This window comes from Lactuca saligna, chromosome 3 (assembly GCF_052625555.1).
Source record: "Lactuca saligna cultivar CGN05327 chromosome 3, ASM5262555v1, whole genome shotgun sequence".
Classification (NCBI taxonomy): Eukaryota; Viridiplantae; Streptophyta; class Magnoliopsida; order Asterales; family Asteraceae; genus Lactuca; species Lactuca saligna.
The window spans coordinates 43,152,248-43,219,726 of NC_136419.1; the positions used below are offsets into that span (position 1 = coordinate 43,152,248).

At 34.8% G+C, this 67,479-nt stretch overlaps 4 protein-coding genes and 1 long non-coding RNA gene across 5 annotated transcripts; 1 reads left to right on the forward strand and 4 right to left on the reverse strand.

The window, feature by feature from the left end:
- Positions 1-12,075: 12,075 nt before the first annotated feature.
- On the reverse strand, positions 12,076-15,110 carry LOC145036096 (ubiquitin domain-containing protein DSK2a-like). The gene is made up of 8 exons (XM_078984573.1): positions 14,762-15,110; positions 13,552-14,301; positions 13,298-13,464; positions 13,106-13,219; positions 12,954-13,009; positions 12,755-12,783; positions 12,585-12,674; positions 12,076-12,493 (listed from the first exon to the last, which is right to left on the reverse strand). The coding sequence occupies exons 1-8, from the start codon at positions 15,000-15,002 to the stop codon at positions 12,345-12,347; spliced, it is 1,596 nt and encodes a 531-aa protein (XP_078840699.1). The 5' UTR covers positions 15,003-15,110; the 3' UTR covers positions 12,076-12,344.
- A 4,575-nt stretch (positions 15,111-19,685) lies between these two features.
- Positions 19,686-23,839, reverse strand: GAUT3 (galacturonosyltransferase 3). The gene is made up of 8 exons (XM_078984575.1): positions 23,542-23,839; positions 22,676-22,728; positions 22,471-22,531; positions 22,336-22,386; positions 22,005-22,262; positions 21,598-21,932; positions 20,558-21,503; positions 19,686-20,072 (listed from the first exon to the last, which is right to left on the reverse strand). The coding sequence occupies exons 1-8, from the start codon at positions 23,602-23,604 to the stop codon at positions 19,785-19,787; spliced, it is 2,055 nt and encodes a 684-aa protein (XP_078840701.1). The 5' UTR covers positions 23,605-23,839; the 3' UTR covers positions 19,686-19,784.
- Positions 23,840-25,281: 1,442 nt separating this feature from the next.
- Positions 25,282-25,683, reverse strand: LOC145035434 (uncharacterized). Its single transcript, XM_078983979.1, has one exon. The coding sequence runs from the start codon at positions 25,681-25,683 to the stop codon at positions 25,282-25,284; it is 402 nt and encodes a 133-aa protein (XP_078840105.1).
- Positions 25,684-34,799: 9,116 nt separating this feature from the next.
- KIN3 (Protein kinase superfamily protein) lies at positions 34,800-37,471 on the reverse strand. Its single transcript, XM_078984577.1, has 6 exons — positions 37,234-37,471; positions 36,412-36,761; positions 35,999-36,134; positions 35,699-35,841; positions 35,477-35,597; positions 34,800-35,396 (listed from the first exon to the last, which is right to left on the reverse strand). Exons 1-6 carry the CDS (start codon positions 37,292-37,294, stop codon positions 34,957-34,959), a joined length of 1,251 nt encoding a protein of 416 aa, XP_078840703.1. The 5' UTR covers positions 37,295-37,471; the 3' UTR covers positions 34,800-34,956.
- Positions 37,472-63,725: 26,254 nt separating this feature from the next.
- Positions 63,726-66,436, forward strand: LOC145036102 (uncharacterized). The gene is made up of 2 exons (XR_013678421.1): positions 63,726-64,693; positions 65,902-66,436. It is a non-coding gene; the product is annotated as an uncharacterized LOC145036102 (long non-coding RNA).
- The last annotated feature ends 1,043 nt before the right edge of the window (positions 66,437-67,479 follow it).

Below are 67,479 nucleotides of genomic sequence, written 5' to 3' on the forward strand. Positions count from 1 at the left end.
GTGAATGACAATCGAATACTTATAGAAAAGTATCGAAGGGCTTCTTTTTAAAAGTCATTTTGGATTGGTTTGAAATTTCATTACATATCAACCTTAACATAAGGTGAGAAAATGTAAATGAAATTACTTGTTTGACCAGTGTAGTCAGTGACAAGTTGGTTTTGGAAAAATATTTATCATGACAAGAATTTGCGAATGAAACTTACACTGAAATCATATTCAAATGAAAATTTTGTTCTGGATCTTGTTGAGTAACCAAACATTCTGGGTTCGAAATATTTGATCAAGACCACACATGCGAATTGAATATGATTTGAAGTTTCGAAATTTTGATACAGAAACAAAAGTTTCGTAAAAATCTGGAACAAAGTTCCCCGTCAATTCCTTAAGGTGTATGATTTTTGGGTTTCACTTTCATCACAGAATCATGATGATAGGTCATTAACACAGATTTGTGATTCGTCTAAGTTTTGATTGGTTTGATCAAAAACCTCAAGGACAAATCTTTTCAAAAAAAATATTGGATTGAAAGAATTGTTTGGTTTAAAAAGATTGGATGAGAATCGAAGTGTACCTCTGTTATAATGGACAAAACAGAAAACTCTTAACTCATTTGAGAAGAGTAAGGCAGCTCATTTGTGACTTATACGAATATAAGCCTTTATGGGTAGAAATTATCATATGATAATGTCATCAAGGCTTTCTTTGCACACATAGAGTCATGTCGAGGCTTTTGGTCTACATACATCAGCATGCTTCTAGGGACATCCTAACTAGTCTAAAAAAAATTTATACCTTCCCATAGAAACAAAATGTATGACCACTTCGCATTCTAGCCCTGCAGTAACGTCTTAGCACACAATTGAAAAAATAAAGAAAAAATAAAATCTTTTTGGATTTTTGATTTTTCAAAAGAAAATTACAAAAAATGAAAATCTTTTTGTATTTTTAATTTTTCAAAAAAAATGAAAATCTTTTTGTATTTTTGATTTTTCAAAAGATAAGAAAGCAACATGTAAAACTTTCCTAAGTTAATATACCCACAGATGCGAATTGATATGGATGCGAAGCCTCTGAATGAACAGTAACTTCTGAACAATGTGAACGCATCTTCTAAACAAAACATTTATTCTTGTGTGGATGAAATTGAATTCGCATTTAGCATCCCCAAACCTGCTAAAATTCGAACAAATGATTTTTCATCAAGAGGTTTTGTAAAAATATCAGCAAGTTGTTCAGTTGTTTTGACAAAATGAATTTCAAGATTCCCATCTTCCACATGATCTTTGATAAAATGATATCGAAGAGCAATGTGTTTTGTCTTTGAATGTTGTACTAGATTATGACAAATGCGAATTGCACTTTGTGAATCACAATACAAAGGAATCTTTTTCATGTTGATTGCATAATCACGAAGTTGACTCTGAATCCATATGATTTGCGAAGTGCAAGCAGCCGCAGAGATGTATTCTGCTTCAGCAGTTGAGATAGCCACACAAGTTTGTTTTTTTGATTGCCAGCTCACCAACTTCCCATCCAATAATTGACATCCACCAGTCGTACTTTTTCGCAAATTTGACAACTCCAGCATTCTCCAAGCTTCGGTAATCTCGTAAGTTTTCCTTTCTTCCAGTCATATGGCGAGAGCAACCACTATCAATATACTATTTTGTATCATATTGCTCATCACATAACACCTGCATTTAATGAAAGAATTTAGGAACCCAAGACTTATTGGGTCCATCATTAGTAGAATGAAACAACTTTTTGGAACTGGAAAACCATGTTTTCACTTTGTTTGTTACTGAATCCATTATATCAGCATCATCAGTTCTAGATATTGAAATATAGTCATTCATTAGTTTTGGATTCGCATTGATTGTAATCTTATCCTTCAACAACATTCGCATGTTTGATAACTGGTTTCCATTTTTGAACCGGAACTTGCGAATTATGGGATGATGTACTAGCAGTTGAAGAATTATTTGCAAACTTATCAAAGGCACTTTTGATTTCTTGTTCTGAAAACTTTGCACTTTGATATTTCTTTCCTTTCCCTTCAAACCAATTATTGATCATATTTACATCAGTCTTTCCTTTGATGTATGAAACTTTGGTTTTTGATGATATTGAAGGATTTGGAAAATTTGGTTGTTGTGGTGAAAATTTCTCTTTGACTTGATTTGATTTCTTCAAATTTGATGAATTATTCGTGAATTTATCAACATTTGGAAACTTTTGATTATTTGCAAATTTTTGCGAATTCTCAAATTTTCTATTGTTGTCATATTTGCGAATATATGAAACTTTATCAACAAAATTTGTTTGTTTTTGAAAACTCGAAGTTGTGTTAGTGTTTTTATCTTGAAATTTGGATGATGTTTTTGAAATTTGTTGTTTTTCATTATTCACAACTTGCCAAAATATTGCTTTTCTTGCTTGTCTTTTGGAAACATTATTTTCTTTTGAATAAGATCCAACCATCAATTTGAATTCTTGAGAATTTAATTTCACTTCTACCTTTGATTTTTCAACTTTTTCAAAAGGTTTGTTTGATTTTTCACCTTTAACCACCCATTTTTGTAATGATTTTTGTTTTTGAAACACATAAGAATTTTGAGTTAAATTGTTTTCTACTGTGTTTTGATTTGCGAAGAAACCTTCAGGTGTTGACTTTTGATTATCTTTTTCAACCATTTTATTGAACTCAGGATGAATTTTCTCAGTATTTCCAGTAGTGATAAAAACTTGATTTGGAAAAATAGTTTTATCAGTACATACAAAATTTGGATATACCACTATATTGGTTTTCAAATAATGTGCGCCTTTGTCATTTAAAACTTTGTCAAATTCTTTTGTGTTTTCAAACACTTGATCAACCACAACCCTTTGATGTGTTTCAGTTGAATTTTGCTTTTCTTCTTTATTTTCATTAGTATCATCAGATTTCCAGCTTTCAACTTCCACATTATCAAACTTACAATGTTGCGAAGTTGAAGATTTATCAACTTTATCCTCTACTATTGAATCAACTACTATTTCTTTACCTTTGATCTTAGATGTGATATTAACGATTGACAATTGAGAACAATCAATCTCTTCTTCTTCTTCAATTTCACTGATTTCACTCACATTATCACAATTTTCATCAATATCAGCATAATTGAATTGCGAAGTAAGAGTTGAATTTTCGGTTTTCTTTAAGATTTTCACTTGTTCACTTTTTGTCAGACTTTCATTTTCAATATTAACCAACTCATCAGCATTCAAAAATTCATCAATTTTGACAATACCATATGAATATCTATCATCCGGTATTTTTTCAAATTGAGCAATTGTACTTTCGCAATCATAAGAAACAACATCAACTTTTTCACGCTCATACTCAAGAAAAGATAAAAGTTTCCTATGTTGTTCTTTGCTAATATCAGAAGAATGATGTAAAGCAGTTAATTTTGCATACAACCTTTTTGCTGAATTACAATAGATGTTTCTTTGTGCTAGTAACAATCTAACATCATTCGAAAGATTATTCCTATCACAATATATGTTTTTGGTTTGCAATTCTAATTTTTCTACCCTGATCTTCTTTATTTCTAATTCCCTTTGTGTCTCACTAAGTTGCACATTCAATTTCTTAGCTTCATTACTAGCAGACACAATAACAGAATCAAAATAAGCCACAGTATCATCAAACGAAACAATTTCAGCATCATAAGCAGATAAAGGAATATTAAAAGATTCAAGAATTGCACGTACCTTGGTTGTCATAGGAGATTTGTCTGTGGATTTAGACATAAAACATTTCCCATAAATGTTCTCTTCGCAGTCCTCAAAACTTGCGAACATAGCTCCATGTGTTGGATGTCTCATTTCTTCATCATCAGATCCAGAAGACCAGATCTGATACGTTCCACTTTCTTCTTCATCCGACTCTCCCTTAGCAACCAAAGACACTCCTTTGTTCTTTGCACGTAACTCTTCAATCTTTTCAGAATAGTAAGCTTCATCTTTGACTTTTTCTTTCTTTTCTTCTTTCTTTCGCAACATGCAATCAGCTGCGAAATGATTCGCACCATTGCAGTAGTGGCAATAAATTCCTGAATCACCTTTTAACTTTTTCTCTTCATTCGCATTCTTCTGTTTTCCATCTGTTTTCATTATTTTCTTCTTTTCTTCTCCTCCAGTTCTTGTTTCATCATTTTTCACATCACTATTCTTTTTTGAAAAACTTTTTAACTTTGTTGTTTGAATAGTATGCTACTGCTTCATCATCAGAGTTCATCAAAAATCCTTCTATATCAGAACCATATTTTTCATCATTTTCTGTTACTTTTGAAACAAGAGCTAAAGGACCACCAATAGCTTGTTTTGATTCTTCATACATTTCTGTGACCTCACATTCATGTGTTTTCAGTTGATTGTACAGATCATTCAATGTTGTTGTATCAAAACATTGTTGATTCTTTATCATCATGCTCACACCGCGCCATTCTTTGCGAAGACTCATAATGAAAGTGAGATTGAACTCCATGGTATATCTAGTAATTCCATACCTGTTGCAGCGAAACATAAGCTCATTCAGACGATCATAACAACTTTCTAAAGTTTCTGAATCCTTTTGTCTGAATTCCTTCAATTAAACGAGACACTGTTTCACAGAGTTGATCTTCGTCTTTTCACTTCCTTGATATTTTTCTTTTAGAGTATTCCAGATCTCTTTAGCTGTTTTACAACTACGAATGTAATTGTAAACCACAGGAGGTAGAGCACCTCTTAGTTCTCTCATGCATCTCTTTTCATTTTTCTTCAATCGATTGCGTTGTTCTTCAACATCAGTAGACGCAGCAGACGATCCAATTGGTTGAACATTAGCAGGAGCTAGTACTGTTCCATCAATACACTTCCAAAGTTCTTCATCAATTCCATTTAAGTAATCTTCCATTCTATCAGCCCACTGATCATAGTATTGTGGAATTAACATCAGAATTTTGGTTAATGAACCAAGCAAGTAAGAAAAAGAAGTCATTGAATTCATGTTGAAGTTCGCCATTGATAAACACAGAAAATATCTGAAAACTTGAAAACTTGATGAATTTCTGAATTTATCAAACGAATTGATCACAAATCACTAATCGATTACTCGAATTAACAATTCAAATGCAGAATCAATTCATATCTGAAGATCAAAAGTGATTTTCAAAATCAAAAATGCGCGGAAAATTTTGAGTAAATTTGTAACTCAAAAAGCAAATGATTCTTATCCAAAAATCAGATCTAAGCAGTTTGAATCCTGCTCTGATACCAATTGATGAGAATTGTTATCGAGAATTTAGAACAGAAAAGATAGATTTGAATGATTTAAGATGATGAACACAGGGAGTAAATACTAATCAGATCTTATATTGATAAAGTCTGATTACAGAGTTAAGCAGAAGTGAGTTCAAGCATCGTTCTACAACTTCTAGCCTAAGTCCTTATTTATAGGGAACTATCAAAAAGTATACTATGTCTATACATTTTATCTTCGCATAAAAATGACTTAGTAAAATAACATAAAATGCGAAACTATACAAAACACTCTATTCGACTTTTACAATATACATCAACACATGTCGTTGAGTCAGTCTCGTTTTATCGCAACCTATCGGTCGTCAAGGCAGGGAGATCTCTTCGATGTCGTTGAAGTCGTCTGGTATCTCATACGTGTACACATTGAGGTCGATGTCGTACGTGCATCCGAAACGTCGACCGAACCCAAGCCGCAAGATCTCTTTGATTGTTGTTCCGTAAATGTGTTCGTTTTATTCCATTTTGGGTCTTTCTTAACAATCTACGAAATCTTTTCGTGCTCGAAAACGTGACCCATCTCGACATGATATTGGTCCATCGTTGCTCTATAAACGTCAAAATCGATTGCATCATTTTGCTTGTGCGCTGAAAGTTTGTTGTAGATGGAATTAAATTTGGTGCACTTCGTGCTTATTTGAGTCAATTTTCTATTCAACATGTTGTGATTGCGATAATTGGCATCCTTCTTCAAAATGGTCCGAAATTTCTCGATCACAGCTTCCCAAAAAGCAACGTTCTCATATCGTTTCATTATGTTGGATTTTTTATATGTCCCACACCATGACACCACTAACACGTATTCTTCCTCCGCAGTTCACCATGTTGGAGATTCATCTTCCAATTGCTCCACCGTAACCGCTTTCCCTTTCCTTCATGTTCTCCCTTTGTTGGCCGTTGTGACATCCTCATTTTCACGACAGAAAAAGACCGATTTTGTTTATGCTTGTTTGAAAATCAGAGTAATATTTTCCATAAAAGTTTTGCGAAATTTGTTCCCAAAATAAAATATGATAAAGATTTATCAAATCATATCCGTAGAAATGTATTTCATTAAAAAGACTCGAGATGTCATGTTCGATACAGATCAAAAGCATAAAAAGTACAATATAAGTCTTACTACATTATTTCATATCTACAGGCCTATATTCGTAATCCCTCATCCAAAACATCACATCTATGCTCGAGCGCCACTACCTGTGATACATGAAACTGAGTGAATCAGGCTTGGGAGCCTGGTGAGCACATAGTGTTTTCAACCCACAATAAATAAGTTTATTAATTTCATCAACCAGCAATAACCCGATTACACATTCTCGTTATCCTCACATTACGTCCCTAAAACACCTATCATAAGGGACCTAGACTAAGGATCAATGTCGGGATGGACACTAATGCTAAGGGGATTCCTCAGTAATAAATGTTCTTAAGGCAACCATGTGGGGGATGGATTACACCGGTGAACACATCGTTCACAAACACCTACAGGTTGCGAGCCTGATAGCGTTCCACTGGATTGTCTAGTATAGTCTGTGGTCATCATCTATACTCCACTAGATGACTAGATGACTATCAACATTAATGTTTTTTCACCGTGTTATCACACAACAACTATTTCATCTACCCATGTTTTATCCAACACATTTTGTAGATATAAAATACATATGCAGTTTACATCATTTAAAACATGTATAAAAATCTTTCACCCAGCATAGACAACAAGTATTCAGACAATATGCACACATAACACGTAATTTATATTAAAATACTTCATATATATGTGTAAGATGAAAGGGACTATGCACTCACCTGTTCAGGTGGTGATTCCAAACTTAGACAGCGCTTCGTTACTCTTGAAACAATTACCTTCGTCAAAACCTAGTATCATTACCACTAGGGTTTAGTCTATCATTCACCGAGACTAATTAACAGTGTAGCTACTATTACTATTATATAAGCGTTAAATAATACTTATATAACCCATAATAATAGTCCAAGTACTTATTATAAGTTTCTAATAATGTTACTATAGTTAATTAAAAGCTATATTAAAAATAGCGTAGGCGTAGCTCACTTACAGCAGGTTTTATAAAAAACCGGACTTTGCTTGGAGCACCGTTTCCAAATCGAAAGACCCTTTTTCTCGGGACTCCGGGAGCCTCGGGGATTCCTTAGGGTGCTAGGGGGTTCCCTAGGGTTTAGGGGAGTTGGAATGGGTTAGAGAAAGAAAGTATTTAGAGAGAGGGTGAAGAAAGGTGTGAAAATCCGAGAAATCTCGCACCTTATTTATAGGACGGAGGTCCTCGGAATGTTGGGCGTTCGGAAGAGCTATGCGGGGCGTAGCTTCGGATAAGGTCGACAGGTGTCTCGCTTCGGATGGGGCGATGTGGAGCTTCCGAGACCAAGCGAGTCCGAACGCAGGGCGTTCCATCTACACGGTGCGTATGCGAAGCGACGTGTCCTTATCGGATGCGAGACCATGGGGAGCAAGGGAAGGCTAGGATCGTCCCACGTCATCATTTCATGCATCAGCTTTGCAAATTGCACCCTTAACTTCTAAAAATCATAACTTTCACATACGAGCTCCGTTTTCAACGTTCTTTATATCCACGCGTAGGTGGGAACGTACTCTACGACTTTCGTTTAGTCTCTGTTGGTTAATTTTGAATTTTATTTTAAATTTTATATTTTTGACAGGTCGGGACTGGATTGGTCTATTAAAATTCCATAACTTCTTCATCCGACGTCCGTTTTCGTCTATCTTTTTACCGTTACGCTACTATTAACGAGATCTTTGATTCTCTTTTAGGTTGTGTCGGCTAGAAACCGCTCGATCTAATATTCGAACTCTGGGTTGTATACTGCTAAGCCAAAACTTTGAAAAATCATAACTTCCTCATACGAAGTCATATTTGGGCGTTTTTTTTATGGACACACTTGGTTTAACATATTCTACAACTTTCGTTTAGATCGCTAAGGCTAAAAATCTCTCTACCATAAATTCACTATTTACGCTTCCTAGTGTCGTGTCGGTTCCGACGGGTCATAACTTCTTCGTTATAACTCGGATTTCGGCGTTCTTTATATCTTCGGAATCCTTGTTTCGACCACTACAACTTTATGTAAAGATATCGGGCTTATCTCACACTTTAATTTTGATGCTTAATTTTATTCTTTATTAATTATACATTTATAATTAAGTTATAAGCACATAAATACACATAATTCTCATAATATTCAAATATTTCATCTTTATTACTTCAAAAAGAGTTACATTAGTTGACCTAGACTATTACATCATCTAAAATGCTTAGCCCTGAAACCCGGGCGTTACAGCATTTTTTTCGGCTCCCCCTGGCTTGTGTCTTGGGTACCGTTTCTTGCGTAGGTGGTGGTTGTGTGGTATTTTGTTGCATTGTAGAGAATGTGTTGAAAAGGTTTTGTAGAAGGGTTGTAGGGAATTGTGGTAGGGGTGAGGCGGGATTGAAAAGGTTATCTTTAGTGTTGAGGATGTTCGTGTACAACTCGTATTGTGCAAAACCGAGAGGCAGTGATGTATTTGTATTTGGAGGAGGAGTGTTGGGGTTTTGATTCATAGTGATGGAATGAGAAATTGTTTGATGATTTAAAATAAGATGAGAGAAATAATTTGGATTGCAAGTAAAAAAATAAAGTTAGATATGTACATATAGCTGTAAAAATTAGAGTTAAAGTTGAAAAAATAAATTTGGTTTTTTTTTTTTTACATTTTTGATTGTTTTTAAACGGTTCAATATATTACCGTTGCGAATTTCGATCGAAATTAACCTGTTTCCAACCATTACCATACAAACGCGAAGTAACGTAACGTCGGATAACGCATGCCGAGGGCGGTGTAGCCGACGTTATACTGGCGTTTTTTGAGTGCCATGTCGTATTAACAGGAAATCTTGTTGCCCGCTCTCACCTGTCTGAACATTTATGGTATATATGTGGAGCTACTTGAGAGGTACTGTTAATCTTAGTATATAATCGTATCCAAATTCGGTCTTTATCCCTTCCGGTACCCAAGTTAAATAAATAATCATTAGGTTTGTGGGTCTTGTGGGTATAAGACAAACAGGGAACAAGCTACGTCACTAATACTTTTTGTATGGTAAAGTCAATTCTTTTGAAGACTACATTCATAGATCTAGAGATATAACATTGTTATGTATGATCCATTGTACACTATTAAGAAGCTTTACTGGACATATCTCGTGATAAAATCAATTCTTTTGAAGACTACAACCATACCGTGCATGTATTTGAACCCCAAGAGTTCATTAATGAACTCCATGCTCTCCAAAATAGATAACATGCCTTGTGGCACACAAGACATATGTCGTCATCTAGAAATATTAGTATCATAAGCCAATATTTAAGGATAGTATGATACTCTACAAGAGACATATGTTGGCTAAACTCATCTATATGGATAGCTAGAATAAAATTTTAAGCATGTGGTGCAAGTAAACACTGGAAAACTGTTTTCTGCCGAACCATCATGTCAAAATGCACTTTCATGTCTTTGACAATTTTACTAAAAATGGCATTCGCCAGTGTATTCTAAGATTTATGGGGGTATTAATTTCTAAGACCTACTTCAACCTTACCATTAAATATTACACTATTTTTGTGTAAAACAAAAATTCATTTTAACCCTAACCACACACTAGAAAAATTACACTAAAACATATTTTAATACTATAAAATATAAAACAATAATTATAAAAACTAAAAAACAATTAAAATAACCATTTTAAAGGAAACAATAGTTTTGTGATAGTTTTGTGTTATAAATAGTTGCCTCTATAGAGCCATATGTCTTCCCAAAAAATAAAGTCTCTTTTGGTGATTGATTGGAACATTTTTGATCTCTGTAACAAATGTTACATAAATATAATCATCACCATACAAAAATTATAGTATCTGAATTTCATAATAAACTAATCAAAGTCGTAGCGCAGTAACTAAAAACAATATCACCTATTTTCATTTTCATTTTGAAAAGTAAGGAGTAGTTACATAACAAACTTTCTATTTCTAATTTCACATACTAAAATAATAATAAGATCATATATATTAATAAAAATAACTTTTAAAAAGGTAATGAAGTTTCAAAAATATTCAAAAAATATCATTGTTTTATTTTTAGTACTCAAAATACCATTAAAGTATATTTTTTATACACAAACTAGCAATGAAGTACACATGTGTTCGAATAAAACATTGTGGGTAACCTGTTACTGCAGGTAACTGAAAAATATCATAAAAAGGTAACAAAGTTTCAAAAATGTTCAAAAAATACATTATTTTTTTAGTATAAAAAATACCATTGAAATTTCCAAAATGTTCAAAAAAAAAAAAAACCATTGTTATTTTTTCAGAGCACAATTTGTTAACTTCGTTGTTTCCGGATTATATAGAACACAGTCATCGGAGATTAGTCACCGCCGTACTAGTTCACACCAGTTGTTTATTATCTTTCATTCCATCACTCAATCAGTTTGTATCTAAATCCATATTTAGGAATTCTCATGGCATAACATCACACTCATTTCTCCTCTGTGTCTCTCTTGTATCGCAACACTAATGAACGGCTAACATTGATGTACAATATGTGCATCTATATAACGTATATATGTTTTAGGCTTGAGACATATAATGTGATCAGGAAGAAAGAATGTTTAACTAATGTTATTACCCACTTACTTCTCTTGTTACCATAAGAACAATCCAGTGAAAGAATGAAAGAGATTTGCACAATTGTTGTGAACTGATATAACGGTTCATGATCTCTGGTGATTGTAATTTACATAATCCGACAACACAATTAACAAATAGTGTGGTATTTTTTTAACATTTTGAAAACTTCGTTACACTTTGAGTTATTTTTCCATTTACCTGAAGTACCTAGTTACCATAATGTTTTAGTTGAACACATGTGTATTTCGTTGGTATTCTGTGTACAAATAATAACATTAATGGTATTTTTTTTACTAAAAAAACAACAATGGTACTTTTTGAACATTTGGAAACCGGGTAACTTACAATAGCCGGTAAAATGGTATTTTGTGTACAAAAAAAAAACAATGATCTTTTTTGTACATTTTTAAAACTTCGTTACTTTTAAAGTCATTTTCCCTAAATATAAATATTATACAATATAAATGGCTTGAGGACGGAAACTAAGACGGATAAATGAGATCGGGTAATCAGACGAATATAACTCTAATAGCATAACAAATGCTAAACCCACAAAAAAAAAAAAATTTAAGATCTCATACTACATCTCATAACCAATTACCCGTCCAAGAAATGTATTTTTGTCATCCCAAATGGTATATTTCAATATTTGTAGTACTTATAGGTGAATGCACAAATATTGGATATTTTAGTTCAAGAACATCAATGTTTACCGATTAACTAAAAATGTGGGTTTCGTTTACTTTTAATTGCACATTATAACTCATTTGCCTTTGGATTATTAAACCACGAATTTTGATTTATAATACTTTATTTTTTTTATATGGGTTGGTTACCAACAATTGGCTGTAAAACTATAAGACCAACCATAATAATTAAAAAAGTTCAACCAACAACTTGTAAATTTACAAAGGATTCGAGTAAAAAGCTCCCACAAAATGGGAATGAACCTTTTTCAAATCATTTCAAAGATGAGTAAATCCATAAAGGAAAGGAAGATGATAAAAACAGCAATAAACTATGAAATATGTTTGTACATAAACATCAAAAGATTTGTTCAAGGGAGACCAATAATTTAAACTCCACCAACCATAATAATTCTTTCTAGTCTGTTCATTATTCACACTCCCACCCCTCAAAACACAAAATCCAACATCCTTCCCTCCCTTTCTTTGTCCACAAAGAATACCTTAAAGAAAAAACCAACTAACATTACATGCCAACAGGTCATCCTTAAATAAAACAAAAAGAATGCCACATCATCACCATCATGGACCAAAGTTTCCCAAAAGTCTCTCAACAGCAGCATGAACATTACCCGAAGTAGCACGTAACGCCCTAATATTCTCTTGCACATCAAAGAACCCCATCTCCTGAAGTTGAGACAGCTGAGTTGCATAAAGTTGCTCTGGTGCCACTACAAATTAAAAACAATAATCATCATCATTAAATAATAATAAAAAGTTTGAGGGGTAAAAACGTAAATTTACAAAAGAACTCAGACTTACCATCAGGGACATTTGGGACTCCCATGCCACCAGCTCCAAGCCCACCAAACATACTCATCAACATGTCTAATCCCATATTGTTTTGTGATCCTGCAGATTATAAACTTAAAATAATACTAAAACAGCATATGATATAAAAATTATTAACAAAGGAGGTGTCTAGTTTGTACCTGGAGAAGCACCAGTCTGAGTAGGATTCCTGAAATGGAAGGATAAAATGGTCATTTAGAAAAAGAAACAGGCCTCATACATATAAATACCAACTTAACTGGATCATTTTGGCACTTAGATCAAATCAGCTACAGTAAATTAAAAAAAAAAAAAAAAAAAAAAAAAAAAAAAAAAAAAAAAAAACTCATTTCCACTTACAAAGTTGATTGTGGTTGATTAAGCTGAGGTAGAAGCTGCTGTAAAGACATCATTTGCTGTATAAAATAAATCAAGTTATCATCAAACTCAAATTTCCATCACTCAAAGACAACAAAAAACAAACCAAAAGAATTACTCCACAACATGTATACCTGCATCATTTGAGGTGAAGTTAACTGACGAAGCACCTCTGGATTCTGCATCATCTCCCTCAACTGAGGGTTAGAATCGAACATACTGCGAAGTTGAGGGTTTTGACTCACAATCTACAAATTCATATCACCAACACCATTAAAAAATAAAACTATAAAAAAACTTCAATACCTCAATCATATATAACATACCTGCTCCATATACTGGGGATTTGAAAGCAAGCTTTGCATCATCTGAGAAACAGCTGGATTCTGCAACAGCTGGCTCATGTCCGGCATGCCACCTGTCCTGTCTGCCCCTGGTAATCCAAGACCACCTAACCCAGATACATTGGGTGCCCTTGTTGGCTGAACACCACCTAATCATTATCAACATACAAAGATATAAGATAATAGTTTCAGAAAAAAAGTCTTGAATGTGAAGTTTATTATTATGTCTTTTATACCAGAAGGGGCACCCCAAGGGTTAGGAAGTGGGTTAGAATTAGGAGCTGCAGAGCCTGGAGTTGTTTCAGGGTTGTTGTTGTTGTTGTTGTTAACATTAACAGCAGGACCCTGGTTCCCAAGTAAGGCTGCAAACGGATTAGAACCAGGGTCATTTGTGGTTCCACCAGTTGTTGTGGCATTCAAGAAAGGTTCTTGAACATTTTCATACATACGTCTAAGCATGTTGAAGCCTTCAGGAGATGATTCAATGTTACTCATGGCCCTATCAGTGTTACGCATCATCTCACGCATAAGTTCAGGGTTCCTTGCAGCTTCGAGTGTCTGTCTTAAAATTGCAGGGTCGTTGAGGATATGAGCAAGCTCAGGGTTTCTGTCAATGATTTCACGCATCTGAGGGTTGCTCATGATCATTCCACGCATGATTTCAGGGTTGTTTAAGATGTTTTGAACAGCTGGCATGTTCATCATGTCTCTCATCATGTTTGGGTTTTGGGTTAATTGTTGCTGGACTTGTTCAAATTCAGGTAGTCCAGACCCAAAGGGTGCACCAGAGCCACCAAGTCCACCAAAACCAAGGCCTGGAAATAGGGGTGCACCTGAGCCAGGACCGCCTAAGCCCAGCCCTTCGTTGGGAACACCACCTTGAGAACCAAGTGATGGAGTATTAGGGTTTCCAATGGCAGGAGGAGCATCAGCTGGAGCAGGAGCAGAACCACGCACCATGTGAATTGTATGATCTGCCTGAAGGCCTACAACACAAGATAGAAATATAAATGAAAAGTTCGGTAGTAAAACAAAATCATCAACAGTTTGTAGTAGCAAAAAGAGGACAGCGGTAACACAGAAGAGTAAACGATTATAACATGTTAGATCAAGGTTACTGTTTTTGTTTGGAGATGAAAAAAGTACTCTCTTTGTCTTCAAGTGAAATTATAGGTTTTGTTTGGGCGTAAGGGACTAAGGGAGTAGTATAAACAGAAAAGTAAACGATTATCAACAGTTAGATCAAGGTTACTGCTTTTGTTAGATTTGCAATGTACGGGTCTATAAAGCAGTATAGAACACTTTCAGGCAGATTGCAGATAACCTTTTTTTGGCAACATCGACACTTAATCGCAGCAATATAAGAATCGTCAACAAATTATACCAGATAAATTCGATAAGTTCTTCGCAAATCGAATAACGGAATTGATTAAGAAAAGTGTTTACCGTAACTATCTAGGGTTTGATCATCCTTGAGGATTCTTCCTTTATAAATCAACCTCTGTTGATTGGCAGGAACATCGCAGTTTTGAGCCAAGAGATCTTTGAAATCGACGACGGTTGATCCGAGGCTCGCTCGCACCGAGAACTTATTGCCGTTAGAGCATCGGATGTTGAGGGCGATTTCTGCATCGCCACCGTCAACGGTGGAGACACCCGTTTGAGTTGACTCTCCCTCGACACCCATTAAACAAAAACCCTAATACTAGAAACGGAATCCGCAATTCCACATAAACAAACCGCGATTGAAACGAAGTACTATAAAAGATTTGTGAATTGAGATGGAGAAGATATAGATGAGTTGCCAAATCGGTTGATTTATTATTAAATTAAAAAGGAAAAAGGGTCAAAATCGGTGAGCCCACATTCAAAAATTGGGACAACCCAAGAAAATTAATTTGCTACTTTTCCAAACAAAACATAATAATAATAATAATTTGATGGATTTGAGTAATGATTCGAGCTTATTGTTGCTTATGTTTAAATCAAATAAAGCTTTTGTTTGTAAAATGATTATATGTGATTAATGTTTATAATAGACATCATATGTATTTAATAAATTCAGAATGTGTGATTTCTCTTTCTTAATAGAATATGTATAACTTAATAATTATCGTTACGATTGCTCACTTTAGGGATGTCAAAAAGTTTCGTAGGATCCCGAACCCGTGGGGTCCCGATCTCGAATGGGAAATATTTGTTTAAAAAATCGGGAAAGGAGGCGGGGGCGGGGGCAATGTTAACCCCCGTTTTAGTTTCGGGGGCGGGGGCGGGGGTGGGTAGTCTCGTCCCGAACCCCCAATGGGGACCCCGTTAATATATTATTTATATTAATATATATTAATTATAAAAATATAATAAATAATAGCAATGATTTTGAACTTTCAAAATTCAATTAAATATCATGTTTTTAAGCTTATAGTATAACATTTTTAAGATGTTATAATATTTTTATTTTAAATATATAAACTTATGCTATAAATAACTATTTTTATCCAAAATGGTTTCTTTTAGCTCAAAAAATAACTTTTTTTAGCATAAACAATACCTTCGTTCGCCAAAAAAAAGTCAACCCAAACGGGGGCAGGGGCGGGGGCGGGGATGCAGAGATTAGAAATTTCGGGGACGGGGGTGGGGGAACAGAAAAATTTCGGGGGTGGGGGCGGGGGATGCAATCCCCACCCCGTTTACTCCCGTTGACATCCCTAGCTCACTTAGTATGATTTGGTCCTCCTCCGCGTCTCATCTTACCATCTCAATATCCCAAGCTCAGTCTCTCGAGCAATGTATTGAGTCGTGGACTATACTATTTGCTCTTTTATGCAATTTTGTTGATTTTATCATATAAAAGATTTGTTTTAGATATGTAACGATTATTGTTTGAATAAAATATTATATATTAGGTCATTAATACTAACCATTTTATTTCTATAATTAGAAAAAAAAAATGAGTTTTATATTAAACTAACTATTTTAGTTATTGAGAAAGTGTTAGTTCATGTAAAATAGTAAAATCAACAAATCATATCAAATATTAAATTACACATCACCTTGAGACGTACAATGTCATTGGAATTTCAGTAGATCCTTGTGCCATGAAGATTTGTGTTGAATAGCTTCAAATATTTATTGGATATTTTGTATTTAAATGGTGGTTGATATTCGTCGTTGGATCATTGTATCATGAAGTCTGGCCTAGAATAATTCTAAAAATTGCAAATCTGAGATAATTTAATTGGTAATAAGATTACAGTTGATTGTTTTTTTAGTAATGCCTTAATTATATTTTGCAAAGATACTTGTGTAATTGACTTTCATGTTGCAAGTACTTTTGATTACACTTGGTGGTGTGCCATTAATGTCTTGGGAAACATGTCAAGTGATTCGCAGGCAAGTCGTATGAAGTGGGTCACGTATATTAGGAAACATGTTCCATCTTGGGAAGTGAATCATAAAGACTTGATCGAGAAGATAATTTCAAATCATCTTGAAAATTTCACGTCAAAGTAATATAATTTATGGTGTGCTATCGTATTCTTAACTAGGTTTAATACTTATGTATTGCATGAGTAAAATAAAATAAAATTTTAAATATGAAAGAGTAAATATCAAGGATTTCTGGAAAAAAAATGTTTCAACTTCTCTAAATTGGAGACAGTTTGGATGAACGAGAAAATTAGATAGTTATGAACATAGGGTGTGACAAATGTACCTAAAGTTACATATTTATTATAATCATATAGTAAAGTGTATTGTCATAGGAGCATGTAATTCAAAGTCTTGGCCTCATATTCACATTCTCTATCTTTTGTATTACCATGTTGTTGAGTTGGCTAAAACTAGGTTTTTTGTCTTAGCTCCTTCAACTTCAACTTTTTTTGTTATTGAGCTTTTTATTCTTTTGGATGTGTTCCTCTTTTCTCCCCTTTTAATTCATCATCAGCTTTAGGATCCAATAAATGTAGCATGCCATTAATTGATTCCATGTTGTATTTAAGGATTGTCATGTGTTCTCTAGTATATGTTGCTTTCTCTACTAAGAACCCAATACTTTAGTTATATGTACTAACTATTAACTCAGTCTTAGACTGTGTTTTGCGTGCCACAGCTAGCTGATAAGCTAGTTTATTTTTCGAGCTTTTTTATGTTGTCGTGTTTGGTAAGCCAAAAAGTAGCTTATAAGCTAGCTTTTTGAAAAGCTAGTTACACTAGCTTTTTAGAAGTTTTTTTAAAATTTTCCAAATACACCCCTTAATTAATTATAGAAACACATATTCTTACATGTCCTTTTATGTAATTTTATATATTTCAGCTAGCTTTTCAGCTAGTTTTACCAAACGTTATTTTTTATCATCTAGCTTTTCAGCTATCAGCTAGCTTTTTATTTAACAGTTAGCTTTTCAGCTAACACTTAGTTTTTCAGCTAGTCCGCCAAACATAGCCTTAGACATCACTTTAAGCATTAAGAACTACAACTAACTTTGGAGTTCTCATTATAGATAACACTTAGACATCAAAGAAAAACTTTTTCTTGATTATCCATCTTTAACTCGTCACTCTATTCGAATTTTGAACTTGGATTTGAAATTAAAGCTTTTGATGAACTAACACCAGTTGAACAGATGTTATTGAAGATTTCTTTAATCAAGTTGTTTTCCAATAACATTTTCTCCCTAATGGTAGTTAATTTCTCCCTTCCATGCAACAAAATAAATTTGTCTATTATAGGTGGCTTCTCTTTAAGCAAATGCACAGATTCTAAACATTTGAAATGGTTGTTTTGTGCAACATCATGCATGGATGTCTCTCGAGATTGTCAAATACCAAGCGAGTTCTTCCTCAATGCTCTTGGCATACTTTTCAAAATCTTCTTCGAAAATGAAATTGGAAACATAATTATTACTAAGAAGACTCGTGAAGTTGATATTGAGCTACCGAAAGAGGGCTATATTGCAACACGGACCTTACCAACTTCTCAATGTTTTTATAGTCTTCTGTTTTAACTTTTTCCTTTTCATATGGACTTATAAATAGAAAGTCATAAGTAAGTTGCATTAGGGCATCTACAAGATTTTATAAAATTCAATGGATTCTCACATCATATTTTTATATTCTATACAAATCTATTAATTTATAAATAAAAAGTTATGAGTATGTTGCATTTTAGTGTTTGACTAGGACTTTACTTGATCATGGAAACAAACTTACCACATTTGTCAATTAAATACGTAGAAGTTCCACAAGGACATGATTTCTTAATTACCTTAGTCTATCTAAATTTGCACACTTGGAATCAACGCTTTGATATTTTCTTAAAAATTGTTTGTAGATTTTTATCATGAAATTGGGAACCACACTTGTTATATATTCGTTGAACGTTTTAGTGCTTTTATAATATGCATAAAATGCATTTAAACTAAGAGCCTAAAGTCAATATTTAGCTGCTTAATGATTATTATACAACAACAAAGATCTTATCAACCTCTCAATGAGTGATTTTCTTGTCTTTCATTTTATCTTTTTCTTTCTAGATAGACCTAAAAATATGAAGTTGAAAGTGACTTGCATTAGACTTCAAACCAACTGAGCTAGAGCCTGGGGACTACTAACTTATATTATAACTTTATTTAACTAAATATATTTACAAACGAACCATGGCTTAGGTCCAAGAACTTTTAACTAAAGTTGAGTTACTAAAGATCTAATATTGGTTCGATATGGTTATTATATCCAAAAAAAAAAAAAAGAGTTCGATGTAACCTAATAGACCCAACTAATCACAACTCAATTCTAGCTTATGTTTTATGGTACACATTAGGGTTTACTTTCTTAAATTGAAAAGTTTATTGAATGATCGAAGATTGAATTGAAAAGAATACAAACTATTCTTGACACCAAAGGTCAAGATCTCTCCCAAGTCCCAAAATGATTTCTCACAAAATACGTTTCAAGATACCAATTTCCTGATATCGACCTCCAATTAATACTTGCACAAACAGACCTAATCTAATAGAATGACGAAAATGCCCCTGCCTTTTTACTTTATTACATCAACAAGGCTTTTGAGATGCCTTCAACATCACGCACACTTGACTAATGAGTAAAGTATTCTACACGTAAAAATCAATGACAACCTTTTATAATTTTCTTAATTTTAAAATATATTTTTGGTTATTGGTATGTAGATTAATGAAAATAACTTTTATTTAACAAAATGACAATAAAAGCAAATTTCAATTTCAATACTCATTAAACCAACATTTTTTTTTTTCCAATTTTACCTTAAATTTTACTCGTTATATGATCGTTAAAAAACATAAGATTATCAAAACAAAAGTCAAACATCAGAAGTATAAAACATGCGACTCCATCCCAAATATGTAAATCATATTATATGATGCTCATGCTGTGCACAAATTGTGTTACATTTAATTCATATACTAAGAAGCAAAAATGTGAGACAAGAATATCATGATAACATGAAGCTGTTAATGTTACAAAGTTGAAGATACGGATTATCAAACTTCACATACCTTGACCAATAAGACCTGTACTTAGCAATCGCAAGATCTAACCATGGTTTATAGTTCCCATTATAATGTACCACAGCCGCATTCTTAATCTCACTTTGGTTAAGAGCCGGGTCATATCCAAGCCCCAATACATGCCAACTCCTTTCCAATGGATGCGTCAGGTTATAAAATGTTATCAGTCCAGGTGGCAACGTCCCAAGCTTCCACAGAGTCCTTTCCTCATTCTACCAAAAAAAAATAAAACCAAATATTTCTTAGTTATCAACATCAAAAATCCACCATTAGGCAGTGTTTTGTTACATGGGAAGCTTTCTAGGGTTGTTTTCGATGATCAGGATGTCTTTTTACATAGACGAGAAACCGAGAGCGAATCTTTGTTCCACCTTTTTTGGTGGGACAAAAAGTTAAAAGTTTCGTCTCACTGACATTAGTCTTGGTCCCAATCCAATGCAACTTGTTGTCTGTCCTATCTTAAGTAACAAATGGGATCGAGACTAATATCAACGAGACAAAATTTGTAAATTTTTTGTTTCACCCGAAAAAGTAGAACAGAGATTCGCTCTTGGTCTCTCGTCTATATAAAAAGACATAAATGCCCTTCTCATCCTGATCATCGAAAATAGCCCTAGAAAGCTTGACTAGTAAAGTCATGTCCTGTGTAACAAAACACAATCTCAAAGCGCGCATATATAATAATTTATTGGTTTACCATATTTTGCCAGCCATGATAAATTCCAGTGATATCGCGTTTCTTCCACTCAATCAAATCAAACATATTCATCCCAAAAGCCCAACCACAAGCATACGGATCAAAATTATCCGAAATTTTAGGGTTAGAAAAATTCAAATACTTATCAAAGCGATGAAAACTCTCCTTACACGTCTCCACAGCACCATTCACCATCCCTCCCAAATCAACACCCCACAAAGGTGTCAAATCCTTCTGAACCACAATATCATCATCCAAAAACAATATCTTTTCCAACTTCGGGTACACTTGAGGAAGATAAAATCTCAAATGATTCAACATCGATAAGTACTTCGGGTTCCTATATTTCAAATTATCCGATCCAGCTGTCAATGTCGATGTCTGGTGCGCCTTAAAATAATACTCCTTCATCCTAGAGGATTCAAGCTGACGAAGAACAGGGCAATAAGAAGCATTTAACCAAGTAAAGTCATCCACATTTTGAACCTGGATCGTTGACTTTCCAGGAGGGTTGACCAAAAACCACATCTTCATGGCTGCAAAGTTTAACTTATCTGTCACAATATGAAAAACATGTTTTTCAGGCTCTTTCGCGTGTAAAACAGTCGAATTCACAACTACAGATGTTGCAAGGACGTTATCGGAAAATATCGCGTAGTGGTATAGATTTGGATCTTCAAGATTCTTGCTTTCTGGAAAGTTCTTTTCTTTTTCACTTAGCAAGAAATAATCTGTTGTGAGAACTAAAGGAAGGCAATGTAAGGGTTTAGGTACAGTTTTTGCAGCTAATTGTGTTAAAGATGCACTCTTTTTCTTCACTTCTTCAACGTTTGACTCTGTTGACTGAAGCATAACCCTTAATTTTCTTGCCATTAAAATACAATCATAGAATTGGTCTTTTGCTAAAGATAGAATGTGTCCCATTTCTTTAGCCCGGTCAACCGCACTGGTCAACACAACAAAACCCAAATAAGAAAAAGGAGAAATACATTTGAAAGTTTTAGTAAGGGTAAAATAGTAAATTGAGAAAATAGAAATACCTTGGGTTAAGTTCGCTATCGTAAGTGGCTTCTCCAATCGCTTGTTGGCTTCTTTTGGAATGTTTAATTAGGGAATCATAGATTCCGGTTGCATTTTTGGCTTTTGCAATACTTGCGTAAGCTTTTGCCATTATGATTTGGTCACGCATGAGTTTAACAGTGGAATCGGAATTAGGGCTTTCATATTCTCGTCTCCAAATACTGTATTTAGCCTTGACATGTATGTCAAAGTTTTTAGCACGTTCAATGGCAGCTTCCTGCATTTGAATGTCCCTCTTTTCGCCTATTTGGATCAACTCTGCAGTTCGACGATCCCTTCTTTCCTGGCGTAAAGCCTACAACGGAATTGGTGATTACCATCGGAAAGGGAATCGGTGATTACTATCGGAAACGGAATTGGTGATTACCTGACGCCTGAGCTTTGTTGGATGCACAGGAACCGATGGTTTATGCGGTTGTTTGTTTATATCTGCAAAAAGCTCATTGTTGGCTTCAATTCTTGTGTCAAGCTGATCTTTTAGTGTATGTACCTTTGACTCCTCTTTGACCTGATTGTCATCAATGGGATTTTTCCAAACCCATGAAGGAGATAAATCTTTGGACTTGATGGTTTTAATACGTATGGCACCAGAAGTGTCTGTGTATGTCACTATTATGTCAATATCCTGCATTGGATTACAAAGAGAGTGACATCATCATTGATGAGCACCATTAACATAACTAAATGTGGTTGATTACCTTCTCCACTTGATGGCTTCCAGCTGTCACAGAGCTTGTGTTAGCTTGTTCCTGTATATCCAAGAAGAAACTCATAAGTTGCATGAAATAAAACTGATCTGTTTTCTGTTCTTCAAGGTAAGGTGAGAATGGTACCTTCTTATCTATACACTGAGGACAGTCAAATAAGGGTCGATGACCATTAATCTCTTTTTGACTGAAAGAGCAGAGAATACAACATGATGAAGGTATAACTTATACGTATTCAGTAGAAAAAGTTTAAACAAATATAGCAACATTTATATGTATAACAGTTGGAAATTATAATGTAAAAAACAAAGCAAGAAGATTAGCATCTTACATAGTTAAAGTGTCAAATGCATCTGCTCCAACTAAAGAAATGTGAATTGGGACCTGTTTGTAAACATAAATATAAAGGGATTGTTTAAACTTAAGATACAATATACCAAAAAAGGGAATGTTATACATGATTAAACAAGACAAAAGATCATAGGCAAATTGGTCGTTAATATTTGCTCCCTATCATAAATGGTAAAGTGAAATAAGATAGGTTGAAAAGTGAAAGTGAACAGGCTCAACAATGGCAAGAATCAAACTTTTTAAGGGGAACAGATAGATAGCTTGAAAAGGCCTTCATCTATGACCCAAACTAGTTCAATTTATTATCATCTCTCTGTCCACAGAAATATCATTCCAAGTAGTAAGGCATGATGCATAAAGTCAAATCTCCATCCCTTTTTCCATTTCATCATTCATTAATTTATACTCAGTCCATCAAAATGAAATAGAAGTTTTACAGTTTCCAGTAAGGCTTTAGAACAAACAATAACTAAGATCCTTAATCAGTCTAGGCTTGGGTTTGGGTTACAAATGAGAAGTTCAAATTTGATGATGGATTACAAACCTATAATAAAGCAAGTAAATGACCACCATTACCATTTACACAAGTCCTGTAGACAGAAAATGTTGGTGCTCGGTTTGTCACATAACTAGTAGTACTTTTGCTAGTTTCACAACAAAAATCAGGGTGTAAGTTACTTAAAGTAAGGTTAGCAGCACTCAAGGATCCCGAACCAATTTCAATTATTACTTGAGATTCGTAAGTGTTAGAGATCCGATTTTCAATCAAAAACCCTAATGGACAAAATGTGATACTTTAACTATATGTATACAAGAATAAGTTGATTCAAACTGAAAATTAATTACCAGGAAGAAGAATATAATAACACGACATGGAGAATTTGTTAATATTCTACATAGAGCTTTCATGGCCGGTTGCCTGTAGAGATCAAAATGTTTCCGTTTTCGATCAGATCGAATGTTGCGTCCGCATCAGGGAGCTATCAGTATCTCCGATTCTGTAAATCATATGTTACCCGAAAAGGATACTCAGAAACGCGTTAACGTGTATACCCGTGTAGCTTATTCCGATTACATGAACGATGAATTTTGGTAATTATTTTAAGAGAGAGAGAAAGATTTAGCTATCATGAATTTTGTACTTAGACCCAACGATGGTTTAGGGTAAATTTTCAATGAGTCTTAGGGAAAAAAAATATTAATAATCTTTGATAACAAATATATTTTGAATTTAATTACGATAATATCTTTTATACTTAATATTTTTTATATATACCCTCAAAACACATATTAGAAATTCCAAAAAAAAAAAAAAAACATTTTGGAATATCTCTTGATACTAACAAATAAATCTTATTTTAGAGTCGATGATTTATAAATTTACTTTGTATACATATTAGGTTGTAAGATTTCTGTATTATATGGTTGATAAAAAAATATTAAATAGTAAAATATAAATAATAAGTATTTTTAAAATAAGAAATAAAAAAAGTTATTAATTGTAATTTACTATCACATTTATTAAACTACACTCATTAGCAACCTAACTCAACCAAATTTTTCTAATAAAAAACTAATTTCTTTCTCTTCCATCTATACAAACAAATCCAATCTAATTTTTTATACCCATTAGCAACTTATTCCAAATCTATCTTTATTTGAGAATATATAAGTTATTTTTATTTTTCTTTTACTAAAAACTACTATAAATATTAAAAATAAATATTTTATTTTGAAACAAATAAATTATTTATTTTAAACATAAAATTAAATAAAAATAGATAAAAAAAATATTTTACATTCATGAAACATATTTAATAAAATAGATAAAATAAGTTACAAATACAAAAAATGCAAACTACTAAATTATTCTTGAGTGCTAAATTTGTTTCCATATATGCTCAACCAAATCGTTTTTTAGAGCATTATAAGTTTCTCTATTGCGAACTTGTGTCACGTTGGTCATATAACTGGATAGATCTCTAATTCGTTGAGTAGAGTATTCAAAAGATTCTTTGTATTCTGTAGTTATAAATTATGATGGATCATAATAATGAAGGTATGTGTGTTGTTCATCCTTAACTATCATATTATGAATAATGATACATGTAATCATAATTTTTCCCATAATATCTTTATCCCACACAAGACAAGGGCATATTGACTTGATTATCATATTATGAATAATGATACATGCAATCGTATCTTTTCTAGCAGCCTTTTGATGTTCAACGAACAACTTGTGTTTTCGAAGTTGTGGAGAACTTATTGACTTGACAAAGGCACCCCATGAACGATATATGCCATCAGTGAGATAATAAGCCATATTATTTTCTCAATCATTTACAATGTAACTCACCTTTGATGCTCGACTTGCCAAGACATCATCAAAAAGAGGAGATTTTTGGAGGACGTTAATGTCATTGCACGAATCTGGTGTCCCGAAGAATACATGTCATATCCATAAGTCATACGATGCAACAACTTCCAAATTTATTATTGTCATACTGCTTCTGCCTGCATATTGTCCAGCCCAAGCGGTGGGGCAGTTTTTCCATTTTTAGTGCATGCAATTAATACTTCCTATCATACATGGAAATCCACAAACTTTACAAGAGCATCCCTTGTCACAATCTCATTCATTCTCAGATATCCAGCAAGTGCATCTGTTGGTGTCCTATATGCCAATACCCTCATAGTTTTAGTACATTTATGTATTGGTGATAAACCTTGTCTGTCTGTGACATCATGTCTTTGTTGAAAATATCGTTCATTGGCTGTAACAGCTTCTACTATGCAGAGAAATAGTGGTTTTCGCATTTGAAATCTACCACGAAATTTTGTTTCACCATACGTTGGGTTGTCAACAAAGTAGTCTTTCATCAAACGTGCCTCACCCTGCTCACATTCTCGATCACAATACCTCCTTCTTGCTCTAGGATGATCTCTTACGTTCATGTTTGGCATGCCTATGAGTAACTCACTCATGATAACATCAAGTTGTCGATTTTGTTGAGCAACTCGTGCTTCCCATCATCATATTCATTCACATTCGATGAACCGGAACCATCTGATGAGTTTACATTATGAGACATTTTTCAAAGAAATTAGAAATGCAGAATTGGAGGTGGACATGAAAATATGTAAGTGTTGTACTCTATTAATATAGGAAGAATATTGATTTTTGTTTTTTTTTCAAATCTTAAATAAAGATAATGCTAAAATAGTTTATCTAGATAAAATCCAAGGATCCAATAAAAAGACGACACATCACAAAATCTTAAACACATAAGATAATGGTTGTGACAACCCGAAACTTCTACCTAGTACAATTATTTAAATCAATCAAGTTTGGACTCGTTTTGCAATCTTCTAGCATTGTTTAGAGTCAAAATAGAGTGTTATCTTCAAGTTAGGGTGTGGAAAAGGGTCCCACAAGTTCAAATACTTCACAAAATGGCCATACACTCCATCATGAGGAGTGTACGGCCATACACCCCCCCTCTGGTCGTACACTTTGAGCTATAAATGGGGTACGTAGCCTCCATTCAATACTTTTCACCTCCCCTAGACATCAACACGTTTTCTCTCAAGTATCAGCCATCTTCCACTTCTAGAACTTCAAATTATAAGTATTTCTTTCTCCCATTTGATGATTCATTACACTACCTGGTAAGAATCTATCATTTCATGATTCAAGTGTTCTTCAAGAACACCAATAACACCAAACACATCTTCTAAGTTTTGGACCCCAAAACACCCCCAAAGGCTTCTACATCGCAAGTACTCATTCCCATGCTTGATACTTACTAGTTATGACTTTAAAAATCGTCCAAAATCATGATCATCAAGGAGTGTACGGCCGTACACCCTCATGTGGCCGTACACCCCTTTGTTTGATGCATATTAGCCTCTAAATCGGGTATAGACTTGCAATAGCTTGATATAAGCTAAGAACCCTTGAATTTTTGCATGAAAAATGCCATTTCATATGATTTTCAAGTGTGTACGTCCGCACACACCAAGTGTAGCCGCACACACACTTTTAGGGGCCCAAAATAGCATCAAACTTCCTTTCCGGCTGAGCAATGGTCAAAACACTTCGCTAGAACATTCCTAAGGCTTGGAAACACATTTTGGCACACTTCATAGTGAGTGTGCGACCGCACACACACCCTGGCTGCACACTCTGGTTGTACACACACAAAACCCTTGAGTTTGTAGCCTTACACTCCAATATAGGGCCATACACCCCTTATGTGCAACCATATGTGTTGGTAACACTTAATTCTAAGTGTTTTATGTCCCTAAGGCGTGTCCCTATCACCATTAGTGGTTATATACATTAAATGTATTCATATATGTGTAATTATATGTTCATAGGATTCGTTTGAGCTCAAGACTCCAATTGACACCCAACAATCCTATATCGATCTTTCATTCGAGTTACACACTACAAGTGAGTTCATACCCCTGAATCTACCTTTTAAATGATTTTAAATGCTTTTATGGAGGGAATACAAGTTGAAACATTATAGTTATTCTATCAATCACATGTGATTAATAACTAGAACAAATAGATAGACCTTCTTACACTTTCAAACTGTGTTATCAAACAATTATTTCAAAACATCTTTATCAAATCCTTTTCAAACAAAAACTATTTATTCAAAATCTTTTACTTATATTGTCCAAAAACATGTCTATATAGATATAGTTATATAAGTAAGATTGAAAGGACTTAGGACTGATAACTCGCCCTATTTCCTGTTCCTTGTTTGGTTATGGACTTAGAGTATTCGGTTGTTTGTCCGAGTGTCGTTTGAACCTTAGTTATATATTACGTATATGTATATAGATAAAAAAAAGCTTTTATTTCAGTTCAATACGCAAGCAGTTATTCAAACAACATTACTAGTAAACTATAATAGGTATAGTTTAAGAGATTACTACTCATTATTACTAGTACAATGAAACATACAAGAGTCGGTTCACTTATGAGACGGTACAAACTTACTATTATGAGAAACAGAAAGAACATACTATGATGAGAAACTAAGAGAACATACACTATACTATACAAGAGAACATACTATATACTAGTACAGAGAGAACATTAATACACTATAACTTACTATACAAACACTAGAATACGATAACCAGAATGTGAAATACTATTTCATGATACAACAATACATTGTTGTATCACATTGTAACCAGAGTCTCCTGGAGGGAGATCAGGCATTGTGTGTATAGATCTATATGGGACAGACACACCCACACCCCGACTGCTAGTTACAGTCCCAGCCGGTAAGGCCAAGGGGTGACAAAATTTCACCTCACTATTTTATGACGCCAGAAGGTCGTCAAGTAATCAGTCTTCGATCAGCATGGTTACAAAGTAATTCACATCTAAACCTTTAATTAGCCAACTCGAAATTAAAGGCAATAAGACTCGCCAAGGAGTATGGTACATTTAATACGACCTTGAGTCTTCATTTTTACCATTTTATAGTCAGCAGTGTCACTGTTGAGGTAGAGAACAATATTATCCTAGTAAATGATAGGAATAAATGGGAAGAAACATACTTTTGTACAGTAATGAAGTATTACTATATTTTCCCTACTATTGCAAGTACATATGTAAACATTACATTTTCATACAAAAACAAACATGTAGAATATTCGAGGTTTCAAGGTTTCAATACAAACATTTTGAAGTCTTTAATTAGTAAATGAAACTAAATACTTATGAACTCACCAACATTTTATGCTGATACTCTCTTTCAAAATAACTTGTATTCTCAGGGAACCAGTAAGACGGGTACACCCATGCAGATTTTGAAGGACGAAGTGGATCCAAGACTCGTATTTATTTTGATTATACATTTTTGGTGTCATTTAAACTTACAAAAGAACACACATGTATTTAACTATTCTAATAATGCAATGGATGTTGTTGCTTGTTTTTACTATTATGCATTGTTATGATACTGTACATGACGTCCTCCACCCTCGAATGTTTTCGCCAATTTGGTATGGGGGTGTGACAATGGCTGATTTTCTAAATGATAAGATTATACTCACAACTCTGCATTCAATAAAGATGATAATGACAACTTTGTATTCAATAAAAACATACTAGAAATGAGTAGTGTCTTTGAAAGATGATAATGACAATTATGTATTCAATAAACATGATAATGACAACTCTTCATTCAATAAAATATATTACAGGTACAATAAAAATATGAGATACAAATACATAATAAAATATCTTACAAATACATTAAAACATGAGATACAAATACAAAATAAACTATCTTAGAAATACACTAAAATCATACTGAAAATAAAAACATACACTAAATTTGAATTAGTTTCCATAAAACTTAGACATTAGAAAACGTTTCATGTTTTCTTCTTCAGATGACAAGTACTCCTTTTGTAAGAGTGTGCTCAAATGCAAACTCTGCATCTTCACTAGCTCTCTTTCATCTATTTTTTCTCTCTTTGTTGATCCAAGTCGAGTCTTTTTTTCATCACTTCTACTTCACTATCTCTACTAATCCTCATTGCACGAAGTTCTACAACTTCATTAGAAGATTTACCCTTTTCTTTTCTTTTAGCCGCATCTCTACCCGTTGGACGTTTAATTGTTGAACCGGTAATATTTCCCCCTTCTGTGTTGGATAGGACACAATACTCCCCTTCTTCAGTAGACCTTAATCTTTTTGTGCTACCACCACTTTCTTCATCACCCACTTCATATTTAAGGCATGATCGTGTTGCATCAAGATCTAGTTGTAAATCCCATTTTCGATGTTTACACATAAACTCACTAAAAACAATTGTGTCATTGAACTTGCTTCCATCTGTCTAATTTATGAGCTTCATTCTCAACATCTTTCATACCCATTCCATTTCTTATTTTTCTATATGCTTCTCGGTAAACACCAACCCATTTATTGACACTTTCATTAAGTCATTTATAACGACCTTTCATTTGAGCTATGTTCCTGTTACCAAACTTTTCTGGGTTTTCCGCCTGATTTGCATCATATAGCTCCTTCACTCGTGCCCATATTGATGTTTTCTTTTGGGTTTTTCCACGTCTCTCATCTTCACTAACAATAAAATATGTTGAAATTAAAGCGATATCTTCATCAGTATCCCATTTATCACCTCTTGGATTTTTTCTAGTATTTTGTGAGGTTTGAAAATTTTCAGTGATAGGAAATTGATTGGGATTTACGAAAAACTGTGAGGTTTCATAACTTTGAGATGTTTGTTGTAGTTATTTGTGAGTGATTATAACCCTGATATCGATTATGTCGTGTGCCTGCCCAACGTTCTTCAAGCATCATGATATGTCAAGACATTTGTCACCACAGACTCATCGGTCTTAGTTGTTGGTGATTTGTTATCATCAATGTTATTTAAGTGTAATGGGATTACTTTGTTGACCAAAAGTGATGTTGATAAATATTAAACAAGTAAGGAAAGTGTGGAGTACACACTTATTTAAATTTGATCAAGTATCAAAGTACACTGTCATTTAGGGGCGAAGCCCCTAAACGAACGGGGATCCGGGGGCAGCGCCCTTAGGAGCGGGGTCCAAGGGGTGACAGTTTTAAACTGTCATATGACAGTTTTCAGACAAAGATCTAAATTCAGTTTTTGGTCTCATTTCTGGTACCCACAAAATCATATCCTCTCATTCTCTTTCTTTCTCTTTGATATAATCTGACTCTTATCCAATTGAGAATTTGGGAGTACCACCCATATACTTCGATTAGAAAGTGATTATCACGATTCTCATATTTCCAAGTGCCACTAAACCATATATTTCCAACATTAGCTGTAGCAAACAACTATATGTGTGAATTGTCAATACCATACATATCTATACACAACTATCCCGCGCATTTAAGATTTAGGTTACAATCCAGGACTTATCCCGGTACTTAATTAGTACTATGAAGAAAATGTCTCACATAACCGTTCAATGTGATCTTTCACCTTGATGATTTTTCTTAGAAGATGGTGAGTATGCGACGAAAGATCAAGTGTGGAAACTAGAGATGAGTTTGAAGTTTCAATTTTTCTTAGGATTCAAGTGCAACAAGTGTAAATAAAAGATCAATAAAGGATGATGGTAAAAAATCTTGAATATTTGAAAGATTTCAAGGAAAAACTTACTTAAACTCTTGTAAAAGTATTGGAAGAACTTGAAGCAAATGGAGAGAATATAAGGGTGAAGGATCAAAGTTGAATTTGTGTTTGTGTGTGATCTTAGTCGAGATTTATAGAAGGAGAGGGAGAGAGTTGAGTTAAATGTTGGTGTTAAAAGTAAGATGCATGAAAGGGTATGAATTTTTGATTAAAATACTCAAGCATAAAAATTTTATTAAACAAGGCCAAAAGGTGTGTTGATGGTGTTGGGAATTGGAGGCTAGGAGAGGACAAGGGAGAGATTTTGTATCGTTTTTACAAAAACAACATGCCACTTTTATATATTTAAAGTATTTTATAAAAGTGTGACAATTATGTTCTATAATTATATGAATTTAATAGATTTAATCACTAACAAAAATGTTAATCAATATAATTTATAATAATATTAAAAATCATATAATTTAATTATTTCCCAACTCGTTATATAAAAATATAAGCGTCTAAGCGTGGTAATTTTCGAATTCACTGTATGACATTTTACCGGAAAAATAATCAGAGTATAGAATTTAATACTAGATCATATTACTCTCTATAAAATGTGTTCCGATATTTTATAATAACCGCACAAGGCACGCTAAACACATTTAAAGCCTTTATTCCGGTGTATTATTTGCCGTTTCAACGACTGAATTTTGTAACTTTTGAATGCGAACTTCGTTTTCAACGTTCTATACGTCTACAGATTCGTAAACACAAGTACATCGTGTTACATATATTATTTCTACCAAAATAATATTTGTGTGATTTATCGAATTTTGTTGTTAAAATATTATACATAATTAGAACATTTATTTGATAATTGAACCAAGATGGCGTATGTAGTATTATAGTTGCCAATAATACACTAGGAGGTTATGAAAGTTTACACATCAACTCATTAACCTAAATTTACGCTTTGGTTGACTTTTGGTTACCAATTTTGATGGTTGTCACACAGAAGTAATAACTAAATATCGAACAAAAGTATATGGTACGGTACTGATTAGGTTCGAAAAGTAGATTTTAGTTTGAACTTAGATGTGAGAAAAATATTAGAACTGTTACCGAACTAAAAGTATTGAAACTGAAATGACATAAAAGTAAGAATCTAATACCAAACTAATATATAAGATAGGGTATATATTCGGTACCATTGGTATTGTTGGTCACCCCTAGTTATAAAACCTAATAGATTATTTGTTTGAGTTAAACTTGAAAACAAACTCTTTAAAAATATTGAGTTTTGTGTTTGTAAAATAAGAAGAAAGCACTCATATTCGGTATCAAAACTGAAATGATATAAAATAAGAACTGAATACCAAACAGAAATATAAGATAGAACACATATTCGGTACCATCGGTATTATTGGTCACCCCTAGTTATAAAACCTAATAAATAGATCTGTTGTTTAAGTTAAACTTGAAAACAAAATCTTTAAAAATATTGATTCTCAACTTTGTAAAATAAGAAGAAAATACCCGTGCTATGCTCGAGGAAGCTTTCATTTTTTTTATATATAAAATTTTTCTCTATCATTGTTGATTATTTTCTTTTAATTTAAAATTAAAAAAAAAAAAAAAAAACTAGTAATGTTTTTCTCAATTAGTCGAAAACAAAAGATACTGCTAACTGAACTACAATAGCTTTGTTTATTAATTATTATGAAAACCTTATTTCTCTGTAATATAATATGTAAAATCAATGCCTTAAATGTTTTGAAATTCGTAGAGCAAACATCATTGTCACTACATCAACTTTATAAGTTTTTTATGAAAACCTTTCTATATTTTGTTTTCCCATAGATATTTAAAAAAAACGAGCAAAAATGATTCCTACAAGATCCCGTTAATTGAAAGTAAAACTTTCTTTTCAACTCCTCAATAACTATTTTGTACAATGTTTCAAATAAAAGATTTTATATATCACGATTGTGGTTATACAGATATGGTTATTAATATTTTCTTTATACATTTAACTACCAATCTTATTTTTTGTATATTGCAGTCATTATTCTTTTTTATTTTGTACACATTTTACAATTAATGGCTAGGTCAATAGAATTAGCCTTATCACATATATCATGTTAAAATTTCTAAATCTTAGATGTATCCATGTAGTTTCTCTAAAAATCCACATATATCCTTTAGTGATGGTTAAAATTTCTAAGTGGTAGATGTATCGATGTAGTTTCTCTAAAAATCATTTCCATAAATTCTCATTCTTTGGCTTGCAGATTCCTACAAAATTTAGATGTTGTTTGCTTTTTATATACAAATCTTCATTGACATTTTCTGTTTGTGTCGTGCACCGTACAGATTACGCATAGACATTAGATTTTGCAGACTATTTGTTTTTTGAAGAATACAGACCTAAAAAGGTTTATGCGTTCTCTTATTGGCATAGATGTGGACCATAGTCTTCAAACCTCTTCAGATATCTTCTAACCTAAAACATATATATATATATATATATATATATATATATATATATATATATATATATATATATATATATATATATATATCTTTTGTTTTTTGTTTTTTTTTTTAAATTAGATTTATTCCAACTTTATTTATGATAAACAATTCGAAAAAAAAATTACAATACTTAAATAAAAAAGGTTCGACGACACAATCATGACATTTGTGACAAATTTATAAATAAATATTTAATTACAATAATGGCCATTGAAATTATTTATATAGATAGGGAAAAAAATCATAAAATTGTCTTATTATACTTTTTGTGCAAAATTTTATAGAACCTTATTTATGCGGTATCATTCATTTCTTGGGAAAAATATTTATGTTCAGTTTTTAATTGATTTAATTGAAAAAATAAAATGAAAATTTTGAAAACTTTCATTTAAAATCAAAGTTTATTTTTATACATTTTATGAGTTAAGTTCTTTTATCCCTAATTACAAGATTTAGGTATAAGTTTCCGACACAAATTGTTGGTTTTTATCAAATATATACAATAATTCGTACAATTTTATTTTCACTTTTATACAATAATACATAAAAGTTGATCTGCATTTGTTAATTATCTATAACAAAGTCATAAAACTATTGAAAAGCTCTTTTAAGTTTTTTTTAATCAATTTAATTAGATTTTAGTTTATTCTAACAACATGCAGATGTTAAAAACAAACAATCTTCTTTCAGATTGCAGACATTTGATCCATCTCTTCTACTGTAAAAATTTTGTTTAGAAAAACCCTTGAGGTAAGCACTGTCTATTGTAATCACTTATCTTCCGTGGTTATAAAAGTAGCAAATGATTGGTGTTAGAATGAAATGTATTAATATTTTAAAATTCACCCGCATATGGTAATGAAAATGAAACTTATTAGGGATAAGGGAGTAATTCCCTCCCAACCCACTCAACCTATTGTTATTTTTATCTTCTCTCTCTTCTATTTTTTCCAATCCACAACACATGAAAATCCTATATTTTTCGATTCATTCTTCCCACTAAATTAAAAAAAAAAATACAAAACAACTAAAATACAAGTTTTAAAACACATAGTACAAGACAAAAAGAAAAAGAGAAAGTAAGAGGAGGGAAGAGGTAAACAATCCACCACTCTTAACCTAGTGAGAAGGGAAGTGGTGTCTTGGAGGTACGAGGGACCTCCCCTCTTTTGGCCATAATTGCATCCCCCCGTCCCCTCTTATGCAGCCAATTCTTACAAAGAAATATTCAAACCAATCCACCAACTAAATCTTCTGTTATTTTATCTTTGCTTGATCGTTACAAGCCACAAGTCCTTTTTGGGGAACACAATATAGTGATGTACATTTAACCGATAGCATATCCAAATAGTACACTATAACTTCTAAGAGAATAATAGCAATAGCCAATAGAGATATATAACGATTCATAAACACAAAATATTTCCTCAATTATATGTCATTTATAGATAACATTAATCGACACTTTCACAAAAATACACCACATATATCAACTTATGTACCTCAAAAATCAGTTATAACAACAACAACAACAATAATAACAATAATAACTAATACTAATATATATCACAACCCCCTTGGTGAGCCCTGTCTCCCTCGACTTACATCTTGCTTGACATGAAGAGGTGATCGATGATGCAAAGGCTGTTGTCGATCATTTCTATAAGAATTATGTATTCGAGGCACTTTTGGCTTTTCACTAATACTATCAGCCTTTTCAAGTATTGCCACCACTTCTTGCATCGATGGCCTCCCTTTTTGTTCTTGTGCAAGGCACGTGAGGGCTAATTGGGCCACATTGGCAGCAGCTTTTGATGGGTATCTTCCTTCCAAACGTGAGTCCATTATATTCTTTAACTTCCTTCGGTTGGCTAAATACGGCTTCACCCATTGCACTAAATTTTGTTGGGCAGCCGGGCGGCTCTGGTCAAGTGCCCGCATGCCCGTTATCATCTCCACTAATACAACACCAAATCCGTACACATCACTCTTCACATACAAATGCCCTGAAAATCATAAAACAGCTATGTATATAAATATAATTATATATATATAACCTCAAAAATATTTTAAACACACTATTTACCTGTGGTAACGTATTCAGGGGCAGCATAACCGTATGTACCCATGACCCGTGTTGTGACATGCGATTGACTAGATGATGCCATTTTAGCAAGCCCAAAATCCGATAGCTTTGCATTATAAGACTGTAAAAATGGAAAATAAAAAAAATAAAAAAACCCTCTTAGTGATTAGTGATTACGATATCACACTTGAAAAATAGATAATTTTGTTGTGATGAATTTACCGCATCAAGTAATATATTTGATGCTTTGAAATCTCTATAGATAATTTTTATATCCGCACTATGCAAAAAAGCCAGACCCCGAGCCGCTCCTATCAAAATCTTGAGCCGTAAATCCCATGGAAGCGGTTGAACTGTCGAGCCTCCTGTAAAAGTAAAATGCTATAAATAGAAAGAAATGAAATCCAAAGTACAATTCTATAATTGGAAAGATTTTTCAAAGTGCAATATGCTAATAAGAAAGAAAAAAAAAAACCACGATGTTAAAATAGAAAGAAATGAAAGTACATTGTTGTTTCTTACTTCCGAAAAGATGATTCTCCAAGCTTCCTTTTTGCATGAACTCGTATACAAGAAGAAGCTCTTTGCCTTCGTAACAATATCCCAAAAGCTTCACAAGATTTGGATGTGAAAGCCTTCCGAGAAAATTTACCTCAGCCTGTTTGAAAATTAACCATCATTAGCAAGGGTAGTTTTGTCTTTCTACATAATGCCAAATGCTCTTAACAGAAAAGATTCCATGTGGGGACAAAAGTAAGCAATTTTCAAGTACAAGAATAACCAAATCACATTCTGTTTGCACTAATTTTGCATCCAACAACTTATTATATTATTGAGTGGGTGCTTTTCATTAACCATGTTTATTCCCTAAAACATTCATATGTCACATGTGTGATATGATGCACATGATGTACATTTCCAACAGTGTAATTTACCTGCCACTCTTCGATTCCTTGCATACTTTCGGAATTTAATTTCTTCACAGCGATTACAGAACCAGTTCCATGTTTTGAAATCGATTTCTCTTCGATCCAGCCTTTATGAACCTTTCCAAAACCACCTTCGCCTAAAACTGTATCGTTTCTGAAGTTCTTTGTAGCAGATTTGAGTTCAGCAAAGGTGTATATTTTAAGATTAGGATGAGGCAAGATCTGGCCACCTGGTCCAAGATCATCGCCGCTGCTTGCCGACCAAAACTGGCTGTTCCGGGAGACATTGCTGCCACCCAGCGATGACGATAATGATGAGCTTGTAGTATTGTTAGTGGTGACAGACTGTGAAAGCCCTGCGATTGTATCACCATAGTCTCGATTAAACCAAAACCATTAATTGAAAAAAGAACAAGTAGTTCTGAAAGTACTAATGGTCGATTCGATTGGATAAAATCATTAGATAGCAGCAATTAATTGGTTTTTGAAGAAAAAAAAAGTGAAACGGATTCATGCGAATTGGGGGAAATTCCTAAAGTGAAGTAGTACTTTAGATGTACTTGAGCTGAGAATATATGCTGAGAAATTACCAAAATTGAGATGAAATCAATACGAGTTTTACAGTAAGTCAACAGAATATACAGAAGAACCCACAAACGTGTGTACTAAGTTCAATAAAAAAAGGGGAAAACGATGGATCTTTTTCATGATAACGAAGATATTAAGATGAAATGATGCAAGTTTAACAGTAAGTCAACGCTCGACACGAAACCCACGATGATTACGCTATAAATCTGTGAGAAAAAGGTGAAGATTTCTCTTTGGTACCTGAACTGGGATCGAGAATAGTGGTAGGAACTTTATTATGTGAAGAACAGCAAATCCCCATGATTAACCCCCTGATATTTCCTCGATTTCCTGTGGGGGAGAAACCAGAATTTACGAAGGAGAGAGGTGAAACCCAGGAAATGGAGTATTGGTGAGGATTTCAATTTTCAATATAGGAACATATGAAAGCTGTTTGGCTTTCACCTTTTTCTATTTTAAGATTTCCTTGACCATGGACTTCAATGCAGGATTATGTAAAATACGCCTACTTTAATTTTGGAATTTTGTGGTGGGTGTGGGTGGAATCCGTGAAAAAATACAGAATTTATTTATGTAGGACATAGAGGCTGAATTTTCAGTAGGTGGTGGGGAAGAAGACCAAGTCAAAGGCCAAATGCCATGGATGATATATGCTTGGTTGACATTCTTTCCTCGCAATTTTCAAACATCACATTTGAGTAAAGACTAAACCTTTATGTACAAACAAGCTGATTTCTTTAATCAAAACTTGTCACTAGATTAGGTATTATTTTGATATTGGCTACGTAAAGTATGTCAGTTGAAACTCAATTAAAAAACATATAAGTCACTGCATAAACTAATTGAAACTCATTAATTTAAAAACATATAAATTTACATAAACAAATTATTAGCTATTGAAATTTGAATCCACTCACATTGATAACAGGTATGTACTTTGGTTTATTTATGTATAGAACGTCTGGTTTATGATTACTTTTATTATAATTTTTTAAATTTAAGTTTTATTTATTAAAATGTCATACTTTATTTTACTTACTAATATTTTTTATCAGAAAATTATTCTTTCAAACAGACTATCCAATTATAACTAACTAGATTCGTGGAATACGTATAATTAAAAGATAATAAAACAAAAAGTGTAATTTTTTGCACTTAACCCTTACAACCCTTACATTACGAGCCTAAAATATGAACGAACCAACATTAATTAACAACACTAAAATCACATGTGAATTAACCTATAATTAACATCACTAGAATTACATGTGATAAACTTTAAAGGCAACCCAATTGATTAGTCACGCATTTTAGTGGCTGAAAATGATTTTCTTTAGGGCCGTAAACGAACTAAACGTTCGGCGAACCGTTCGTGAACTGTTCGGCGGGAAGTTCGTTTATGTTCGTTTATTTAATAAATGAACGAACATGAACAAAAATTATCGTTCGTTTAGTTAAATGAACGAACATGAACAATGGTATCGTTCGTTCATTTATGTTCGTGAACGTTCGTTTATGTTCGTTCGTTTAAGTTTATTTATATTCATTTATATTCAATTATTGTTTATTATATTGCTATATTATATGTTCGTTTATGTTCAATTGTGTTGTGTTTTTTTTTTTTTTTTTTTTATATATATCTTTGTTCGTTTATGTTTGTTTAGCATGTTCACGAACATAAATGAACGAATATGAACAAAGTAATTTGTTAAATGAACGAACATGAACAAGAAAATTTCGTTCGTTTATCCGTTCGTGTTCGTTTGTTATTCGGCTAACTTAAACGAACGAACATGAACAAAACCTTGTTCGTATTCGTTTGGTTCGTTTACGGCCCTAATTTTCATGGTTTGACATCAATTGAGATAGTAATAACTAAAGAACTCAGTGTTAAGATTGTGTTTGACGTGTTTTTTAAACTTATTGCAACGTAGTTTTTGATGACACCACTATTGATAAAATACAATCTAAACAACCTATAATCAATGTAATCTTTCGTGGGATTGGCTGTCGGCCAAACAAGACCCATGTTGTCATGTTGATGGTGTTTGGCTCGGCTTGCTATTGCTAGAAGCCTAGAAAGCCAAGTGGATCTATTCAGATTTGGAATTGGACCCCATGAAACTTTGCATAGTTGCATTGCATTCTTATAAAAAAGACAAAATTACTTCTAGAACATAAAAATGGTTACTTATATGTTTTCTAAAAGTCACAAAAGGGCCTTTAAATTTCAACAAGTTATGTTTTGCTCCTGAAAGTCACACTTTAAATTTGTTGTATATCATATTTGAGCCCTCTATATACTCAAAGTTCTAGAAAATTATGGTTTTAGGTCATGCCGAAATCCATTTTATTAAAAGAAAGTTCAAATTTTAGACCTATCATTTGTAGTGTGTTATATTTAAAGTCCAACGGGAATACAGTCTTCTTTATTAATGAAAAAAAGGTACAATTTATGCATGAAACAGTATAGAAAAAAAAAGGTACAATTTAAAGTCCTACACTTTGGCCCTCAAAGTAGGAATTCAATCATATTGACCATCTATAGCAAAACCATTTTGAGGGTTATAAATGTTTAATGTGCATTTATATTGATATACATATTTCGTTTGATTTACAAGAAAAAAAAAAAAAAAAAAAAAAAAAAAAAAAAAAAAAGACAATGACTTATGCACATAGAAAACTAGTAATAACTATAAAGTCTTAAATTTCTCAAAATATGATATTTTTTTCACACTCAAGAGAGATCAATCCCCACAAACATCATAAATGCACATCTTTAACCATTTGGATTAAAATCAAATAAAAAACATACTAAAAGTCATTGGGGCCGACCCTGAGATTTCAGAATCTCTGTGTAATTTAACAAAAATTAGTCTCTAGAAATTGAAAGACCTAAAAATTTGTAACATTCTAAAATTTCAGACAAAAATTTTATTTTTAATTCATTTCATAATCATGTCAAAAACAACCGAAAGTGTATCATGATAAAATAAGATCAGAGTACAAATCTCAAAATCAGATAAGACGTAAAACATGGACGGATGTGGTGCAATCAAATTGGACCCTTCCCTTTCGAGTTGTAAGTAACTTAAACATAAACTGAAAACCATAAGCAGCACAAAGCTTAGTGAGCTCCATCAAAATACCTCATACCATACACACATACAGTTAAAATATATGTGGGTCTATTTCACCCCATTCGGTCTCTTTCAGCCAGTACTAGGTATATTTCAACCTCTTCAGTCTCTTTCAACCGCTGCTAGGTATATTTCAACCCCTTCGGTCTCTTTCAACCGGTATTTGGTGTATTTCAACCCCTTTGTTCTCTTTCAACCAGTGTTGGGTCTATTTCACCCCTACAACTTGCATATAATCATAACAGTAAGAGTCACAGAGACAACAAACATATACAAGCAATACAGGAAATTGTCACGAAGAAAATTATTATCCTACCAACATAATCTAGTGGACCGACATTTATGCATTCGACCAACAAGTATAGTGAAGGAAACTCACCTCAATCTGAAAGTAAACAAGTCACACCCGAACTACTGAATCGTGAAATCCTCTTACTAAATCACAAATAATAAAACCCAAATTAGCAATTAGGTCATTAAACCAATCCAGGAGTCCAAATCCTAAATCCTGACTTTAAGGGTAAAAGTCTGCTTTACTCTTCCCTTATTGGGCCTAATACACCAAGGCCCAAATCCAAACTAGCCTAAAGTCAAAAAAGGCATTTCAGGTCCAATATGGGCCCAAATCCATAAAGGCCCAACTCAGAAAGACTTGTGATCCAACAAGGGCCCAAAACCCTAAAGCCCAAGATGACTCGAAACTAAAAGCTCAAAACCCTATGGTGAGTATGCTAAGTGTACCATCAGTACGCCGACATACTCGAATGCTTCACGGGATCGGGATCCCAGGCGCATACGCTCAGCGTACATCTACGTACGCCCGAATTGGCTAAGTTCTCCTTTTAAGGTCTTAATAAGTTAAGACCTAACGTCCAACTTCATATCTAGCCTCCTAAAGACATCCTAAACAATAAAGTTGGCAACTTTATTCCCTTGTACGCCTAGCCTATGCTCTACTGAATAGGAGAGACATGCCCCCGCCCACACTCTGCTATGTAGGAGGTACGGGCCCCCGCCCACACTCCGCTAACTAGCTGCTAATGACTGCTGCAACTGACCCACAGTCTTACAACATTTCTCATGTTGTCTGGCTGCTAGTGAATGTTATGGATATCTCGTAGTCTTGCAACACTTTCCACTTCAACCATGGATACAACCTATCTTCCTGGCTGAAATTATATCCCGACTGGAATCCCCATCCTGATTCCTAAGCTATCTATCGACCAAAGACGCGAAACATTGCGTTGGGAAGTTTCCCAAACTCCCAACTCACATACCCCTTGATCCAATCAGCCACCTGGGTCGCCTTCCTTCCTGACGAGACTGCGAACTCATCTTAAATCCACACTTCCTTCTGTTCCTGAACCCTTGGAGAACTCTCCCCCACTTTGGTTCCACTAACATCTTACAGCACGCCCAACTGGAAAGATCCTCAATCCTTCGTATCATCCAGTGATCAATCTTGCTGGAAACCAACGCTTACCACTGTTAGTGTTCCCAAAAACTAACTAACACTAAAGCAGTAAGACCACTAAAGACTTTCGGAATACTTCCCAGGTTCCAATCACACTTGCTACAACTGCCGCATCCTGAGAATTTACTTTATACGGAGACGTCCCCACATTACTACCATAAGACCCATGGTATGCAGATGGAATATGATCCGAACATAAGCAGGAAATAAAATCCCAAGATACAACAATTCATATGGATGTTAGAAAATAGCAAAAAAATCATAAATAAAAATTGATAGGAAAGCAAAAGATCTACACCTGCAACATCGGAAGTTGCTTGCGTCTCCTCTGTAATCAACTGGAAAGCCCTTCCCTCGCCTCAGGCGCCTCTTCCCGGCCCTGACAGCCACCGATGATCCTCAATGTCACAGGGGCGGGTACTATCACCTATCTCGCTGCAACCAAACTTGGACATTGGGCCTTCTTGTGGCCCCACTGACTGCAATGGAAGCAGATCAGGTCTGATCCCTGGGTGGTGGCAGCAGTACAATCCTTACTATAATGACTGATCTGGCCTTACCTAAAACAACCAGAATCGCCACCACTACTACTCCAACATGCACCCTCGTGTGTCCTGCCGCACTTGCCACAGCGGCTACGGTCCTGATGTCCTCTCAATATAGAATCTGATGTCGTGGGCCTCTTGCTTGATCTCGCAAATGTCTGCACCTCGTCTGGTTTCCTCTTCCTATCTGCCTCGAAGTTGATCTCCCTCTCCCAAGCTCGAGCGATCATATCCTCCAGCATCTTACATCTGGACCGACTCACGAACTGTCTAATATTGCTCCTCATCATCTCTTGGCCCTGAGCCTTTTTCATCTCCTTGTTCGCCACATACTTCAGAACAAGAAGGGCTCTCTCTCTGAATTTGGCGGTGATCTCCGCCACTGTCTTTGTAGTCTGGTGGAGGTCCTGGAACTCCCGCGCTAATTATTGCACCTCAATAAATGGTGCAAACTCGGCCCAGAACCTGGCCGAGAAGTCATTCCATGTCATTGCGTCCAATGTGGCATCATCCCTAATAGCATGTCCAACCTCCTCCCACTAATCGCATGCTCTATACTTCAGGAGACAGGAGGCGAGTCGGACCTTGTCCCCCTTGGGACACCGGCTAGAACGGAAGGCGTTGGTGAAATCTGCCAACCACCGGCTACTAGCAATAGGGTCCCTAGCCCCATGATAGTCTGAAGTCCCACAAGATCTAAACTCCATGAATGTGAAAGTGCGCACCCCCATCATGGCCGCCATCTCGGTGGGGAACACACCCAATCTCTCATCCAAAATCTCCATAATGCCCTCTGAAACATCCCAAAATACAAGCCGAAAATTTCGTTTTCAAAATCATTTAACAAACATAAATATCATCATCATAGTATAAAATCGTAGGACATGTATCTCATAAAATTTGTCAATAAATCATAGCCTCGTATAAAATATATCAGAGTAAACTCCCAGGCTAAGAAAAACTATGGTGTGTGACATGTCATCAACTTGAGCCCTTCCCTTTGCTAGCTGAAGTACCTGAAACCAAAACTGAAAACTGTAAGCACGAAGCTTAGTGAGCTCCCCCAAACTACCGCATACCATACAAAGCACATATAACAAGTACTGGGCACCGCCCATTGCATCGGTCCCCGCCCGGCATCAGACCGAAGTCCAGAATAACTTGGGCCCCGCCCACTACATCGGGCCCTGCCCGACATCGAGCCGAAGTCCGGAATAACTTGGGCCCCGCCCGACATTGGACCGAAGTTCGGAATAGACTAAACATAAAATAAACATAAACATATAACATATTCATATAAACTGCATCAGGCTTGCCCGATATCGGACCAGAATCCAGAACATATAACACTTAACATAAACATTCATGAATCACAGAGACATCAAGCATACATAACTACTTCTCGGGCCCCGCCCGACATCAGACCGAAGTTCAGAATAAACTGAACACATAAACTCCACATATAAACTACATCGGGATAACCCTGACATCGGGCTTACCCCAGCATATTGTAACTATATAAACGAGCCGACCTTGGTGCCTTAGACTCGTTCCCACTGAAGGGAAAACTCACCTAGTGTGTCTTTCTGCTGAAACTCTGGGTAAGAAATCTCTGTCTACTACTCCGGCGACTCCCCGACTATAATTTCAATAGAGAAACTTAGTTAAAAACTGATAAATAATCCTAGGGTAAAATGACCATTTTACCCCCAACAAGAGTCAATCATCCTGGTCAAAGTCAACATCCAGTTGACTTGACTCGCCGAGTTGGCCCGCCAACTTGCCGAGTCCCTATTCTTTCCCCTGCCCCCAACCCGACTCTACTCGTCGAGTCTAGCAAGAACTCGACGAGTTTCCTTCAACTGATATCGGGACAATCTTCAACTGACTCGTCGAGTTCAACCTTGAACTCGTCGAGTTCATCTTCATCATAAGTGCTACTAGTCTGTGACTCGCCGAGTTGTATGAACAACTCGTCGAGTCCATCTTCATGGGTTGGGAGATTGCCTTGGACTCGCCGAGTACGTTTATGCACTCGCCGAGTCCCATGGTTTCCAAGTCCATAACTATGTCTCTTTCGATGAGTCCTTCCTTTGGGCTCATCTAAATCCCTTCTAAACTAAACTAGATTCCTTCGAATCATAAAAAGGTTGGGAAACCAAAACCCCCGACTCGCCGAGTCCCAAGAACGACTCGTCGAGTCGATTAATGTCCATGTCTAAAACTCGATTCTTGTTGTGCAACACTCATTCAAAAGGTATATTTGGGCTCCTACAGTCAATATAACATGTAAAGTCATGAGCTTTACATCCATGCATGGGACTTTAAGCTGAAAGGACCCAAAGATGAGGTCTATAGGATGCATGGGGCTTTAATGGCCATAAAGCTTGCATCTTTATGCCATGTACTCCTCCTTAGAGCCTAGATCTGAGATATGAACCACTTGGGACGTCCAAAACATCAAGGACCAAGGTTTTGAGCCAAAAAACTCTTATTATGGGGACAAATAGATCTAAGATAAAGAAGACTAAGTTGTAAGCTTGATTACCAGAAAAGTTGGCAAATGAGGTGTAGCTTCTTGATCTACTCCTTCTCCCTTAGGTCTTCTATCTTCCACTTCTTTCTCTACCTTCAAAACACACCAAGTAACACTTAAAACAATCAAGAAAGCTCAAGTTCACTTATGAAGGGTTAGGGTTTCGGATGTAATGCTCTGTAGGTGATGGAGGCTGGGGTGGAAGACTCATAAGACGTTTAAATAGGGTGCAAACCCTCCAATTTAGGGTTTCACCCAGACAGCTCCTACTCGCTGATTCTGTCTTCTGACTCGTCGAGTAGGTCACTTAATCCCCCGACCCGGAGTCGATCCTACTCGACGAGTTGAGCCCCCAACTCACCGAGTCTAAGAGTAAAATATGGAATTTGACTTGAATTTGAATGCATACCTGAGATCGAGTGTTACACCCTCCTTAATCGTACCAGCGATCATACGAGTCTAGTCTAAAATATTGCAGGTAATCTCAACTGAAATAAACTCTCTCATCTGCTCATCGATCTGCCCAGCTATAGAGCCTGAGCTTGATCCCTCACCGGCACCTGAATTGCCCACTGGTCTACACCGTAACGTCACCATACTGCAATATAACATGGGAATCATCAGAATGCACATCATTATTGAGGGATCACACACACACACTACAAGTTTCCTGGTTTTATCTCATCCATCCTTTACTTAAGTACGGATCCTCTGCTTTCAGTAGTACGGGATCATAGTACCTTCCACATCTATCCATACTTTCCTAAAGGGTTGCCTCGACTCCACCAAATCCCTTTTCACTACTACTACTGCTCCCAGTACTACTCTCATCCTAGGCTTACCCTAGGGTAATCACCATCCCACTCTCTGCCGTCATCTGCATAAGAAGTACTTACTACCCCCCAACTAGCTCGCGAATACCATTACATATCACTAAGACTAGATAATTCTTCGCATGAGAGGTCCTACCCTACAATGGTTGGACTCAAACAAGAGCTGCAAAATAGAGCTACACCTAACATTCTGAAATTATATAGTCCCCGCAATATGTAACTTAACATATTCATTTACTAGTTAGTAAATGACAACTAGAACTCCTAAAAGCATAAAGCAAGAAACATTCAAGCGTCGAGTAAATGTAATCAAACATATACTATTCAGGGCATCATATTGACTAATCTGTACTAGCATGCAGTTTGATGATATATGTTCCATTAGCATGGCCTAGACTACTCTAGCACGCCAGCTTGGCCTGACGCACTCCTGTCAGCTCTTCCTGGCGTTCCCTTGCCAGCCTTGCTGGGGACTCTCCTGCTGGTCCGGCCTGGCGCTCCCTTGCCTAGCCCCCCTTTCCAGTCTTTCCTGGTGCGTGCCCGCCACCCCCGCCCGACACCTCTGGGTAGCCTTGCCCCAACTCCTTGCTAGTTGGGCCTGAATTGGGCTGGCCCAAGGCCTGACCTAATTCCCCTTAACCTAGTTGTCCCCTATAAATAGAATAGTGCCCCTCCGTAAAGGGGGACCTTTCGTAGACCCTTTCCCCTGGACTCTTCCACATGGCTCAGCCGCCACATTATACACCGCCGGTGGCTCAGCCACCACCCGCCGCCGTCAGCCATCATACACCACCACCAACTGGTTCTATCCAGCTATGGAGGACTATCTCAGATCTACCAGATGATCTAACTTGACCGTTGGAGTCCGCCTCCCGGGCACAGTCCCTGGGGCGGCTCTAACGCATCCCTATGTTGTGACCTCGTAGATCCGTCTTTGGCGCAGAAGCACATCCTCAGAGCAGGTGGTTGGAGCTGATGTCGCATCGTAGTTCATAAAGCTGATACACATATAACAGGAACATAAGGCATCCTTCCTAGATCCTTAGCCCTAATCTAGCATGAAATTCCCATAAACATATCATAACATACATTTGTATGGGTAATTTGGGAGTACTTACTTAAGTTCGGCTGATTGCATTCACCACACCCTTTTCTCTTTTCAAAGTTCTTTTCGTTTTTTCTAAAATTCTTTTCTTTTTCTCAAAGTCGTCCTTTTTATATAAGTGGTTTTTATTTTGAAATTTTCTATACCAATTCCTTAGTTTATTTTCAGACACACCCCGAAAGTGTGTCCGAATCCCTCAAACCAATGTTCCGATACCAACTTGTAACATCCCAAAAATACAGTCCAAAAATTTCATTTTAAAATCATTTAAGAAAACTATAATTCATCAAACATCACAATAAAGATCATAAGTCATGTATCTTAAATCATTATAAAAAAATAATGTATCAAAATTAAGTGTCAAAATATTAGAGTCTAAACATCCCTGGCAGAACGAATGGTGTGTGCACTGCAATCATCCCGAGCTCTTCCCTTTGCTACAGGAAGTACCAGAAACTAAAACTGAAAAGTGTAAGTATGAAAATTAGCGAGTCTCCCCAAACTACCACATACCATACACATAATCATATACTATAAACATTGGTCCGAACCCGCTACATCGGGCCCCGACCGGCATCAGACGAGTCCGACATCAGCCCCCTGGCATCGAGCCCTACTCAGTATACATATCTATTTCTACTAGGCCCCACCTGTCTTTGGGCCCCATCCATGATACACATAAAATTAATAACATATAATCAAGCTAGTACATAACAGACAAACACAACACTATAACTGCTAGTCTCAAGGCCCCGCCTATCTTGGGCCCCACCCCTACTCTGCTAATAATGAGATATGGAACCCCATCCACACTCAGCTAGTGATGAGATATGGTCCCCCACCAACACTCACCTCCCTACCAGGAATATACAAGTATCAAAAAGACATCAAGTATAACTAAACATGCATTCATTCCTCGGGTACCACCCGACATCGAACCGTAGTTCGGAAACATATGTAATAACCTTCCTCAGGCCTAGCCCAACATCGGACGAAATCCGGAAACATATAAAACACATCAGGCTAACCTCGATATCAGATCTAAATCTGGTATACACTAACATACATAAACGCGCCGATATTGGTGTCTTCAACCCATTCCTATTAGAGAAAACTCACCTTACAAGATGACTGTAGAATCCTGCGTATAACCTCTTGCTGCTAGCTGGTAGACCCTCGAACTGCTGATCACTCGACTCCCCGAGCTATTAATTTCACAATAATACTTGGTTAAAAACTGAAAATCTTTCTAAGGGTAAAATGACCATTTTACCCTTACTCAAAGTCAACGCTCTATTCAAAGTCAAATTCAAGGTCAACTTCCAGTTGACCCAACTCGTTGAGTTCCTATGCTATTCAGACTCGTGATTAACTGAGTCAACTCATCGAGTCCCTTCACAAACTCATCGAGTTCCACCTGGTACATAATCGGGACCAAAGGACTCAACTCGTCGAGTCCCCCCTCTGGACTCGCTGAGTCCCTTTGTCTGTTTGGTCTATCTTGATGGGTTAAGCCCCTACACATCAGATCCAATCTTCATACTTCACATAAACCCTGAAAATGTCCTTTTAGGGGTAAATTTTCCAACTTTACCCGTTAATACCTCTTCTTAATGTGTTTAGCTCAAACCCTAACTCCTTGGGACCTAAAACTTGGTCCTTAAGCCATCTATATGCCAAACTAAAACTTACAGCCACAAATCAAACCCCTAACACTACTTGGATACATAAAGCTCCCACCTTTCTCTTCATGCATAGCCTTTTTGGGCTAAAAAGGCCAAAATGACACTCTATGGCTTGCATGGGAGCTCTAATGGTATAAAGTTTGCACCTTTATGCCATATCAGCCCTTAAATGTCTTAGATCTGGAAGAATACCTACTTGGGTCGTTCATTCTCCAAGTGCTATCATTCTTGGGCCAAAACCTTTATAAAAGAGAAAGGAATAGATCTAATGAACTATTGGTCAAGATAGAAACTTGATTATCAAAAAATGTAGCCAATGAAGTGTAGTTTCTGGATCTACTCTCTTCCTCTTGATCCCTCTAGCTTCTCTTTTTCCACAAGCTTCAAAGTACACAAAAATCACCCAAAATGGATCACAACCTCAACCAAAGCACTAGGGCTTCGTGTATTAGGGTTTGGGACTTGGTGGCTGTAAATAAGGCTGAGGGGTAGAGATTAAGTGTAACACCGTAAAATTTAAAACAAATTTTCACATTTTTAAACACATTTTTCCAGATACATTTATCAACAAAATCCCATTGTATCATAACTTTGTTTCACAAAATATTTCCCAAGATCAAAATACATAAAAATCCATGCGTGTGTACGAATCATGTCAGCGCCTTCCCGCGATCATCACTGGTACCTGAAACACATAACACATAACACTGTAAGCATAAAGCTTAGTGAGTTCCCCAAAATACCATACATAACACATACTAGCCACTCGAGGCTATAACTCTGTGGGCCCGTAGGCCCTAACTCTGTGGACCCTCTGGTCCTAACTTTGTAAACCTTTCGGTTCTAACTCTGATATACTCTGATATACACATGATATAAACAACATAGAAATAATGCAGTACTACACATCACATAATAGCATATGATAACTCTATCACATATCTCTAATTACCACTCAAGGTAAAGTATAGTGAGAAGACTCACCTCAGATGTCCTGGTAAATCACTGACTCGGTAGAAATATGATCTAGCCTCCGCCTAAACACATAAAGTAATACTCTCATAAATATAACTCTCAGAACTAGACTCAACCCTCTCTAGGCACCCTTAGAAGGGTAAAAGACCATTTTACCTTTCCTTTGGCTCAAATGCCCTCATTGTTGACCAAACCCTAAAAGTCAACCAAAGTCAACGGTCAAACTTTGACCCGACTAGTCAAGTGCACTTGAGCAACTCGACGAGTCCACATGTGTCCACTATCTCTTTAGTCCCGTTTAACGCGTCGAGTCCCTCCCTTTACTCAACGAGTCCCCAGGTATGAATCGCGGGGCCACCCCGACTCAACTCGCCGAGTCTTAAGAACAACTCGGCGAGTACATGCGGTGCATAAACTTGATTGACCTCCTGAGGTCAAATCTGTTCCTCTAATCCATAGATCTGGCCTTCCCAAGCATAATAATCACGTAAAGTCCAGACCTTGACACTCATATATCATCTAGATGGTCTCATTTGGTGATTTAGCCCCAAAAATGACATACTAAGCTCATAACTCGGAAGACAACTCATAAAGGTCCAAGGGTTAAGATCTCTGGACCTCTTTGAGTCCAGATCCAAAGCATAAACTCGAGAAGGGACCAATTGCTCCACAGAACCATCCTTAAAAGAGGTTAGAAAACCCTAACTCTAAGAATCAATACCAAAACTGAAGAAGGTCCGAATAAATACCTCAAATTGAAGTCTCTGGAATCTGAAACCACTAGAATCACACCTCCTTCAGTCTCCTATTGCTCTTGATCACCTTCTTCTTGCTAAACCAAAGATAGAAAGATCAAATGTGGCTTCTCCTTCCTCCCAAACGATTTAGCTCACTTAGGGTTCTCTCAAGGGACTGGTAGCCGCAATGGGGGACTATGAGTGCCCTTAAATAGGCTCCAACCCCGGGGGATTAGGGTTTTATTAAACAGCGTGGACTTACCGAGTCCACTAATGGACTCGCTGAGTCCAGTCGCGAACCCAGATGATAATCCGCGACCCTACTCGGCGAGTCTAAGCATCAACTCACCGAGTTCCTTCACAAATTCCAAAAATAAAATATTAGAATAATATACCTGGGAATCCGGATGTTACATTAAGATGCTTAAATAGTGTGCAAAACCCTAAATTTAGGGATTCTCGAACCATGACCAACTCGTTGAGTTGGTCCTCCCTAACTCGTCGAGTAGGTCTCTCTATCCGCGTCCAAAAAAGTATTCTTACTCATCGAGTTATCCCCTTTGGACTCGATAGGTAGACTTTCAATTTGCATAATATCTTTCCTTAATTAGCCTTCTGGTTTCCGGGTGTTACAATTTTGTTTATAATTCACAATTTAAAAAATTAGTTCACACTAAATCATAACTTAAAAGATTATTTCAGACATGCAATCACAAATTAACATACTAGTTTAAATACTCATTCATAGTATTCACAACTTAAAACATAGATCTTTTCATCGAGACATTTCATCAAACACATTGTGTGCATGTTGTTTTTAGAAATTAGTTTTCAGAAATCAAAAAGAACGAGTGCAAAGAAGGGAGGAGGTAACAAAATATGAGTTCTTATTTAAAAAAAATAACCAGATCTTACCATAAAACATCATAAGACGATGGAACCACCACCAGCCACCAGAGAAGGCGTGTTTTTTTCATTTCTTGATAGATCTCACCACAAAAACACGTTTTTGTCTTCAGATTTGCTTCGGTGTATTCGGTTGCTGGATCTGAGATTGTAATAGTATAAATCATAATTAGAGTAGATCTGAAGCAATGTGAAGGCGGTGTTTGGAGGAGAAAATGACGGTTGTGGTAAAGCATAAGAGGAAGGATGAGGAGTTAACGGCTGGTGGAACAAATCTGATATGTGGAGGTGTTATTGATGGTGTTTGTGGCGGAGCAGATGCGAGAGGAGTAAAATGCGGTCGCGGGAATCACAGATCTAGAATATCTAAAGCAACGATGGTCGGGAAATTGCAAATCTGGAGTATCTAATGCAACAGAGATCATATATTTGTACCAGAGCTCTCAGATCTGAACGTCGGTGGTGGCAGAAATCATAGATCAGAACCGAAGATTGCAGATCTGGAGGACGGAATGTCAGATCTGGACGACAGAATGTCGGATCTGGTGGTTGACAATGAGCAGCATCGATTGCGTACGGTTCTGGAGGCAACGTTCGGATGTTGTTTGTAGCGGCGCTACTGTTCAGTCAGAGAAGTCATCTGAAAGAGAAGAAGACGACGGTAGTAGGTAGCGAATGACGTCTAGCTTCAGATCTGAGAGCTTGGAGGTGGTGGTGGTAGAGCGGCAACATTTGAAGGAGGTTGCGGTTCTAGATGGTTGTAACGGTGTGTGGTGGAGGTAAATAGTGGTAGTCGGTGGTGTTGGAGTTTATGAGCTCTTGAATATTTATGAGAGAATTTTGAAAAAATTTGAGTGAGTTTGAAAGTTTTTTTTTTTGAAGTTTGAGTGTATCAGATCTAGTGTTTAATGGGTGTAATATTATGAGCGTATGTTGACAAAAATAACCTTAATAAAATGGTTCTTAACTTTTAGTGGTTCTCATTTGAACTTATATATATATATATATATATATATATATATATATATATATATATATATATATATATATATATATATATATATATGAACGGTCATGTTAGTATTTGTTTGGTATTAAACAAAGACCTTCTGGTTAGAAACTCCTATAGGCTAGCCATAACTTATATATATATATATATATATATATATATATATATATATATATATATATATATATATATATATATATATTAGTTTATAACCCGTGGGAACCACGGTTGGAAAATTAATTAAACTTTCTAAGTAAAAACTCAAAACTATTAATTAATAACTTTAAATAACTTATTAATTAAAAGATATTTTTTTAGTTATATATAAAATTATAATCGTTGATTCAAATAAATACGTAAAATATATAATCTTATAATTTGTATAAATTTTATTTTATTTTTATTCTAATATTATTAATTTAATGTAATTAAAATGTGATTTAAATTTTGAAATTTAAAATTTGAAATGGAGAATTAATAGATTGACAAGTCTCATGATATTAATTACAAGTATCAATAGATTGACAAGTGTCATGGTATTAATTACAATGCCTAACATGATGACACATGACAAAAGAACTACTTTTTTATTAGTATACTAGTTTATAACCCGTAAAACTACGGTTACAAAATTAATTAAACTTTAATAGTTAGAACACAAAATTATTAATCAATTATAATCGTTAATTTAAATAAATATGTGAAATTATATCACCTTATAATTTATATTAATTTTATTTTAATTTTTATTCCATTGCTATTAGTTTATTGTAATTAAAATGACAATTTTAAAATTTGAAATAGATAATTAATAGGTTGACAAGTGGCATGCATTAATTAAGAAGTTTAATAAGGTGACACATGGCAAAAAAAAAGAATAAAATATGTATTAATTAGGATGCCTAATATGATGACACGTGTCAAAAGGAGATTAAAACTATTCTTTTATTAGAATAAATATATATATATATATATATATATATATATATATATATATATATATATATATATATATATATATATATATATATATATATATATATAGTAATAAATGGATATTAATTTCACTAATAAACTTATATTTTAATTTTAAATTACCAAAATTAAAACTCATTAGTTTCTTTTCTTTATTTAAACTAGAAAGGTTACCCCCGCGTAAGTTTTTAATATTATTTCCGAATCGATAAATACGACAGACGTAGAAAATGCACGGATGAAAAGCCCGGACTTTACTCCAGACTGTTTTTTTCATGTTTTTATGAAAAAATGTAAAGGTTTTGACTGCAATGATGAGAAGTTTTAAAACGCTTAAAGAATTAAAGGGGTGAGAATTAACAAATTTTTAGAAAAGGGATCAAACTTGTCAAACCGTTAAAGTTTTATGGCCAAACTTTAAATATTAATAGGTTCCTAAAAAGTGTAAAAATATTGATTGCAATGACCAAAAATATCAAAAATATATAAAGAATAAGGAGCAAAGTGCAGAGACCATTTCTGCCAAAAAAATGTTCAGTTTACTATTCATAAGCTTCATATATATATATATATATATATATATATATATATATATATATATATATATATATATATATATATATATATATATATATATATATATATATATATATATTACTTTTCTAAATTACAATATAAAAAAATTTCATTATAATAAATCATTATTTTTCTTATTTATTTATAAATTAACCTTTATATTTAATATTTATTTAAAAACAATTAACGCATATAATATATGAGTCTCACAACTAGTCAACAATATACTAAAACAAAATTTATATAAAAACAAACAAATGTAATAATAGTACGATTTTTATAAAATAGTCGTAGCAACTATAATATTTATATAGATTGTATATTAATGGTTAAGTTTAGCTCTTCATTGAAATGTTCAGGACCATCACAATAATATGTTATCGACAAAATTGCAAAAATAGCCTTGTGGTATGCAAAATTTTGGGGTTTTAGTCCAAACAACGGCTTTTTTGGTTTCGTAGTCATTTTGGAGTGGTTTGTTTGTGAAAATGGTCCATTCGAAAATTAAAATGACTATATTACCCTTGGGGTATTTATTTTTCATTTTTCTTTCATTATTCTTAAAATTTAATATTTATTTATTTATTTTAACAATTAAAAAAATAAAAAATGGCCCACTTCTCTCTCTCTCTCTCTCTCTCTCTATCACTTTCTCTCTCATTTCTTTGGGTTTGTTTGTTCGTTTCCTCATATTTTGAATCATAAGAAACATAATCCTAAAATCTCCATGAGAGCTCCACACAACTGTTTCCTCCTTTACCAGCCTCACCTTCGTCTGTTAATCCCAGCTAAACACCCCTGCTTCGACAAGTCGCCTTAGCAACGACCTCCTTTCTTCTTCGATCTTCACCTTTCTTCCCTCCCATCAAGAAAGCATCCATCGAGAAGGCGTCCAATGTTACCCTCCACTTTTGCTGAAAAAGAAACAAGCGTGTGAGTTATTGGTTCGTTCTGAAAAAGAACAAGAACATGGGTATGGAGGACGCCCTACTGATTTAGATAATCGACATTGGAGCCCTAACTTCGATTATCCACCATAATGATTTTGTTGCGACTTGGTTGTTTCACCGACACACCAAGCATGACGCTTGATTATTGATCCAACATTGTCGAATTCTCATTTTGTTCTTGGGTACTGAGCCAAAATCAATTTCACAAGGATGTTTATTGATCATCTTTCCTTCTCCATCGGCAACAACTTCAGGCTTCAGGTTTCTTTCCGCCTTGTATGATTTTGAAGAGTGTAAGACTGTTTACTTAGTAATCTGTGTGTCTCGGTGATCTAAGTTAGAATTCTGATGTTTGTGTTTGGTTTCAAATGGTTAATTTCTTGAAATCTAGGGTTTATATCCCAATTAATTTTTGCGGTCTAATTTTGACCATCGTTAATTGCTGTTTTTTTCCATATTTAGATTTTGGAGAATTAACCTTGCTTGTTCTTTATCTATTTCTTCTTATTTTCATTGGTTGTATCTGAGTGAAATTTTGTAATTGAAGCAGATATGTGTTTGTACGATTGTTCTTAAAGGGTGAAATTTTGTAATTGAAGCAGATGTGTGTTTGTACGATTGTTCTTCAAGGGTGCATTGATTTCAAACTTTGATAACAATGGTTTCATTGTCGATTCCTGTTATTCAAGTACAAAAAAAGCTTGATTTCTTTATAGATGAATCAGTTGAGAACGGAAGGGAGAGAGAGAGAGAGAGAGAGAGAGAGAGAGAGAGAGAGGTGGGTCATTTATTATTTTTTTTAATTGTTAAAATAAATAAATAAATATTAAATTTAAAAAAATGAAAGAAAAATGAAAAATAAATACCCCAAGGGTATTATAGTCATTTCAATTTTCGAAATGATCATTTTCACATACAAACCACTCCAAAAGAACTACGAAACCAAAAAAATCACTGTTTGTATTAATACCCCAAAATTTTATATACCACAAGAACCATTTTGTCTATGTTATCCAAATATAATGAACAGCCCATTATTTTGTAAAATGGCCCTTTGATGCAGTACAAGAATGCCTTATTTTTGTGAAACTACCTAACTACATCTTGAAATGTATTTACTTTTGTGAATGTCATTCATTTTTTATAAAAGAGTAAATTACACTAATGGTCCCGATAATTTGCACGTTTGGTTCTTAATTTTTTTTTTTTTTTTTTAATTCGGAAGATTTCTACTGTTTGTTTTTGTTATGCACTTGGTCCCTACTATTTGTTTTAGTTATGCGTTTGGTCATTGTCTTACCTAAAAAGATTATTATTCAAATAAAGAAAAATTATGAGATAGGTAAGATAAGGTAAGGGGATGGGATTTGATGTGTTTTTATTTAAATAAATTTAAAAATTAATGAAAAAATAATCTTTTTTAGGCAAGACAAGGACCAAACACATAACAAAAACAAACAGTACGAACCTTCCGAATTAAAAAAACAAACTAAGGACCATAGGAAGCATTCGTTTAATTTACTCTTTATAAAATAATATCAACATTTTTTATATTAAAAAACAGAAACACGTGTCCTGATCATGTATGGATGTAAATAAATGTTTGAGTAAATTATACAAATGGTCTTTTTGTTTCTCTCAAAATCAAAGGTAACATTGACAGATCCCATCTCATAACCTTTTAAAGTAGCTAACTAATCTAATTCTAAAACAAAAGGGCATAAAGAATCACCTTAAGTTCACAACACTTTTATGAACTATGAGCAAACACAAATCAAAAGTAATAACTTGAAATATATGAATATATGTTATATCAATGTGTAAATTGGTTGCAAGTAATTCCAAAAATCCATAGATGAAAAATGCACAAAAAATCACATTAGCATATGAACAAGCACTCTACATGAAAGAAAGTGATGAATATGGATTGGAGGGTTGTTTGCTATGTATACATTAAAAATTAATTTGAACACGGATTACAAAAATCACAAACCCAAATCTTTGAATTTTAAATCGAAGCAAAGAAAACATACTAAAAATCTATAATTGAACATGGTACATTGAAGCAAAGTCAATAAATGAAAGATCGTCTCCCTCAACCTCAACCTAGCCCCATAATTCCTCCATTGTTGGATTCGTTGTAATTGTTGGTGATTTGTGTCACCACTATCATCTACGTGTAATGGGATGAACCAATCACTGCTTTGAAAACTTGTTGTCGTAGCTCTACAAGATACGATTTGTTCACTAATCATCACCATTCCCCTGTTCATACAAAAATAATAACCCTAAAATCTTCTGGATATACATACGAATACGATCCACCATTGATAGCATAAATAAGGGGGTAAAAACTGTAAAAGTACCTTTCTAGATCCAAACTGGATCAACGTAATTCCCCAAAATCGTTGGTTTTTTTTCTTGAATTCCATCAAGATCAAAGCAGATTTGCAGAGGGTTGAAAGGGGACAAGCGTTATAACTTTTTTAAATCATGAGGACGCAATCTGTAAATTCTTTAAAGAGTGGACTAAACCTTTGATTTTGAGTAAACAATAAGGATCATTTCTGTAATTTACTTTGATTGGTGAAAGGCTTTGTTGGGTTTTGATGAATGAATAGTAGTATGGTACTTTGCGAGGAGAACGATTATATATATCTTTCATGATACTCGTCTTTAATACGATAACAAGGTTTCCAAAAAAATTTCTATGAATGAACGATTTATTTTTTATATTACAGTCGTTTGACCTTCAAACATTTTTGTATTTACAAAAGTAATCGTAAAATATGATGATGATATACAGAAAATATATTATATTACAATCATAATGTTTATTTTTTTATATATAAACAATTGAGTAAAGAGGGAAAGCCACTTATGCTCTGTGCCAGACGTAGGGGGATTCGAATCAGAAGAAGGTTCAGTAGAGGAAGTGTCTATAAGCATCAGCGAAGATCCAGTGATATCAAATTCCAAGTTAAAAGGATTCACAATCACAATAGTAGCTTCCGTAGTAGTAGCCTGAAAACGACCAAGCCCAACCCCAAATAACTTCTGGCGAAAAATATTGGCTACAGACAAAGCAGAGGTAATGGAACCTCTTGACAAAGGTCGAGATACCTCGGTAACAATCAGACCCTTGGATGAAACAATAGAGAAAAGGGGGGGGGGTTCCTTTTGGTTTAAGGAAGTAGGTAAAACTTCAATTGAAGGAACGTCAGAGTCAGACAAGGGGATATTATCATCAGCATGTTTTCGTGCAGGGTCGGTGATCACAGGGCAGTTATGTAGAGCAGAGGATGTTTGGGTCTCTACATGATCATTAGACTCAACAGATGTAGGGGAACCTGGGTATCCGATCCTCCGAATTCCTGCAACCTCGATCCAAGAGCATGGGCATACCTCTTTATTTTTGGAGGGGAGGTGGCGATCGACTAATCAGGACGATTCATTTTGCTCTCTAAGGAAACCACTTATTCTGAACCAGATTTCCTTTTTAACAAGTCCTTCATGGAAATCCTAGTAGAGCAAGACGGAGGTCACTGCCTGACTCCATCTTCACATTTTTCTTGATTGGAGAAGAGACGGGTGATATCAAAGCTTCTGAAGACGGAGGATTCACGATGGAATCCATACTCGATTCCGAGGGAGAAGGGGAGTCTGGCACACCAAAGTCCTCGATGACGACATATGAGTCTGTTAACCGTTTCTTATGCAAGCGATCTAGCAGAGTTATGTCTCAACCGACCACATTTTCGACCAATTTCTTACCCAGTCTGTTCCAAAGAGGACTCAGGTCAGCCATGCTTAGGGTTACCTCTTCTGAGTCCGCCCACTTAACATAGTTCTGATCCAAATGATCCATGATTTCTCACTCTTCAGTGGATAAGACTAGTGGAGCATCAGAACCCTTATCAGCAGTAGCACCATATGTCATGGGGCCAGAGAAAGCAAAAGCGTCAACAAAGAAGAAATCCTCTTTCCACCCTTTAACGGAAGTAGGAAGTCCATCTCAAAGTTCTACCAAGCCATGGCGAAGGGAAAAGGAGACCCAATCGCCATTAGAAATGGTAATATCGAAATGATGAAAGAAAGTTACAAAAGGAGGAATATAGGGAAGAGCACATGAGCATGAAACAAATCACCTTCCGAAACCCGTTTTGAGAAATTTGAGCGATTTGTAGTTGGTAATAGTCAAGAACCGCTTCCAGAAAATTAGGGGCAGGGAGGCAAAGCCCTAATTTGAAATGAACCTTGTACACTCCAGCAAAGGCAGTTGGTGTGTCGACAGTTGCATTTCCAGGCTCCGGAAGGCGAGGATGGAATTGGGGATCAATGTGGTATTTTTTTAAAGAGGGCAGCCAAACTCTTGACGGCAAGTTTGGATTTCACGGTCTCAATGTTGGAGATGTATTTACTAGACATGAGAGAAGAGAAAGGAAGACGAATAAAATTGGGGAGAAGTTCGAATGAAAGAAAATGAAATGAATCAAAGAAGTATTTGTAAGGGGATGGAAGAGGAAATGATAATATGGGAGACAAAATGGCAGTTACACACTATACACCCCTTAAATGGAAAAGAAATGAAAAGATAGTTATAGGCAATGATGGTCTCTAGGAGTTGTCAAACCGCTTCATCAGAATTCAATCCAGGTGCCTCGCCCTTTTCTATTCACAACGATCCTCATCAAAAACCTCATTAGTTTGAATTAATACTCACAACGGAAAGTAATAATCCAAACTGGAGGGGGGGTTAATAGGGTATAGGGTTAATCACCGTTCATATACCCTCAGAATGAGCGAACTACCGAACCTCGCATAACCCCCAAATTGTGTGAAAACCTCGAACCACATTTGATACCTAACTGAACCTAAAGTACCGAACATAGGTGAAGAAGTGACAAAAAGAATGAGATGTTGTCGCTATAGTATAGAAAGTACATGGGAACTTAAAGAACCAGGTACAATTGTATAACGGTTTCCGAGTTTTTTCTCTTCTTACCTTCGGATTTACGGCCATAAATGCGACAAGACCTCGGATCAGTTCGGTAGAAAGGAAGGTCAGGATGTTTTCTACTCCAAATATAAATAGGGGATTCGATGCACTCCTGCAAGGTACGCTAAGAACTACTCTCTCGCTTCGATTTGAGAACCAACCCAAAATCACAAATTTTTTACAACATAGTTTTCAAAACATGTTTTATATAAGAGTTTCCCAAAATCATAAGTTCAAAACATGAGGATGTGTATGGCCATGCCTTCGCCTTCCCACGATCCTCTGAAGTATCTGAAACATAATCCAAAACTGTAAACCAACGCTTAGTGAGTTCCCTTAAAGTACCAACACAACTCATAATCACAATAACAACATGCATACAAAGCCTTCAGTATGACTGGAACGCCCACCAACCTATAGTGTATCTGGTAGGCTCACAAAACCTTCAACATGACTGGTACGCCTCAACGGGCCTTCAGACTATCTGGAACGTTCTCTGGGCCTTCATCCTGAATGGTACTCCTCTCGGGCCTAGAGTCTATCTGGGATGCCTTGGGCTTCTCGGCCTTCAGCATATAGCAGGACCGCCTCAACCCCACATACCATCACATATCAACTTATATTATATCAAACCTAGCTAGCATATATATACAGTCATACAAATCTAACAAATCACTAAGCATAGCATCATCCTATATACCAAGATACAGATCTAACAGATCACTACAACATACAATCATGCGATAAACCAGGATAACAATCTAAAGGGGACGACCTTGGTGCATTCGACCCAAAAATACAGTGAGGAAAACTCACCTCGCAAACTGAACATAACTAATGAGGTCCTAATCCGAATCACAGCTCTCTAACTGATACTTATTTCCACCAGGTGACCAATTCCATCCAAATCCCAAAATACCCTCAAGGTCAAACTTGGTCAAAGTTAAAGTCAACTGGTCAAACCCACTGAGTTAACTGAGTCAACCCAGCCGAGTCAACTCAATAAGGCTCACCCAGTGCGAGTATGCAGGGCGTACTCTGGAGGTACGTATGATGTACACAAAGCCTCACAGTTGACCACCCATTGGGGTGGTTGACCGAGTATGCAGGGATTACTCCTATGTACGCGAAGTGTACCCTTGCAGTCTTGAAACTCAATTCAGTGCTTAATGGCTTAAGAACTTAAGTCCATATTTTTCAGATCTAAGGTCCAAATACACTCTAGAGTCATAAAGTTTCCAACTTTATGACTTTACAAGTCTAAAAAGTGCTTAACACAAGGTCTTAATCCATTAAGATCTTCTACAAGATGCATAAAGCAAATCTAACAAATGGGACCTCATTTTTATGGCTTAGGACCCCTCCCAGGGTCTGAGTGGACAACGCAAATCGACAAGAACAAACCATGCACAAGATGAGACCTTTGAGACCAAAAAGTAACATAAAAACACCCAAAAATGAGATCTAACAAACAAGACATCAAGTTATGAACTTTATACCTTCTAAAGATGGAGAAGAATGCAAAATTCCCAGATCCAAGCTTGCTTCAAGCTTTCCAACTTCACCACTACCTTCCTCTTCATTTGGAACACATAAAAACTCACACTAAACCTTCCAAGAACTCAAATGAGGCTAGGGTTTGCAAGAGAGCATAAATATGTTGATAGAGGCTGGAAATGATAAGAGAAATGAGGCTTAATTTTGCTTAAACACCACCCGGACCCTAAAAATTAGTGTTTTCCTGCTTTATCTAGTACGCCCCGTGTACATAAGCGTACACACATGTACGCATGGCGTACTTCTCCTGTCAAAATTATGAAAAATGCCACTAGGGCTTCAAGGCACTTTCTCTTGGGACTTAGGGACCGAAATGTCATAAATAAAATTATAGGGATGAATTTAGAAGTACCTTAACATCGGGATGTTACATGAAGTCTTCTACTAAGTTAATCGTTGGAGCGTTGTTTCGGGACCCTGTCCCAACCAACCATCTTATGAATTTGTGATTGTTTCTAGGTAATCCATCGTTAGAAGAAGTTACTCGACTCTGCTATTATGGAGGATGGAATCGGAGGCACATCATGTACCCTCGGCAAAAGGGACGAATTACAAATTTTGAAAAATGTTTGAAAACACAATCCTTGAATCTATCCAAGTTTGTATTTATTGTTATTTTGATCCTTTAAATTCTAACAACACCCACCAACTGTCCAATGCCGACTTCACCTACCATCCCTCAAACTCTTCTCCCGACTTCACCCGTTGATCAGCAACCCATCTTCGAGCTTAACTCTCAGTCATTCACCAGTTACAATGACACAACTGAATCACTCCCATCCCTAATATCTCCTAACCGCCCTTCATCCATAAATCAAACTTCACACCCAATGCTCATACATTCTAAGCAAGGCATTTTTTAACCCGTACGTAAATTAAATTTACACGTTGATACCACCTCTCCTATTCCCAAAAATTATTTATAGGCTTTTAAGGATCCAAATTGGCTTAATGTCATGAATTATGAATATACCACGCTTATCTATATTCAGACTTGGGTACTTGTTCCAAGACCTCCTCATGCTAACATTATTAATTGTATTGGGTTGTTCAAAAAGAAACTCAATGCAGATGCACCCTTATCATGATACAAAGCGCGTCTTGTTGTCAATGGCCGCTGTCAGCGACCCGATATTGATTGTGATGAGACTTTTAGCCCGGTGGTGAAGCCTGCCACTATTCGCACGATTCTTAGTATCGCTGTCACTCATAGTGGCCTATTAGACAACTTGATGTCAAAAATGCGTTCCTTCATGGTCAGCTACAGGAAACAGTATATATGCATCGGCCTTCGGGTTTTCGTGATCTTTCTCACCCTGACTATGTTTGCTTGCTTCAGCGGTCTTTGTATGTTCTGAAGCAAGCCCTTGTGTCTGGTTTCAACGATTTGCCACCTCCACTTCTCACATTGGTTTGTTCATAACAGATGTGACTCTTCTTTGATTATTTATCGTCAGGGCACTCGCATGACATATTTGTTGTTATATGTAGATGATATTGTTCTTACCGACTCATCGAATCAACTTCTGTCTCACATCATCTCTTTATTGAGCATTGAATTTTTTGTGAGTGGGGATCTTCAGTTCTTCACTACTTTCTGGGCATCTACCTTATATAGGGCTGTAAACGAACTGAACGTTCGGCGAACCGTTCGTGAACTGATCGGCGGGAAGTTCGTTTATGTTCGTTTATTTAATAAATGAACGAACATGAACAAAAATTATCATTCGTTTAGTTAAATGAACGAACATGAACAATGGTCTCGTTCGTTCATTTATGTTCGTGAACGTTCGTTTATGATGTTCATTTACGTTCGTTTATGTTTGTTCGTTTAAGTTTATTTATATTCATCTATATTCAATTATTTTTTATTATATTGTTATATTGTATGTTCGTTTATGTTCATATATGTTCAATTGTTTTTTTTTTTTTTTTTTTTATAATCTTTGTTCGTTTATGTTTGTTCGTTTATGTTCGTTTAGCATGTTCACGAACATAAATGAACGAACATGAACAAAGTAATTTGTTAAATGAACGAACATGAATAAGAAAATCTCGTTCGTGTTCGTTTGTTGTTCGGCTAACTTAAACGAACGAACATGAACAAGACCTTGTTCGTGTTCGTTTGGTTCGTTTACGGCCCTAACCTTATATATTTATAAGAAATTTCGTAGTCATGCATGTTTAATAAGTTTTCCTGATCTTGATGGTTTTATCATAATAAAAGTTAATAACTATTTTTCAAAAAGTACAAAATCCAAACGCTTCTCTAATATTAATCATACAACCAAAGTCGGTAATTGATAGGTTTGTAAAAATGACCAAACTCATCAAAGATTATATCTGAGTATTGAACAAAATCAAAAGGCAATTCAAACATGCTTCTTAATAATGCCATGGGGTTTTTTTTTATTAAACTTTTTCCCTAAAATTTATTAAGATGTTATTATTTTTGTTATGAAAAAAAAAAAAAAAATCAATTAAATAGCACATGATTAACTTGTGATAGTTATATATAAAAGGATAACAGAAAATACATCATAATTCAATTGATAAAAATTTAGAGGATATCATTTCTATATCCAAAATAAAACAAAAACATGTGTTCTCACTCCTCATCGTGAATCCTGATCCTGTATGGATATTATTAAATATTTTGATTGGCATATTGGCTTTGTTTGTTTGGGCGAGATCCAGTGCATTGTAGTACACTTGTACGTAAGAGGAGGTCGAAGTACATGTGTACTAATAGTTCAATACCAAGTACAACAAATTACCCTATCAATATAAACTCCTTAATTTCCTTGGTATAACTGAGTAGTAGTCAATAGTCATTGAAAAGAAGTAAATGAAGATCGACGTGTTTGTGAATGACGAAGTTTCAATAACGCCATCACACTAACTTTGTGGTTAGTTTTCTTCTATCGTTTTCATTATACTCTTAGTCTTCTATAATATACTAAATAATAATAAACTTTCATAGTTTATTACATTTTTTGAAAACAGAAAGATTTTTTATACTACAGGTCTCTTGACCTACAAACATATATTTTCTTTTTATTTAGAAAAATAATGTGTAAACTATGATGACAATTTACAGAAATCATATTACAGTACAATACTAATGTTTAGTTTTTTAATCAAATAATTTAAGAGATTAACTGTATTAATATATATTTTAAATAACTTTTTTTTATAATTTAATATATTTTATTTGATTTTAGTTCGTAAATGTCTTTATCAGGCTACTTTGAGATAAAATGTACCTCAAGTTAGTTCATTAATCATTAATAACTAATAATTAAGTTAATTAAAACTGTTGCATATGATGTTATAGTTTGGGTTATCTCAATAAAAACGAATTTTTTTTTTGTTTCCAGTTACATTATTCTTTGTTTGTAAAAGATTAATTTTAGGTTTTCGATTGATATTGAATTTAAACATGACCGTTAAATTACGTGTAACTCCCTTTACTTTTGGTATTGTTTTTCATTCTAACGATTTCATATATATAATATATGTATGTATACTATACACAAACATATTTATGATGATGTGTACTTATGGATGACAAACCACGAGCGACTTAATTGGCATTGTTTCTACGTCATTCACAATCACGTTGAACTTCATCTACTTTCAAGCTCATCTTGCAGTTGACTGGAGCCTTATATATGATCACTGAGATTAAAAAGAAGGTAACAATTGATCACATTACACAAAAATATATTATTATTATTAATATTAGTGATATAATATCGTCGTTTATGTTAGATTTCAATATCATGTAATATAAATTAGATATAGGGTAAGAGGTTACAAAAATTTTGTTGTGAATGTGACGTAATTGTTTCATATATTTATCTTTTTATATTAATTTTACATTTTGTAATGAAATTTAGAGTAACTGTAACATTTTTTTTTTGGATAAATAGATTTGTTTTCCAAAATATATCATTATGGTTTTGGTGTGGGTTTGTTTTGAAGCAAAATGGCTATACTATATTTTCCTTAAATTTTTTTTTTAAAAAAAATTTTATATATTATTAAATTAGAAGACCGTCTAAACACAACACACCCACCCTATCCGTCCGGTATCCACTAGGGGTGAGCATTTGGACCGGTGAACTGGACCGGATCGGACCTTTTATTGGACCCTCGGGCCGGTTCTCGATTCTAGGATTTCATCAAAACCGATCCGGTTTTGAGCAGGTTTAAAACCGGTTGGACCATATTTAAAATTTTATAATCTGTGAAAATTTTTAAACAACCATAACTCATTCGTTTTAAGTCGGATTGACATGAGGTTTTTTCCAACGTTTAATTTACAGTTTATAGATGAAATTAGACTATAATTTTGTTGATTCTGGTATTATATTCATTGAGTTACAGTCTTTCAAAGTTGAGCTATCAAAACTGAAATATTTCAGCTTTTCAGCAAGATTTTTAAAATTTTGTAATATGTGAAAATTTTTAAACAGCCATAACTCGTTCATTTTAAGTTGGATTGACACACACTTTTTTCCAACGTTTATTTTATAGTTTGTAGATGAATTTAGACTATAATTTTGTTGATTTTGGTATTATATTCAATGAGTTATAGTATTTCAAAGTTGAGCTTTCAAAGCTGAAATATTTCAGCTTTTCAACAAGAATGTTAGAATTTTGTAATATGTAAAATTGTTTAAACAACCATAATTCATTCGTTTTAAGTCGGATTGACATGCGGTTTTTTCCAACATTTAAGTTACAGTTTGCAGGTGAATTTAGACTATAATTTTGTTGTTTTTGGTTTGTATATTCAATGAGCTACAATCTTTCAAAGTTGAGCTATCAAAGCTTAAATATTTCAGCTTTTTAGCTATTATTTTAGATTATAATTCTGAATTTTATGTATCTTTGATAGATAAATCATATGAAAGGGATCTCGGTAGAGTACTCGAAAATTATGACTTTGAAATTGTAACCGAAATGGTGAAGTTCTTTGAAAAATTCAAGACAAAAACAGAGTTTGTTTCGGCTACATCAAAACCTTTGGTAAATCCTTTTATCCGAGAAGTCTTAGATGTGGAAATACATCTAAGAAATCAAACCAATATTTCTCGAAATGGTAAAAGACATGAAGACTAAATACAACAAGTATTGGGGTGCATACAACAAGATGAATGATTTTATGTGCTTTGCAATTTTACTTGATCCTACCACAAACTCACATTTTATGTTACATGAATTTTGAAAATGATCGGGTACATGGAACTGTCATTGACCCCCATGGGCATAGACATAAAAGCACGTCAAATGGCCTGAGAGGTTGAAAATAGGATGGAGAATTCATTGAGAATGATTTTTGGTGTTACGGTTATACTTTGTATGTTTGTCTGAAGATTGTTAACTTTTGTTGGTGAACTTGATTTATATGTTAGTTGCTTTTATTTGGAAAATTAATTTTGCAAGTTATAATATTATAGATCAAGATAGATTAGTTATGCACGAAACGGAAGCGTAATCATTTTTACAAGTTAATTGTATCGTATCAAACCCAAAAACATATTCATTTTTACAACTTGTAACGTATCAAACCCAACAACATATTCGTTTTAACAAGTTGTATCAAACACAAAAACTTGTTTTAACGACTTGTATTCTATGCAAGTAAAGTTGTACCGGTCAAACTGTGTCCAAAAACCGGAGCTATACCTGAACCCGGTAAGTTTCATCCAGTCCAGTCCACGGTCCACAATATTCTCTGAAACCGGCCCGGTCCAAAAGTCGGTTCGGTCCGATCCAAATGCTTACCCCTACTATCCACCACATATACATTGAAAATTATCTAATGTTCCTTCCCAATATCTCCGGCCTCCACCTTCCAACAATTTTTATTACTTCTTAAAAATAAAATTCTACATTTAGTAAGTAACCAGGTTAAATAATCTTGATACAAGAAGATATACACAATCTTATATTCTTTATAGACAAAATTAGGGTTGTAAACGAACTGAACGTTCAGCAACTTGTTCGTGAACCGTTCGGCGAGAAGTTCGTTTATTTAATTAAATGAACAAACTTGAACACAAATTTTCATTCTTGTAGTTAAACGAACGAATATAAAAAATGGTATCGATCGCTTAGTTATGTTCGATTGTTCGTGAAAGTCCGTTTACGTTCGATTATGTTCATTCATATAAGTTTCTTTTATATTCATATATTAATTATGTTTGATTATGTTACTATATTATATGTTAATTTATGTTAATATATGTTCAATTATGTATGTTTATATTTGTTCGTTTAACATGTTCACGAACATAAACGAACGCATATAAACAATGTAATTTTTTAAACGAACGAACATGAACAATAAAGCTTGCTCGTTTATCTGTTCATGTTCGTTTGTTTGTTCGCCTAACTTAAATGAACGAACATGAACAAGCCCTCGTTTGTGTTGGTTCGGTTCGTTTACAGCCCTAGACAAAATTGCAAGAAT

Coding starts and splice junctions, on each gene's coding strand:
- KIN3 (XM_078984577.1), bottom strand. CDS start 37,294: ATGGGGATTTGCTGTTCTTCACATAATAAAGTTCCTACCACTATTCTC. Junction 36,762..37,233: donor TATTCTCGATCCCAGTTCAG/GTACCAAAGAGA, acceptor ATACAATCGCAG/GGCTTTCACAGTCTGTCACC. Junction 35,598..35,698: donor CAAATATATTACTTGATGCG/GTAAATTCATCA, acceptor CCATTTTTACAG/TCTTATAATGCAAAGCTATC.
- LOC145036096 (XM_078984573.1), bottom strand. CDS start 15,002: ATGGGTGTCGAGGGAGAGTCAACTCAAACGGGTGTCTCCACCGTTGAC. Junction 13,465..13,551: donor CCCTTGGGGTGCCCCTTCTG/GTATAAAAGACA, acceptor GATAATGATTAG/GTGGTGTTCAGCCAACAAGG. Junction 13,010..13,105: donor CTTCACCTCAAATGATGCAG/GTATACATGTTG, acceptor TATTTTATACAG/CAAATGATGTCTTTACAGCA.
- LOC145035434 (XM_078983979.1), bottom strand. CDS start 25,683: ATGAGTGAGTTACTCATAGGCATGCCAAACATGAACGTAAGAGATCAT.
- GAUT3 (XM_078984575.1), bottom strand. CDS start 23,604: ATGAAAGCTCTATGTAGAATATTAACAAATTCTCCATGTCGTGTTATT. Junction 22,387..22,470: donor CTCAGTGTATAGATAAGAAG/GTACCATTCTCA, acceptor TTGGATATACAG/GAACAAGCTAACACAAGCTC. Junction 20,073..20,557: donor ATCATGGCTGGCAAAATATG/GTAAACCAATAA, acceptor TTTTTTTGGTAG/AATGAGGAAAGGACTCTGTG.